General features: G+C 42.0%; 1 long non-coding RNA gene across 1 annotated transcript; it reads left to right on the top strand.

Moving 5' to 3' along the window:
- The first annotated feature begins 28103 nt into the window (after window positions 1-28103).
- LOC124871058 lies at window positions 28104-38039 on the top strand. Its single transcript, XR_007038938.1, has 3 exons — window positions 28104-28233; window positions 37681-37922; window positions 37996-38039. It is a non-coding gene; the product is annotated as an uncharacterized LOC124871058 (long non-coding RNA).
- The last annotated feature ends 34050 nt before the right edge of the window (window positions 38040-72089 follow it).

Below are 72089 nucleotides of genomic sequence, written 5' to 3' on the forward strand. Positions count from 1 at the left end.
GCAGCGGGGGTTGGGCCTGGGCTATATGTTTGCGGTCTTGACCCCAAGTGACCCACATGACCCACTGGCCTATGTCTCCTTAATAAGTGCTGCCCTCCCTATTGGTAACAGAATGGTCAAACATTATGTCAAGGGTAATTAAGGTCCAAATGCTCCTGACCCTTATATAATCCCCTTTGATAGGATCTCCAACTGTTTGCTGTGATTAACAAGGACCACTGCACTAGAAGGCTTTGCTGTTGGAGGTTTGATGGACTCTATTTTTATCACCACCGAAAGTTACTTCCAAAAGCAACAAAAAATGTCCACAACAAGAAGAGTACTTTGACATTACCAACCAAACGGCAGCTGATGACAAACATGGGAGGCTATAAAACAGTCCCTCAGGTCAGAGGATTTAAGCCGTCACTAATAACACTCCTTTAGAGATTAAAGCGTTTATAATGTATGATATCAAATTGTGGGTTCAGATGAGTTAGTGTTCAATATAAAAGAATTTAGGTGCCATGACTATACTGTTTCTTCCTCAGTTTAAAAAGAAATCTCTACGCAATCTTGCAATATCTGTAGGTGGTGAAAATTTTGACATTAAGACACATAATACAAGAAAAGAACATACTGGGTCTGTAAGCTGACATTGGAACCAAAATGCTAGATGTTGACACATTTTATGATAGGTTGGTAATCTTTTTTTACTACATTACATGAAGACATTTCCAATTAGATCAGGACAAACTTTATGCTCATTAGAAAAATAATTTCTTAAATTAATGGGAACGCTTCTAGTCGACTGTGACAGTTTTTCCTCCTCTAAAGCTGCTGCTATTTTTATGTTTTTAAAAATCATTTAGAGTGCTTCATCTCTGTCTGTCTCACGAAGTGAAAAACATGAATGATATACCAATTTGGAAAAATCCAGTAAGTGTTTCAAATTTGTTTTTCTTTCACCTTGCTTCACATTATAGATATTAACTTTTGCAACAGCAGACATAAAAGTGACAAAGAATCAATGCAAACTGTGAATCATAGTTTCAGCAAGGTATTGCTAAACCACCGGTCCTGCAGCTAGCATTGTTTTGTTGTTTTTATCTTGGGTTCCACTGTTTTTGAAACGTCTCCTGTCCTGCAGAGTAGGCCTCAGAATTGTTGTCTGAATGCCAAAAAAAAACCCAACAGATTTACTTTCACTAGTGGAGCATTACGATGCTTTAAAGCTCTGCTTGCTATATTATATATATATATATATATAAAATCGCTCCCTGTTTTCAGTGTTGCTCTCGGTGGATTGTTTGGTATGTGAAGGCTCTCACAATTGATCTGATTTCTCTTTACTGTGATATCTCTGACTTGTTCTAATACATAAGCATGTTAAAACACATATTTTCTGTTGCTTCATTTAACATTTGAACATTTGGCGATCCTCCGTGTCTTACATGGTTTTTCTTGTAGTGGTAAGGGGTCGCTGGCTTAATATTAGCTCCACCCATTTTGCTGTTTCTCTCTCTGAGTCATGTACCACAGGCTTTTAAGGTAGCTGTAATTAAACGTTTGCTTAAGAAACTTTCGCTTGATCAAGATGGTTTAACAAATTACAGACCTATATCCAGTTTTCTGTTTTTATTTAAAAGTCTTGAGAAAATAGTTGCTAATCAAATGTGTGAACATTTATACAGCAATGACCTGTTTGAAGAGTTTCAGTCAGGTTTCAGAGCTCATCATAGCACTGAAACAGCTCTGCTGAAAGTCACTAATGATATTCTTATGGCCTCAGATAATGGACTTGTGTCTGTTCTGGTTCTGTTAGATCTCAGTGCTTCATTTGATCCAGTCGATCATAATATTCTCTTAAAAAGGCTGGAATATGCTGTAGGGATCAGGGGAACAGCGCTAGGCTGGTTTAAATCTTATCTGTGTGACAGATTCCAGTTTGTTCATGTAAATGATAAATCATCTTTAAACTCCAGGGTTAATTGTGGAGTACCACAGGGTTCAGTATTTGGGCCAATTCTCTTTACTATATATATATGCTTCCAATAGGTCAAATTATCAGGCAGCATGGGATAAATGTACACTGTTACGCTGTTGATACTCAGCTTTACTTATCCATAAATCCTGATGAACCCAACCAGTTAGATAGACTACAAGCATGTCTTGAAGATATAAAAACTTGGATGACGTTAAATTTTTTGCTTCTAAATTCAGACAAGACAGAAGTTGTCGTCTTTGGACCGGAGTCTTTAAAAAAGAAACTGCTTAGTCAATCACTTAACCTGGATGGCATAAAATTGACCTCCGATAATAAAGTAAAAAACCTTGGTGTTATCTTTGACCAGGACATGTCATTTAAATCCCATATTAAACAGGTTTCTAGGATTTCCTTCTTTCATCTCTGGAACATTGCCAAAATTAGAAATATCCTGTCCAGGAGTGACGCTGAAAAACTAGTCCATGCATTTGTTACTTCAAGGCTGGACTATTGTAATTCTTTACTATCAGGATGTCCACAAAATGCAGTTAAAAGCCTTCAGCTGATTCAAAATGCTGCAGCAAGAGTTCTGATGAAAATTAAAAAGAGATCATATTTCTCCTATTTTAGCTTCCCTTCATTGGCTGCCTGTTAAATCCAGAATAGAATTTAAAATTCTCCTCCTCACATATAAAGCCCTTAATGATCTAGCTCCATCATACATCAGAGATCTGATTGTTCCATATGTTCCTAACAGAGCACTTTGTTCTCAGACTGCAGGTTTACTGGTGGTTCCTAGAGTCTCTAGAAGTAGAATGGGAGGCAGATCCTTTAGTTATCAGGCTCCTCTCCTGTGGAACCAGCTCCCAGTTTTAGTCCGTGAGGCAGACACCCTGTCTACTTTTAAGTCTAGGCTTAAAACTTTCCTTTTTGATAAAGCTTATAGTTAGAGTGGCTTAGTTTATCCTGAGTTATATCTGTAGTTATGCTGCTTTAGGCTTAGGCTGCTGGAGGACATAATGACCACTTTCACCCTCTTCGCTACATTCTCACACTACTCTCCAATTTTGCAGTATTTGTTGTTATTTCAGTTTTTAACTTTATGTTCTCTCTGTTTTTGTTATTCCTAGAACAGGCCTCCTGGCCTGGCTATGTATTTAGCTTTTACACCCTCCTGGAGGGGGGCATATACAGTGGCTGGGATGTGAAAAGCAACATTACATAATCTGAAACACTATTACAAAGAGGTTCATGTACTTTTGCGTTCATTGATTATTCTATTTTTGGATGTAAAATCAAATTCTGGAAAAGTTGTCAGTTTGATTCCCTAAGCTTCCATGCTTATTAAAACAAAATTGTTTCCAGTGACCAGTCTCACTTCACATTCACAGAACACATCCAGATGTCCCTCATTAAATTTCACCCACATCTAATGTGAATTTTACTTAGTACCCCTACACATAGCCCATTCTAAAATGGCCAAACTCTAACATTTAGTAGTTTATTCTAACCTCCCCAACAACCCTATACCATTCCAAACCCCTTGTGAAGAGCCTTGAGACAATATGTGAATTGGCCCTACATATACAAAAGTGAACTGAATTTAATTGAATTTCAATTGCATTGCAATTGAATTGGAGTTGCAATGGACACAGAGACAGAAACGAAAAGGAAATGAGAAGCAAGAAAGAGAGAGAGATCGGGCATACACGAAAAAGGGGGAGAATGAGAAAAGAATAGAGGAAAGACAGAAGGAAAGAAGAGAATATGAGATAACACTCTAGGAAACTGCTTCTACACCTGCAGAAACATACATAACAGCAAAGTTACCGAAATGTGCACGGTACTAATAATTGCAAGATATATTTAATGGTAACTGCTGCTCATTATAGAACATCCGAGTATCTGTTAACACCTGAATCCAAACACCTGTGGGTGTGTGACGGCACCTGTGCATATAAGTTTTCTCCACAAAAATAAGCAATAGTGGGCGTGAGAAGCCAAAGACCTGCCCCCTGGACCCAAGACAGGCACGCAGGAGATCCAAGCCACAGACATCCAAAGGCCCCCCAGAGCAAGGGAACCCCAGGAGGACCACCGCCGGGACTACCGCAACCCCCCCCCCAGAGAGGAGCAGAGGAGAGTATCAGGGGAACCAACAAGCAGCCACAGTGCAGAAGCAACCAGGGAGCTGCAGCAATGATCCCACAGGCCCCGCCGGCAGCCATCTAAACCGGAGAAAATCAAGTCATGAACCCAGAGACCCTGGGGGAACATCCCCCCCCCCCCCAAGCTGAGGCCTAACAGAGACACCCAGACGCCAAGAACCACCAATACACCAGCGGGCAGAGATACCAGCCACTGGCAGGGCATATGAAGGGGATGTAATAGGCCCCACATTTGATAAGGGCCTATGCTGATCCAGGAGAGGGAGCAGCCCAAGACCTAACCTGACACAAAAACAGGTGCACACAGTCACAATCACACCTTCTCCCCTTCATGTGTACACATAAAAACACTCACAACCACACACACCCAACGTAAAGACACTCAACAATGGACGTCGTACACTCACTCACATTCCCCATACATACTCCCAGGTCCAGGAACCGATACCCCAGAGGTCCAATCAGTCCCCAGACCCAGGAGGTCGTCCACTTCATTCCTGGGATGGAGACAGGCAGACTGCCGCAGCACCAGCTGAGACCAGTGCTGGTGCTGGCATCTCCCGAACCCGAACGACCAGATCCTGATCCGGAGAGGGTACCATGAACAGAGAGGAGTCTACCTGTTCCAAACGAGCCCGCCAACCAGAGCTGTCCCAGGATGAAACAGTCCCAACCCCCTAATGAATTCCAATCTCAACCCCCCAAACCCCTCAACCCCATGAACCCTAACATGAATTTCCCCACATGGCCACCCACAGCTAGGACACAGATATCGAACACATGCCCCCTGAACCCAAATACAATGAATCCCCTCCCCACAGAGGCACACCCCCAGAGATAAGCTTCACCCCTGAAAAGCTGATGAAGACACTTCTACACAGTGCAAGCTCCACACATAGCCCCCCTCCAAGCATCCCTACCTCATCTCGCCCTCCACCACACAGTGCAGCGCGACGGTAAGGAAAAGGCCCCGTGCCACACCACCCCAGCCTCCACTCACAAGCAAAAAAGAGATGACACCACAGAGCACCATACTTATAATAAACCCCCTGACCTCACTGTAAAACGGGCCAAACTCACCCGGCAAGCAGTCCCCAGCTGGCGGCACGCACCCGGGCCGACAGCCCTCACCATTCCTCCACAACCACACAAACACACCACATCACTGCCACTGCAAGGACAACCCAAGGAGAAACACCAACCAGCTCAGCCCCACCGTTACCACTTAGCTGATCCAAATGCCGGCAATCACACATCCAAAAAGAGAACACAACCCCCCACCCAACATGCTGCAACCCCTCCGTGGCACCCCCCAGCCCTCCGCCTCGACTCCCAACCCCCCCAGACATGACAGCCAGCAGAGCACCACACCTGCAAGCACACCGATCCACCCTGCCAACTCTAGCAGCCCCAGCTCCCCTGTCCATGAGAGAGAAACAAAAAAGATAAAATAAACATGGGTTCCATTTCTTTGCATTATTAGTTTTTAGGAGATTGGCAATAACCATGTCACACTGTTGCAAATCTGCATTTAATTTCAATGGTGTCCAAAGATACATGATTTTAAGTAAATAATGCTCCAGTAGAACCTTTCTGTGCATCTGATACTATCCACCTTAATGCCAGATCATGTGTAAATATATTTCTGCTTCTTCTGAGGTGTGCAAATATTGGAACAGACAAAATCTTGCTAAATTGCATACGATTTCCTTCAAAAATACACCTCACTACATACCAAAAGAGACCCCTTTGCTTTAGCTACAGCTATCACAGGGAAGGCTGCTAACATACTTAATCCTCGAGGGGCACTGCCACCAAATACACTACTCAGAAAAACTTAGGAAAATTCAGCTTTTGGGTTAAATTTCAGGATGAACCTAAAATGTATAACCTTTACAGGTGAAATTAACTTGACCTTCTCTAAACTTCTGAATGCACATGTCCAGCTCTTCAATGTTTCATTAATTTTTTGCTCAACTTGCTGTTCTCTAACAAGGAGCTTAACAGGAAAATTTACAACAGGTGTTTGATCCATGAATCGACCAAATCATTTCCTGGTTCAATCCGAACTGATGTTTAAACAGTTTTCCTCATCATGCTGTTCACATTCTGACATCATGAGACCAAGATGACACCTAACAATAGATCATCAGAATCTTGCTATTGAGGTGCTTCAAACAGGATGTCCTCAGACCGAAATGGCCACTGAACTAAAAGGGTCACAGTGTCATCAGCAGGTAGCAACAAAGAAACAGAGAGGCTGGGAAAGTCGCAGAACAGCACAGAAGAGAACATCCTTTGGCCACATCCAACACTGATGATCGCTTCATTGCGGCTGCTTCATAGGGCCCTGCAGAACCGGATGATGAATGCTACGCAATTCCAGGCACAGGGAGGTGAGAGACACCCAAGTGTCACGTCAGTCCGTTACAAACCGTTTACATCAGCATGGTCTGCGTGTAAGACGACCTGCAAGGGTACCTGACCACACCACCAGGCACAGGTATGTTCATCTTGCATGGGCCAGGGAGCATCTATGCTGGACGAGGGACCAGCGGTACTCAGTGCTGTTCTCTGATGAAAGTCGATTCACATTGAGCAGAAATGATGATCCGATTGGAGACGTCAAGGAGAGCACTATGAATCAGCCACTGTTGTCACCAGATGAGCCATTGATGTGGTGGTGTTACAGTGTGGGCAGGTGGGTCTAGTCAATACAGAACTGCCCTACATTTTGTGAATGGTATAGTGACAAGCCCATACTAACGAGCAACACCATTACTCAGTCATTCTGCCCCTGCATAAATAACACAGGCCTAATTCCATCTTCATGGACAACAATGCTGTGGTCTGCGCTTTCTCCAAAACTAAATTCCATAGAAAACCTATGGGATCAGCTAAATCACCATCTAGAGGCTTGTAACTCTGTACCCCAGAGTGGGAAGCCACGCCTCAGCAGGCAATGAGTCGACTTGTGAACAGCGTGAGATATTGTTATCAAGCTGAAATTGGTGCATCCAGGGCACATGGCACGTTATTGAGACATTGACATTTTTTGTCGTGGTATACCTCACGGTGTTCTTGGCTTTTGTTTCAAGAAATTGTTTGAGATGAGGAAATCTCCATTGCATGGTTCTACTTAAGTGCTTTGCTTCCATGATATAATAACACTGTAGCATAAACTTTTAGAGTTTTCCTTAAATTTCATCCAAAAGCCAATTATCCCTAACTTTTTATGAATATAGTATGTCAGACGCTGGCAGTTACTTAATCTCATTCTATACTGCAAATCTCTCGCCTCAACATGCTAAATGTTTAGAGTGGCTGATACAGCTAGGGAGTTGAACTTATTTAGGCCCGAGCAGGAAAACTGCAAGGGCCTGTTGTAATCGCTCGAATTCTTATTATTATTCCGTTGCGTCTTTGCGGGGCAATATGGGGACTTTGCCAAGCCCCTAGATGCACAAGCTTTTACCCAAAATTGTCCCCCGCGTAAAATTCTTGTTCCATAATGTCGTTGTCAGTGGGCGTGGCCAAACCACTTAGCCACACCCCCAAAAGTGAGATAGGCCCAACCGTAAGTCGTGGAGATCTGAAATTTGGCACACTGCTAGAGCTCCTCAAACCAAGAAAAAAAGTCTCTTGGGGGTATGCCCTAAAACGTACAGGAAGTCGGCCATTTTGAATTAAAGGCCGATTTTTGCCCATTTTTCACTTTTACTCACCTCGAACTTTAACAAACTCCTCCTAGGGATTTTAAGCTATCGCCTTCATATTTGGTCAATATGCAGATAAGGGATGGGGGATTAAAAGTTATCAAAATCGTGAGTTTTTGAGCATGTTTAGGGGGCGTGGCCGGGGCACAAACTTGGCATTCGCGCCAAAAGTGAAAAATTGTAATAACTTTCCCAAAAAAAATACAAATCACACCAAAGTTGGCATGAAGGAGGGCCTTCGGCTTCCCGACGATCCTATGGGGTCATATGCTGACATCATCAAAGCCACGCCCCCTCAGAACCGGAAGTCAATTTTTCACTTGGAAAGGTGCCTCTCTGACCCTCTTCACCCAATCAACTTGAATCTGCGTCAGAACACAGATAACTAGTGGGTCTAACTTCGTTTGAAGCACAGTAACTTTTCATAAAAGGGCGTGGCGGCGCCGCGAAGTCAGACGTCACGCCATGGCCATACGTTTGGCTCTAATTTCCACATAGATCATCTGATCTGCACCAAATTCAATGTGATTGATCCTTGTCCAGTCCCCAACAGAGATCTGATGACATATTCGGTGGGCGTGGCCTAATTCGTCCACAGCGCCCCCTACAAAATTAGAAAAAATCAGCCCCAAGCCATGCTTTGACCGAGGAATCTGAAATTTGGTACACATATGTATCTTCTCAGGACCTACAAAAAACTCTATTGGAGCATTGGTCCAAACGCAACAGGAAGTCGGCCATTTTGGATTGAGGTTGCCATTTTGACCCTCTTTTGGGCGTTTTTAGCCGGCATATCTGAGCTAACTCCTCCTACAGCTTTTGACTTAGAGACTTGAAAATCACTCAGTATACTCTTAAGGCATTGGGGATCAAAAGTTATCAAAAACCTTTTGCTACATGAAAGTATGTGGGCGTGGCTAAGCCTCAAAATATGACTTCTCGCCATAAAACACTAAATTGATATAGCTCCTACAAGGAAAGTCACAGACACATGAAACCTTTTGGGATTGATCTGCCTCTAGGCCTGAACAATTTTCACTGGTCATATGCTGGCATCATCGAAGCCCCGCCCCCTGAGAACAGGAAGTGTCCCGTAGACCTTTAGAGAATCAATGTTTGATCATCTTCACCTAATCAATGTGAAACTGTCCCAAGTAACAGATAACACGATGCTCTTAGACAGTCGACAGTACTTACGGCTTTAGCTGGAGGGTGTGAATATGATGGCGTGGCGAATTCTGATGTCACGCCACGGCCATACGTTTGGCTCTAAATTACACATGCATGGTCCGATTCACTCCAAACTGAATATGCTTGATCTTTGTCAGCCCCCAAACAGCTCTATTGGATTACATTTAAATTTGGATCAACAGTGCCCACTAGGACATTTCAAGGGCTATATCTCTCTCATACATCATCGGATCCACTTGAAATGTAGTATACATGATCATGACTTAATGATGGACATGTTGACACAGTCAATTGATGATGTCGTTTTAGCCCCACCCACAAACAAACAAGTGAGTGTAGCTTCCATCTGAAAGGTCAGATTTACTTGAAATTTTGAATGCTTTTTGCCAGACTGAAACTCTGCATGACCAAAGATAATGTGACATGTTGCTCAAAGTGCCACCTACTGGCGACATGTTGAAGTGACGCGGTGTCATCATATGTGGCGTGTATGAGGCGATGCCAGGCTCCTGCGGTCGCTCAACAGCCCGAGTTGTGCTGAGGGGTGCGAGGGCCTTCAAAGCTGCTTGCAGGTTTCTAGTTTCTGATTGATTCTGTTGATAATTATTTGATCACTGGGGGGAACTTTTAAAAAATTGTATATGTTTTTATTAAAATTATGTTTGCATGCTCATGAGAAGTGAAACATGCAACTTTTTAATGCAAACAATATGGATTTTCCTCATTTTTAGGGAAATCCATAAACATATGAGGCAAAGTTGTAGTTGTAAGTGTCCCTTACATGGAAATATTAGGCAAGGTTGGTCAAGGAAGGAGCAGGCCTTCACTTAACCTGAAGATAATTAAACCAAGGATTCATGGAGTAAGAATACGAAGATTCTGGTACAGATCTTCTAAGAAGATGGTTAAAACAACAGTAAAAAACTACAGTGACTGTATTTTCTACAGTTTAATACAGTATGCAGTTATAAAGCACTAAGAAAAATCCATAACCCGTATCCTGTTGAGCAAACAACATTTCCAGTACCCTCAAAACTCCAATGTTGGGCTTTAACTTTATTTGACCTGTTGTGAACCTTTTAACAAAACCCCATCACCAATTTGCACTTGGTAACTCACAACCACTGACCAAACACACACACACACACACACACACACACACAGTAATTTCAATGTGACATACTGTCTTTGCAATGTCTACTAACGGTCACTTACCTCACTGAAGGTAACCAGATTAGTGTAAGGAAGTTGGGGGGTGGGGGGTACAACCTTACAGGGCTTTTAATACAAATCTCAAAGAGGTCAGTGTCTGAGGCGGGAAAAGAGACAAACGATAAGACCCCCCCACCTCCACAAATGCACAGAGTTCTTAGTTCATCTGTTCTCTACCCCTTTCCCCATAACCATACACACCAACTCTCCATCCATCTCCTCCCAGCTTCTCATAGCACCCTCAATCCCCCCGCCTCTCTGTGAGGACAGCAGCGCCCCATCCATTCTTCATTTCTGGGGGCAGCGCAAGTCATGCAGAACTCACAAGAGGAGCATACTGAGTGTGAGCTCATTGGATTAGGCAATAAGATATGGGCAGGGTGCCACCAAAAGCACTGGTGTGGTTTCCTCTACTTCATGTGCCTTCCATTCACATCCAATGTTTGAGCAAACAGGAGGACAAACAGGAAGATAAATCAATTCAAGTCCATCCAGCCCTTATACCACTTGGTAAACGTGGGACGAAGAACACTACTGAAATCATTTTATTGTTTTTTTTATTTCATTCTTTTTCCCAATGCTATTAAAAACAAACAAAGTGTTCAGTGTGTGCCCATACCAAGGGGACAAACCAGAAGAAGTATGAGGGAATATTCCACATGACAAAAGATGTTCAGTGGTATAAAATTTTGCAAGAGTAATGTCAGGATCTGTGTGCTGTATTTATTTTCTGGTGTTGTTCACTGTACTTAGCCTCTAGGTGGCACTGGAGACCGTGAGGAGAGGTGACAGGTGTTCCCTATCTCCTTAATCATCCTTGGAGGGTATTTAAGATGGAGGCTGCCAGCATTTCATTGCCGGAGTGTTGCCCTCAGTGGCATAAGCTCAAGCCACATTAATCCTTGCTTTGACCTTTGCCTAAAATAACTTTGTATGTGTTCCTTCGCAGGCTGTATACCTGAACCTGACTTTGCCTTCAGCATTGTTTGCTGTTTTGGATTTTTGACTCCTGGAGATCGATCTCCAACCTTGTGGATTAAAAGCCTGGGCTTCCGGCCCACTTCGTCTTCTTGCATCTGGCTGGCAGCTTCCTGTCTGAATCAACCATGGACCTCCTCAAGCAAACCCTGTCCACCCACCGTCACAATAGAACCACCACCAGAACCTCAGTGCCCCAACAACGTGTGCCAAGAACCCACCAGCCTCAGTCTCACCTGTATGCAGCTCCGTTGTCGTTCTCCCCTCCTGGCGGGTCATCCCTCATCCCTAGTAAGACAGATTTGTTATTTAGAAAAATACACTCTTAAGATTCACTTTACTTACCAGTTCCACTTACCTTGCAGTTTGTTTCCCGGTTCCGGCTCCCCCCGTACCATCACGTTCCCTGTAAATAAAATCTTTGTCAAACTTTATCTGTCTCCTGAATGCTTACTGCATGTGGGTCCAATCTGTCCGTAAAACTATGACAGAACACTCTGGCCAACCTGACCCGGCAGAGGCATTCAGGAGAACCCTTTCCGGACAATCCCATCAAATTCAAGCTCATGACTCCACTCTCCGGTCCCTTGCCGAGCAGCAAAGACAGACAAACCTTCAGATCGAGCAGTTAGCCTCTATGCTACAACACACCCTAAGCAGTGTTACCCCTCCGGTCACAGAGGGCACTACAGCCCCACTGGTCTCTCAGCAACTTCCGCACTCTCGTGATGTCACTTCCCCTGACGCAGAGAAATATTCCAGGGAGACGGGAGATTGCAGGGGTTTTCTGTTACAATGTACACTTGTTTTCAACCGATCCCCGCAGTCTTTCCCACATGATCGTGTTAAGATTTCCAATGTTTTGGGGCTACTAACGGGTAAAGCATTAAGATGGGCAGAAGCACGCTTTACTACCTGCAGGGATTTCGGTTGTACTTTTTCAGAGTTTGAGAAGGAGTTTAGGCAGGTTTTCTTTAATGAAATTGACCAGACCGCTACCGCCTGAAAATTATGGTCTTTAAGACAAAGAAGCCAGTCTGTTTCTGATTGTTCTATTGATTTCCAAACCCTAGCATTTTTTCAGGCTTTGAAGGAGCCCCTCAAGGATGAGTTAGCTTTATTAGATGAACCCAAGACTTTTATTGAGCTAATCAATTTAGCAAATAGACTTGATAATCATATTGAGAGAGAAAGAGGTCCCGATTAGATCATAGTGTTGGTAGGACTCAACCCCCTGGCCAGGTTTCCTTAGCTGTACGTTCCCCTTCTTCAACACAGACCGCTAAGGTTGAACCTATGCAAGTTGGGCGTACTCATTTCTCTGCTGAACAGAGACAGAGACGCCGTCAGACCAATAGATGTTTCTACTGTGGCTCTCCCGAGCATTTCCTCACCAGCTGCCCTATTTGCCCCACAGGACCAAAAGATCGGGTCCGTCAGTAGTTGAGGGGGAACTGATGGACCGTTTAAGTGACCCTTTTGCCCCCAGACTTAGTTTGCCTGCTTCTTTAATAGTAAACCGTCATATACAGATCCTCTCCACTTTGATTGATTCTGGGAGTGAACAAAACCTTATTGATCAGAAATTGGTAAATGAGGCTCAGATTGAGACTGAGTCTCTTCCCACACCACAGTTAGTTTCAGCTTTGGATGGACAGAGATTGCAACGCATAACCCATCGTACCAAACCTCTAACTTTAGTATTGTCAGGAAATCATAGGGAGGAGATATCTTTTTTTGTGTTTCTTATAGCTCTGAACTCCATAGTTTTAGGCTTACCTTGGCTACAGAAACACAACCCCCATATTAACTGGTCAGATAGCTGAGTTGAATCATGGTCCACTAGTTGCCTTTCCTCATGCCTTCAGTCAGCTGTTGCCCCACTACCTGCAGACGTTATTCCTGCTGAGAGTGAAGTTACTGATCTTTCGCTCATCCCCTCTGATTGATTACCCTGACTAGTCTTCAGTAAAGTTAAGGCTTTAACTTTGCCCCCGCACAGGCCTTATGACTGCGCCATTGATTTGCTTCCTGGCGCTCCCCTGCCTGCCAGTAGGCTGTATAACATCTCCGGACCCGAACAAAAAGCTATGGCGAACTATATTAACGAGTCTTTAGTTGCTGGCATTATTCGCCCCTCATCATCTCCTCTCGGAGCTGGGTTTTTCTTTGTGGGTATCGACTACAGGGGCCTTAATCAGATTACTGCTAAGAATAAATACCCGCTCCCACTCCTTACCTCGGCTTTTGAGCCGGTTCATGGTGCCACAATCTTTTTGAAATTAGATCTTAGAAATGCCTACCATTTAGTCAGGATCCGCCAGAGGGACGAATGGAAGACTGCATTTAAAACACCTCTGGGACATTTTGAATACCTGGTGATGCCCTTTGGTCTCTGTAATGCACCAGCAGTGTTTCAGTCGCTCGTCAATGACGTTCTCAGAATTTTTTTTAATGTTTTTGTATATCTTGATGATATCCTCATTTATTCTAAGGACATTGAGGAGCACCGCCGTCATGTTTGCTTAGTCCTTCAAAGACTGTTGGAGAACCGGTTGTTTGTAAAAGCTGAAAAATGTGACTTTCACAAAAGATCAGTCACTTTTTTGGGATTCATTCTTGAGGGTGGACAAGTTTGCTCGGACCTAGAGAAGATCAAGGCAGTCCTCGAGTGGCCTGTTCCGGACTCCCGCAAGCAGCTCCAACGTTTTTTAGGATTTGCAAACTTTTATCGCAGATTCATTAAGAACTTTAGCCAGACGGCTACCCTGCTCACTGCTTTGACTTCCACGAACACTGTGTTCTCCTGGACACCTGAGGCTGACAAGGCTTTTTCTGCACTAAAGGAAAGGTTCTCACAGATTCCCATATTGATTCACCCAGATTCCTCCCGGCAGTTTATTTTGGAGGTAGACACCTCTGAAACAGGCGTAGGAGCAGCCCTTTCGCAGCAGTCCCCCATGGATGGAAAACTTCATCCATGCGACTTTTTTTCTAGACAACTCAGCAACACTGAAAGAAACTATGATGTGAGGGACAGGGAGCTGTTAGCAATTAAACTGGCCCGGGAGGAATGGTGGCATTGGCTTGAGGGTGCTAAACACCCTGTATTAGTTTGGAGTGACCACAAGAATTTGGCCTATTTACAGTCAGCTAAGAGACTGAACCCACGGCAATCACATTGGTCGCTTTTTTTTTTCCCGCTTCAATCTTTCCATTTCCTATAGGCCTGGTTCTAAGAATATGAAGCCTGATGCACTGTCCCGTCTGTATTCCCCTGATAACACTGTGAAAGATGCTGTGCCTATTGTTCCTCCTCATTGGACTTTTGGAGCTTTGGTTTGGGTGATTGAGGACTTAGTTAATCCAGCCAAGCGACTCGAACCCGATCCAGGCACGGGTCCCCCTAATAGGGTTTTCGTTCCCACGTCTGTCAGGTTCCGGCTAATCCGTTGGTTTCACACCCACAGATTTTCTGGCCATCCAGGGGTTAGCCGGACAATTTTTCTTATTTCTAGGAGATTTTGGTGGCCATCTCTTCATAAAGACATCAAGGAGTATGTTCAAGCATGCTCAGTCTGTGCTAGGCAGAAGCCAGGCAACCAGCCACCTTCTGGTTTACTCCAACCACTTAGCATTCCTAAGCGCCCCTGACTTTGTTACCGGTTTGCCCATCTCTAAAGTTATGACTACCATTCTCACTATTGTAGACCGCTTTTCCAAAGCCTGTCACCTCGTCCCCTTAAAAAGCTCCCGTCAGCTTTTCAGACAGCCCAGCTGTTAGTGCAGCATGTTTTTTGCCTTAGTGGCATTCCTCAGGAGATTTTGTCAGATCGAGGGCCTCAGTTTACATCTCGTGTGTGGAAACAGTTTTGTTTAGCTCTTGGGGCCAAGACCTCCCTTACCTCTGGCTACCAACCCCAATCTAATGGACAGAGTGAGCGTATGAACGAGCAAATGGCGTCCGTTCTCACGTGCTTGTCGGCCACTAATCTCTGGACTGGAGCATTTACCTACCTTGGGCTGAATATGCCATTAATTCACACGTTTCGTCTGCTACAGAACTTTCACCTTTTGAGGCCTCTATTGGCTATCAACCGCCTTTGTTTTCTGCAGACGAAAAGAACATTGCAGTTACGTCTATCCGCCACCATGTTCATCATTGTAAACAGGTCTGGTGCACGGCAGACAAAGAAGCCAGTGTGTTTGCTTACTGCATGTGGGTCAAATCTGTCTGTAAACCTATGACAAATAAAGCAGTTTAAAAAAACAAAAACTGTGTGCAAATATGTTGCAGACCACAGATGAGTCTGTTGGACTACAACAGATGTAAAGGTCTTCCCCCTGCTATGTGCTGGATCCACAAACATCTTTAACAATTTGACTGCGTTACAACTCCGACAAGAGTAGCGTTCTGTGAGAAATAGGTTTCGGCACAACCTTTTGAAGTAAAAAAACAAAGCGGAGTGGTCCGATGCATGGCCGCATCCCAGCAGGGGATAGATGGGGAAGTGGGGACTGCCAAACAAACGGTCAGATAAAAAGGATAATCAGCACCTCTGGCCACAAGTTCAAATGTGTTTCTGTTAGTATCTATAAATTACCTGCCAGTAAAGACAAAGATTTGGCATATATTTGTATTGTTAAACCCACTCAGAGACCAGGCAGTAACATGTAAGCAGCCTAACTTTTAAAGGTTTCTCATTGTACAGACAGGCAAGTACAGCAACTTCTTGTTTTCTACCCTGTAGCTGAGAGGTTGCTGGAATCAGTAGGTGCCAAAAAGTGAGTGGGACAGTGACCATAGCTGGATAGCATTGAAGTTGGGGGTGTGGGCCTTGGTCTCTGAGTTGTGACCTTTGTTCTGCTTGTCAAGGTTTATACATCCTTGTGAACAACCACCATGATGTAGTAGCTTCACCTGATTGTGAACTCAGAAACACACTCTCTATCAGACAAAACCAAGTGATTTTTACCACCGTCTTTTAAAAAATTTAGAAGGATGTCAACTTTTATAAAAATGCAACACATTGCTGCAAATGTGTAAAGTTAGGGCAGATGACAAACCATTCAGAAAAAAAGCAATAAGAGCTGAGCGAGCTGAGACAAAGTCTGAAGGATAATGATTTTTGGATTTATGTAATAACAGCTAAAATGTCTTCTGCAGGGATGAATGAAGATGACTCATTAAATCGTGTTTGGCACAAAACATGCCAGCTTGACCTCTAAATAATCTGCAAAACAGATGAAGCTTTTAATTATTGTTTTAGATGTTGACTTAAGCAATTAGAGGAGGATGTGCCAATACAATCTGACTGCAGTTTAGTAAACTGTCACAGTAAATGCTGTTTAACCAGATTTTTGTGAGCGACTGAGTGTCTGTGTGTACGTGGACGTGCATGTATGTGTGAATTATTTTTTTAAAAAGGATTACAGTTTCCCAGCATGTTGTAACGTGTAGTAAATTGCTCCTGTAACGTAAAATCACATATCAAATGTCAGAGACAAAGGAGACTTTCTATTGTCATGTGGAGAAAATCTTGTTCTACCACTCCTGACTGTCAATTTTTTTCTTACAGGCAGTTCGACTTTCTTGTAATCTTCAAAGGGGTCTTGATTAACAGTTCTGCAGGCTTCCTGAATGTGTTTCCAGAGGTTTTAAACTTTAGTACCAGACAATTTTCAGAGTTTTTTTTTTTGTTAAGCTACTTAACTCAGATGAAGGCATGATTTGGGCATAAAGAAAAGCTCCAGAATTCAAAGAATAAAGCTGTGATGATTTGACACATAACACTTTGGTTACTTTTAAATAGGGAAGAAACATGTGACATGAGAAAAGATCAAAGTAACTACTAGTGGGCTATTTGATCATTTCAATTTAGTAAAATGAACAGGCAACATCAAAACAGGCAACATCAAAAGAGTTTTGAATTTCATACCAGAGATATACTGAATGAGGCTTAAAAAGTTGCCAAATATCAAAATACTCTATAGAGAAAAACTACAACTGTGTCTCTATGTTGAAGGAGAAATTCTGACTTTGGAAACTTACATCTGAGCCAAAAGACTAGTGGAACAATGAAATTTAGACAGATCAGTTGTTTGACCATAAAGCACAGCACCAGGTTTAAAGAAAACCAAACACAAACTATCAACATAAACAGCTCACAATAACTGTCAAAATTAATGGTGGGGGACTGATGATTTGGGCTCAGCTACAGCACCTGGGGTCCTTGCAGTCATTGCACGGACCATAATCTCCTCTATAGACCGAAGTATTTTAGAATAAATGTAAGTCCATCTGTCTGACAACTGAGGCTTGGTCAAACTGGGTCATAAACAGAACAATCATTCCAAACACAGCAGTACACAACTTCTCCAACTGAATGGCTGAATGAGAAATGGATCTAGACGTTGCGATGGCCTAGTTAAAGTCAAATCTTCAATCTGACTAAAATGATGTGCTGGGACCTTCAAAGATGAACTAAAGCAATTTTCTAAACAAAAGTAGGTCAAAATTCCTCCATAACAACATAAAAGAAACAGAAAAGCACTACTGAGGGTTGCTGCTGCAAAAGAAGGTTCCACGAGCTACTGGATCCTAACTAATTCTGTTTTGGCGACATCTTTGTTTAATAAATAACAACATTAAGGAATATGGAAGACTCAAAGCCTTCAACCTGATAAAAGGAAGAAAAAATTTAAAGATATGTTAAATCCCAGAACTAAAGAGGATGTACATTCTTTTTAGTGTATCTATTCTCAACTTTGATCCAAGAAGATTACATTCAAAGTTAGCATGAACTTTTGGGTTTTGATTGTGAAGACAATAGAGATGTTAAATAACAAGGCCAATCCTTACTTGATCCTATAAACACCTTAAACTTAATGCATCTAAATTTTTCTGCTGTTTTCATTTCTTCTGATGTGGATTCAAGTAAAGCCTTCCCACAAAAGTAAACAAGGCAAAATAGAAAAGAAGCTCAGACAGCAAAAAAAAAAACAGACTTCAATATGTTTACATTGGCCATAACTAGATTTAGGAATATGTCAAACTTTAATGAGAGTTATGTCTTCAGCTTTTCACTGTAGTTGTGATATAATTTGATGATGAATAACATTTTTTGTGTTACAGGATGACAAAGAGATGATGGAATTTTGTTGTTGTTGTTTTGTATGACTTTTTTAATGTCATTTATCCATGTTGCATTTTAGATAATGACACTTAATGACGGGCACACTAACTGGTGATTTCTCCCATGACCATTTAAAGCATAAAGGTGTCCATTGTTGAAGTCTCAAGTAAGTGTGGGTGTCAAATGATTAAGCCTTAAATGACAAGTTGTTTTTGTGTTACAACACGTCCATTGACATCCTTGTCTATTGCAAACAAAGTGTACAAAGAAAGGAAAAAATTTCCCACTCTTCGGCGTCACACATTGTCACCAGAGAAAGGAGTTTAGCTTTAGTTGGTTCTAGCAGATTCTTCTGTTTAAATCACAAGGTCCAATGTTTGGCTTGGAGAATGTAATTTGGTAATTGCTGTTTACATAGCTTTAGGGCTGTCACAGGAGCAGTAAGAACAAGCTTAGAACACATTTATTAAGCAGTGATTACTGTCAAACTTTTCATAATTTCTCTTATTCCATATATTCAAGCACTCTGTATCTTTGATCAATGCTAGAGGTGTGGGCAATGCATACAGACCTTAGATAAGAAACCTTTGCTCCCCATTAGTCTGGAAAGTGTTGTTGTTATGATCCCTGGGTGTTTGGATTTCCATCGCTTTGAGTTCTTTATTATTATTCAAATGGTCTTTGTTCAATTTTTCCAGTGCTCATTATCGCTAGAAAGGTGTTGCCACATTAGTTAATTCACCTGTGTTTACTTTATTCTTGTGTTTTGTTTTTTGTGGACTTGGATTTCTTTCTAAGTTTAGTCTTAGCCTTTTTCCCTTTAGTAAGTAGTTTCTTTATTAGACACTGACAGACACCTTATCAGTATTTGACATTAAATCAGATAAGAAATTGAACTGATCCAAACATGAGAGTAAGGACCTGGTGGACGTTAAAAGTAAACAGAAGTGGTTTCAGTGCTTTCAAAATGGATGAGGAAAACTAAGGGTTAAATATTCAAAAGAACTATGTTGGGCACAAGCATGGATAAAAACATGGATGAAGCATAAGACTGCTACTTCTAGCTAAGCCTAGGAAGAGGAGGAGTCACAGGTGGAATCCCTTAACAAAACAAAATGTCCCCACTTCCACTTGTTCTCTGCAGCTAACGGGGAGCCAACCCGCATGAATGTCTTCTTTGCTGGGAAAAAGGACTAACTCTTCAAACTTGAATCCACACTGACTAGGATCTGATGGTCGAAAACCCACCAATCCCAGCAGAGACCCTGTCTCTAGCAACGTAGAGTGAAATGGTTTTCCCCTGCCTGAAAAAGGACAGTGTAGGAGCCACCAGCATCACACGTCTTGACATCCAGGTAGCGAATGCTATGTGGCCACTGAAGCAGGAACAACGGACGGGACCAGGATAACTTCCCTCCCCAACTTGTTGCTCTAGGACATCCTTTATTCAGAATGGTTCGCATAAGAGCTGGTGTTTGGACAGCGAAAATTAGTTTAGATGAAATAATCTAAATATTGTTTATTTCATGATGATTTTGCTTTGTTTGTGTTGAGAAAGTAAGCTATCAAAGTACTAGCAGGCATAAAAGAATATATTTCTAGTGGAACCAGTATTGCAACTGTTGCTATGTCTGATGTATTTGTGATTAAACACAGAATTTGTTTTTAATTTTTGGACCAGGTTTTAGTTTTTAGTGGTGTCCATCCTGGGTCCTGGAGGATGCCTTGGTGAAAACGTCGGAGCTTGTGGCTCAGTGTCAGGCTCACCTGGAAAGGGCAACATGTGCTCGCTGTCATCACCAAGTGGCGGGGTAGCCTGACTCGCCTGCCTGGAGACTGGCCTGGTTGAACTGCTCTTTTTTCTTGGAGCAGAAGCAACCTTGCGCTTCACAGTCCCTGAGGCATTCTGTAGCTGATGGGCAGGTGGCTGATACTCTTCTGCAGCATTTTCACTGGGGAAACAGAAAGATCTATGCTGATGACTAAATGTGACTCTGTTTATCTACGTGGAAGGCTAAAAATGAAGTTGCATTTGACATGACTTATATTAAGCCTAGAAACACAATACTAACACTGTAATGACACATTATGTTTTTGTGGTTATGTCGTGAAATAGTAGTGTATTGGGGATGGAGGCAGGCTCATTGCTAAGTTTGTCTGACAACATCGACAAACACGTGCGATACCTTGTTGCAAAGGTAAGAGTCTCTTGTTTCCATTGACACCGGTCATGTGGGTGTGGAGAAGAATATGTATGTGTACCGAAGCATTTTTCAGAGAGAGCCAACATTACTCAACATATCAACATTAAAGCCTACTCATCTGAGGTAAAAGGGAGTTTTTCCTCTCCACTGTCGCTACATGCATGCTCAGTATGAAGGATTGCTGCAAAGTCAACACCAGTGACTGTCCACTGTCTCTACATGCTCATCCAGGAGGAGTGAATGCTGCAAGTCACTGACTGGATGTAATCTGCTGGGTTTCCTTAGATAGAAACACTTTTTATCCAATTTGAATAAATAACTGAATCTGACTGAACTGTTCAATGATTAGGATTAATTAGAATGTATGAACCTGACTTTGTGAAGTGCCTTGAGACAACATGTGTTGTGAATTGACGCTATATAAATAAACTGAATTGAATTGAATTTTTTTTTAAAACGTGACCATGTGACCTACTCTTACACCCAAAAAATGGGCCTTCAAACATGCCTTAAACGCTCATACTCATTTGAATCATTTTATTAACAGTATTTTAAGGTATATGTTTGGCTTTAAAGAAGCTGTCAACAAGCCTTTTTTAGCTCCAACGGCCAACGCCTGATGATAACGTCAGTAAAGTTAGATGTTTACTCATGATTTGTCATCATATGAGTCCATGGACGTTCCTCGTCACCATTTTAGTGCTCCATTACCCCATGAGATGGCTAGTTAATACATTAAGAATCAACTGTGCAGAAAGGTTGTAAGTTTCCAATCTAGAAAATATTTACCTAAATGTTATTTTACTAAATACAGACAGATAATTAAACAACATTGAGAATTATTTATCCAGAAGGTTGTTTTTGTTTTTGTTTCAGCAAATCACTCTTTAAAATATTATTTTATTACGAAATAATGTTTTATGTACTCTTCTGATATTGCATTGTGATTTGTGGTTTGAAGGTATACCAATTATTGTTCTAAGTTAGTTCTAAGACTACTCGTACTCGTCTTCTTCCGCTTTATCCGCGATCATTCAGTCTGTCCTGTCTTCGTCCATTTATGTGTGGTTTGGCTCATCCACCAAACAGGACAGGTCCAGACTGCAATGACCAATCAGGTCTGCAGAGAGAATCATCAGGGCTAACCTTCCCTCCATCCATGACGTATACAGGTCAAGGTCAGGAAAAGAGCAGCTAACATCTATGCAGACCCCACACACTCTGCGCACAAATTGTTTAGGCTTTTACCTTTAGGTGGCGCTACAGAAAGCTGTCTGCTAAAACCAGAGACAGTTTCTTCCCCCAGGCTGTTTCTCTGATGAACATTTCATAGAGTACCAAACAACTGCATACTGAAGTTGCAAAGGCACCTTTGTATATATGTATATTTATGGACATAAAGATATATGCATAAATGTATCTTATAACGCATGAACACTTGACAGTCAAACCCCAGAACAACACCATGCATACTTGGACTGATCTCACATTATATTCTATTATGAAGTCAATTGTCAATGTCAACTTTAGTTTTTTATAGCACATTTAATACAGATACCTCTGCCCAGTGCTGTACACAACAAGCAATACACAACATGCAAAAATAATATTCAAAATAATAAAAAGATAATAAAAGAAACTGCTCAGCTTGAGTTAAAGGCCAGTGCAAACAGGTGGGTTTTTAACAACGTCTTAAAAATCCACAGAGTGGGCTGTCAAATATGGAAAAGGGAAGCATATTCCAGAGTCTTGGCGGGGCCACGGCAAAGGCTCGGTCCCCTCTACATTTTAGCCGTGATCTCGGCACAACCAAAGTTACTTGATTTGCTAATGTTGTTGATCGAACTGGAATGTGGACCGACAGAAGGTCGGTCAGAAAGATGGAAGAGCTAACCTATTCAAACATTTAAAAACCATTAACAAAATCTTAAAAGGAATCTTGTAGCTGACTGGAACCTAGTGCAGAGAAGCCAACACAGGAGACGCGTGCTCAAGCTTCTAGCTGCAGCATTCTGAACTAAATGCAGGGGATGAATGGAGGCCTGATTGAGCCCACAATTTAAGGAGTTGTAATAATCCAAGCTGCCTGTAATGAAGGCATGAATGGCACGCTCTAGAGCAACATGAGGCAGATAGTGTTTCACTTTTCTAAGCAGACAAAACTGAAAAAAAAGTTAAGACTTAACAGCTGAGCTTATTTGCTTGTCAAATAATCAAAAAAAAGCTGTCCAAAGCAAAACCAAGGTTTCTAGCACACTGATGACAGTAGCTACTCAGCATGCCCTAGGCAGTGACATCAAATGGATTTCCAAATACCACAACTTCAGTTTTAGTCATTTAGCTTTAGGCAATTTTGTGACATCCAGTACTTCACTTCTGTAAGACAGTCAAACAGAATTTGCAGATTGCCTGAATTTAAATGAAGATAAATTTGCAGATCACCTGCAAAATAATGAAATTAGATGTTATACTTCCTAAAAATTTACCCAAGGGGCAGCATATAGAAAGAAAACAATAAAGGGCCCAAAATATAACCCTGCGGCACTCCACCACTGAGTGAGACAATATTAGAGGTATAGGGACCAAGATGCACAGAAAATGACCGACCTTCCAGATATAATTTATACCAATGTAAGGCAGTACCTTTAATGCCATCAGGGTTCTCAAGACATGAGAGAAAGATTTTATGATTGAGCATTAAATATAAGAGCATTAAAACAATAGAAAATTCTCTAAAATACCATTTACTTCCAGATGAATAAGAATTTGCTCAGAAACTAATTTTTCCAATATTTCAGGCAGAAGTTGTAATTTTGAAATTGGCCTGTAAATTGCCAGGACTTCAGAATCCAGGTTTGAGTTTAAGCAATGGCTGAACAGCAGCATGTTTAAAAAAGCGTGGGACACATCCTGAGGACAAGGAATTGATAATCCCTAATAAATGAGGTCCAATCATACCAAAGCATCTTTGAGCAATTTTGGTGGAAGACAGTCAAGTGGACAATTAGAGGATCTTAATTTATGCACAACATCACACAGATCATTGAGAGGGACAGGTTCAAACATCTCAGAAGAAACATAATAAGGTGAATTCATAGAGGAATTGACCAATTAACAAGAATTGGTTGAATCCCTAGTAGCAGAGATCTTATCAACAAAAACCTTTAGGAAGCTGTCATAGCTTTAAGAGAATACAGCATTACCTGATTCAGCAGAATTCACAAGTCTATTTAAAACATTAAATAGGACTTGGGGTCTGTTACTATTACATCATGTTGTTCATATATTCAGCTTTTCCACACTTTACTGTTCTCTTATAATGAGTCAAGCAGTTTCTTAAAATATTCAGAGAAACATGATGATTGTCCTTTTTCCATCTCCTCTCTGCCCATCTGCTGTCTCACCTAAGCACACGAATGGAGTCATTTAACCATAGCTCAGATGCAGACTTAGTCTTTCAGATTTTCAGAGGAGAAAGTACTTCTAAAATGGAGGTGCATGTCGAGTTAACAGAACTGGAAGACAAGCCCAGTGTGGGCATAAGGGAACTAAAGACATCGGATAATTCCTCTGCCATTGAAGAGTTAATTACATGCCGCGTACACATCAAGGCAAACAGTTTAAATAGTGCAAACTGCAGCTTTAATGTAAACTAAACAGTCAGATGATCCGATATCTGAGTACTACAGAGGTCGTCAATAAAAAGATCCAAGCCATAAGACAGAATGAGCTCAAGTGTGTGTCCCTTTTCAGTGACCCAATGTTTAAGATTAAAAGAAGATTTTAAAATGTCCTTGACCAGAGGCTTTGAGGCCCAGCAAACATGTATATTAAAATCACCAATTATTAGGAAATGGTCATATTTAAGAGCTGTTCCCGCCACAAAATCCGAAAAATCTGTGATAAAGTCCTTATTCAACTTTAGAGGTCCATAAACAAGAGCACACAGGACAGGCACAGTACTCTGTAGCTCAATCAACTGCAGTTCAAAACTAGAGAAGGTATATGCTGGACACTGTCAACTTTTAAGACTGGATTGAAGCACGTCAAATTTCTTGTTTGTGTCATGATGTAGGGTTGTTTGGTTTTTGGTTTCGGGGTTTTTCCTTATGTTTTTCACTGTTCAAGTTTTGAATCATGTTTCTGTTTATTTTCCTGGTCATGCTTTAGTTTTGTCGTCTTGTTCATGTTTTGTCAAGTTTGGTTTTCGGATCTGGTTATGCTTTTGTTTCATGTTTTTCTAGTTTGTGTTCAAGAGTCTCTGTTTTGCTCCAGTCACGTTTTGTTCTGTTAATTAAGTTTATTCAGTTCACCTGCTTCAAGTTAATCTGTCTCCTTACTCCACCTGGTTTTCACGCCATATATTCATACCTGTTCTGTTAGTCTTTGCAGAAACATCTTTCACTCTCATGCTCATGTCTAGCTCTCATGTCTAGTTCTCTAACCAAGTCTTGTTTTTTTTTTGATCATGCCATGCCTGTCTTGCCTGCCAGTTTGTTTTGGTCCTGCCTCCTGCTCAGTGTGAGTTTTTGTTATTAAACCTTTTTTTTTTCACTTACCATCACGCTGCCTGCTCGTCTGCATTCTGGGGTCCAATTCCAAGTAAACAATGACAGAACCGTGACAGTTTGTCTGTACAAACTTGGCAATAAAGCTGATTTTTATTCTGAAAATGGCAGAGAGGAACATCAATGGACTCTCATGCATTTTGTGGACATCCTGATAGTAAAGAATTACAATAGTCCAGCCTTGAATTAACAAATGCATGGACTATTTTTTCAGCATCACTCCTGGACAGGATATTCCTAATTTTGGCAATGTTCTGGAGATGAAAGAAGGAAATCCTAGAAACCTGTTTAATATGGGATCTAAATGGCATGTCCTGGTCAAAAATAACATCAAGGTTATTCATCGAGAGTGACTATGATCTGACAATTGATGCCTGCCAATCGACAGCCAACACAAAGTTAAGCATGATCTGCTGCCCAAATAATCCAGTATTCATACAAAAGGGATTATTAAGAAAAGCTTGTCTTCAACTTTTCTTTGAGCTTTGGCAGAAAGCAACCTGAGCCAGAGATGTTCCAGAAGAGACATTGTTTTAATCACATTGAGTGGAGCAGTTTTCCCCACCACCAGGAGAAGAAAGTAGAACTGCAGTTCTGCACTCTGATGCAGCCTGACCCCAGCTGCTACTGAAAGTAGCCACCAGGTTCCTTTGTTCATGCCCATCATGTATTACAACCAGTGACTTGAAAACCCAAAATTTAGCCAAACACAATATAAGAAAGTTAAAAGGTTTATTCAGCAAACAGGAATCAGAGAACAGGAGAGCAGCAGTAAGCTTCCATGAATCACTGAGGACAGAGAGGCAAGTTAGTGGCTGAATAAAACTCAGGACTAGAACAGAGTTAAGTAAAGCCACTAACCTTCTCAGTCTGGGAAAGAGGAGCGGAACCCAGAAGATGTGATCCAGAACCTCTGGGGAATCAGCTGAAGCTGTGGCTAGAACACAAAGAGCTGTGATAGTCCTCTTGATAATGAATACAGGCAGGCTTGAAAGCCAGACAGGCTCAGGTAGAATAAACTAGGGGCTTGGCTGGGGCGTATATCCGTGAACAGAAACAGGGTCGAGGTCCAGGGCTAGAGACGTCAGATAAGGAGCAGGCAGAGGCATGAAACCAGAGGCAGAAAATAGAGCCGAAATCCAAAATCCAATCCGTCAGACAAGGAGCAGGCAAGAGGGAATAATCCGTAAGGCAAGGGAAGGTCATGGAACGAGATCAGTCACGAAGGAACGCTGGATAACTACTCACAAATGTTTTTCGAAAATCTGGCACCATCTGCCTGTTTGAGGGCTGTATATAACAGCAGTGAAACAGGTGGGTGGCATGACTGTGATTGTGCCCCAGCGCAGCAGCAAACAAGTGAAGCAGATGAGATGATTGCATGATGGCAGAGCAGGCAGACGGACCAGAATCATAACACCATGTGGCTGGACCGGACCAACTTCACTTCCCAAACCAGCTCATACTGAACGTCCAGCTTCAGAAAGGTTCACGTAAGATGTGGTGTTTGAGCAAAGAAAATAAGTTTAGGATATAATAATCTAAAGTTGTTTATTAATGATGTTTTGCTTTGTTTGTGATGCTAGCAGGCTGTCTGCTCAGCCAACGGGAACAAAACTCTCTGCCTTGAGGCAACTTATTTGTTATGTGTTGTGTTTTAAAGTTAAGACAAACTTTATTTAATAGGTGGTTTTAAACATTTTAATCATTATTAATGGCACTTTAAGGTACATGTTTGACTTTAAATTACTGGTGAACAAACTATGAGCTTTTAGTTGTTAGCTACAATAGCTACTGGTTAACACCAATAAAGTCAAGTGTTTACACTCGACTTCACAATCTTATGAGTCAATACATTCCTCGTTGACGTTTTAGAAGTCCGTTACTCCATGTGATGGCTAGTTTAACCATTAAGAATCAATTATGTAGAAAGGTTATTAGTTTCCAATCTAGAAAATATTTTTTTTATTATTATTTTACTAAATAAGGACAGCTAATTAAACACCATTAGGAATCACTCATCCTGAAAGGCTATTAATTCCTAATCAAGATAATATTTCCTTAAATATTATTTTCAAAATAATGACTGCTAATTAAACAACACTGATAGTTAAGTATCCAGAAGGTTTTGTTTTTTTAGCAAATAATTCTTTTAAATATTTTATTAAAATAATATTTTGTCTACTCTTCTGATATTGCATTGTGATTGGTTGTTTAAAGACACACCAATTATTGTTTTTAGTTAATTCTAAAGCAAATTTTAGAACAGACTAGAATTAAAACTAAGTTCTAAAACTGATTTAAACCTTGGTTCCAAAACATATATTACACCGAGTGGTAACATTGCATCATTTTATCGGTCATGGTTTTTAATCACTTTCACTGATTTCCTTTGTTATTACATTTGTATATAGTTCGATAGTTTTTTGCTTGGTAGTTTTAGTAGAATCGCTCTTGTCTATTAAAGAGTTTGTTAATTGAAATATGTTAAATTGAAGTTGAATTATTTTTCTTAATAAATTATATTTTAAGGAGAAGTTGTTTTTTCCATGTTTTTTGCTTTTCAGTATTGCCAGAGCTCTATTTACTCTTTCATCTGTTGTCTTAATAACACTCCCATATTGAGCTGGTATTCCCAAGACAATACTATCAAATCCATTCAAGATGGCAGTGAGGAACTTCTAAACATTAGACAGTCCTCCTCTCTTGGCATTTTTTCATCATCATTCATCAACAAAAGCTTCATGGGGGTCCTGGCCAGCGGAGGGGCATCTCCCAATGGGCTATACTCCAGGAGATGGCAGAGAAGGAATAGAGCCGGCGTGCTTGTGAAGCTCCGACAGCCAGGACTACGCTCACCATTGTCTTCACCTGGCAAATGTGTGTTCCCTGGCCAACAACAAGGACGAACTGGTTCTCCTCACCTGTAAAAACTGGGACCTCTGCCGCCCTCTGCTTTACCGAAACCTGGCTGAGGGAGATCACCCGAACTGTGCCCTTTTGATACCAGTCTTTCAGCTGTTCCGAACGGACCGCAAAGCAGACTTATTGGGGAAAACGCGAGGAGGCAGAATCTGCTTTTATATAAACAAAGGTTGGTGCAGAGACATCAAAATGTTGAAGAAGACATGTAGTAGTCCTGACCTGGAGTCATTTCTCATAAACTGTAAATCGTATTATTCACTGAGGAATTTCTCATCATTTGTACTGGTTGGTGCTTACATACCACTTCAAGGCTTCACTTCAGATGCTGAAAAACAACTGGCTGAGCTGATAACAGATGTAAAGATAATTATTATTGATTAATTAATATTTATCAAAAATTATAATTACAAGCCATAATTCAGAAAAATTATTTCTTAACCAAATATCATTACTTACGAAGAGGAACCAGAGATGTCCTCTGGTGTTGTGATTATTCAATTCAATTAAATTCAATTCAGTTTTATTTATATAGCGCCAATTCACAACACATGTTGTCTCAAGGCTCTTCACAACAGTCAGGTACATACATTCCAATTAATCCTAACAATTGAACAGTGCAGTCGGAGATAGCTTTTTATTCAAATTGGATAAAAAGTTTTTCTATCTAAGGGCTCAAAGCACTTAATAATTACAATTAGTTAATTATCATGAATAATTATTAACCAAAACCAAGCTAAATTTCACTGTTTAATCAACCACTTCACTAATTGGTGGGGGAATATTGACCTTATTTTGACAGATAAATCACTCTTGCACAAAATAAACACAAACACTCCACTTATATATATGTGTATATATATATATATATATATATATATATATATATATATATATATATATATATATATATATATATATATATACATATATAAACTTATTGAAACCATATAGCCCTGATATAACTACTACTCTGGCCCAAAAATCTTCTCCCACTGACAAGCGCTATTCTACACAAAGGGGATAAAAATGACTACCTAACAATAATAATAAAAGAAAATATATGCGCATTGAGTGTCTATGAAGATCAAACCAACAATTTTATGGACAAAATGTGCAATTTGGGTTAACTTGGAAAGTGGAGCAGAACCACTTAACAGGGCAGCCTTCTTGGTGCGCTGATGCGGCGATCAGCTGGTAGAACGGTGGCCGCGCACTTAGCCACTCACAGCTGATTGCCCTAAATCTTGAACAAAGGGTCATAAAACTCTGAGGCGGGAACTCAGTGGAAAAACTCCAGTAATAAAAATGGGACAAAGGAGTGGTCAGGCCATGACGCCCAGACCGCAGCTGGTTTGAATGGAAAAGTCCAACTTCTAACTCCTGGCTGATTTGGGATCAGCCAGACAAAACACGCACCTTGCACAGCAAGTCAAACACAGCTCAGCATAAAACACTTCAATCAGTATTGCATGCAGCAAGTTGATACCTTGGATTAACTACTGGTGATTCTAAATCACCTTAAACTATGCCTCAAGCTGTCCAGACCTCTAAATGCACCTATCCAATTTAATATAAAAAAGAACAAAAATAGTTTGACGTTAATCTCTTCTCTCCACCGGATTGAGGATGGGTAACAACCGTCCAAAATGAGGAAAATATGAGGAACCATTGCAGTCGACTGGATCAACAAGGGGTCTCCTCGGAAATACAACCTCTGTAGGTTTTCACCAGCGCCGGGTGTTGGCGCGATCTTCGATCGGAATATGAGTCTTCTGACCTTCTTGTATCAGACAGAATTTCAGCTTTCAAGCTCTTCCAGGAATGGCCATGTGGAGGAAACGTTTGCCTGAGAGCTTTTGTCTCTCCAGATATGCGCTTCTGTTGCGTCGTTCTGTGACACACGCTGGAAATGGCAACAAATGTTTATTTTCTGCGGTTCTTATAATCTTGGGTGACGTCAGAGCTGCGATGTCGGTTGAGCTGCGCTTATCGAACTGCACAGCCCAGCCGGTCTATCCCCCTGAAAAGGGACCCCCAACATAGACTTGGAGAAAAAATATCCAGATTCTGTCATCATTGCTCTTGGGGAATTTAACAGTGAAAACCTCACAAATGAAATACCCAAATACAGACCGCACATTACGTGTCCTACCAGGAATAAAATACTCTGGACCACTGCTATGCAACTTGAAAGGGTGCATATCATGCTGTCACCAGGATTTATGGATAAGTAAAGCTGGGTATCATCAGCATAATAGTGAAAATATATCCCATGCTGCCTGATAATTTGACCTATTGGAAGCATATATATAGTGAAGAAAAGTGGCCCAAGTACTGAACCCTGTGGTACTCCACAATTAACCCTGGAGTTTGATTGCATCTGACTCGATGCAATCTGCTGGGTTTCCTTAGACAGAAAAACGTTTTATCCAATTTGAATAAATAACTGAATCTGACTGTATTGTTCAATAGTTAGGATTAACTGGAATGTATGTACCTCACTTTTGTGAAGTGCCTTGAGACGACATGTGTTGTGAATTGGCACTATATAAATAAACTGAAACTGAAGATGATTTATCATTTACATGAACAAACTGGAATCTGTCAGACAAATAAGATTTAAACCAGTCTTTTGATGTTTCCCTGACCCCTACAGCATGTCCCAGGCTTTCTAAGAGAATGTTATGATCGACTGTATCAAATGCAGCACTGAGATCTAACAGAACCAGAACAGACACAAGTCCATTATCTGAGGCCATAAGAATATCATTAGTGACTTTTAGCAGAGTTGTTTCAGTGCTATGATGAGCTCTGAAGCCTGACTGAAACTCTTCAAACAGGTCATTGCTGTATAAATGTTCACACATTTGATTAGCAACTATTTTCTCAAGAATTTTAGATAAGAATGGAAGATTGGATATAGGTCTGTAATTTATTAAATCATCTTGAAGGTTTCTTAAGTAAAGGTTTGGTTGCAGCTACCTTGAAAGCCTGTGGTTCTGATCCATTTACAAATGATAGAATATTAATATCTTAAATAGGGCTGGTAACAAAGGGGAACACTTAAATAATTTGCTCTTCGCTGCACATATTTTTACTGTATTGGTATATTTAGCTTTTTATTGCAATATTTAGCCTGTTTATTGCTATATTTAGCCTGTTTATTTTTATATTTAGTCTTTTTACTGTTATATTTAGCTTTTTTTGTCATACTTAGTTTTCTTTTTACTTAGGCATTAGGCTTCCTAGACCAGGACCTGAGTCCGAATTTCGTACCTTAACATGTAAATATGAGCTTGTATGACAATAAAAGATCCTTGAATCCTTGAATCCTTGAAACCTTGGACCCAGACCTTTGGCATCACATAATGGTCAGGGACATTTGTTTCAGCAAGAAATATTTCATGTAATAGTACTGCTCTGCAATGATTGGTATTTTTAGTAGGCACTTTAGTGGTTCATACCTGACTAGCAACTCTACAGGTCCTTCTCAAAATATTAACATATTGTGATAAAGTTCATTATTTTCCATAATGTCATGATGAAAATTTAACATTCATATATTTTAGATTCATTGCACACTAACTGAAATATTTCAGGTCTTTTATTGTCTTAATATGGATGATTGTGGCATACAGCTCATGAAAACCCAAAATTCCTATCTCACAAAATTAGCATATAATTAAAAGGGTCTCTAAACGAGCTATGAACCTAATCATTTGAATCAACGAGTTAACTCTAAACACCTGCAAAAGATTCCTGAGGCCTTTAAAACTCCCAGCCTGGTTCATCACTCAAAACCCCAATTATGGGTAAGACTGCCGACCTGACTGCTGTCCAGAAGGCCACTATTGACACCCTCAAGCAAGAGGGTAAGACACAGAAAGACATTTCTGAATGAATAGGCTGTTCCCAGAGTGCTGTATCAAGGCACCTCAGTGGGAAGTCTGTGGGAAGGAAAAGGTGTGGCAGAAAATGCTGCACAACGAGAAGAGGTGACCGGACCCTGAGAAAGATTGTGGAGAAGGGCCGATTCCAGACCTTGGGGGACCTCCGGAAGCAGTGGACTGAGTCTGGAGTAGAAACATCCAGAGCCACCGTGCACAGGCGTGTGCAGGAAATGGGCTACAGGTGCCGCATTCCCCAGGTCAAGCCACTTTTGAACCAGAAACAGCGGCAGAAGCGCCTGACCTGGGCTACAGAGAAGCAGCAATGGCCTGTTGCTCAGTGGTCCAAAGTACTTTTTTCGGATAAAAGCAAATTCTGCATGTCATTCGGAAATCAAGGTGCCAGAGTCTGGAGGAAGACTGGGGAGAAGGAAATGCCAGAAGTCCAGTGTCAAGTACCCACAGTCAGTGATGGTCTGGGGTGCCGTGTCAGCTGCTGGTGTTGGTCCACTGTGTTTTATCAGGGGCAGGGTCAATGCAGCTAGCTATCAGGAGATTTTGGAGCACTTCATGCTTCCATCTGCTGAAAAGCTTTATGGAGATGAAGATTTCATTTTTCAGTACGACCTGGCACCTGCTCACAGTGCCAAAACCACTGGTAAATGGTTTACTGACCATGGTATCACTGTGCTCAATTGGCCTGCCAACTCTCCTGACCTGAACCCCATAGAGAATCTGTGGGATATTGTGAAGAAAACGTTGAGAGACTCAAGACCCAACACTCTGGATGAGCTAAAGGCCGCTATCGAAGCATCCTGGGCCTCCATAAGACCTCAGCAGTGCCACAGGCTGATTGCCTCCATGCCACGCCGCATTGAAGCTGTCATTTCTGCCAAAGGATTCCCGACCAAGTATTGAGTGCATAACTGTACATGATTATTTGAAGGTTGACGTTTTTTGTATAAAAAACACTTTTCTTTTATTGGTCGGATGAAATATGCTAATTTTGTGAGATAGGAATTTTGGGTTTTCATGAGCTGTATGCCAAAATCATCCGTATTAAGACAATAAAAGACCTGAAATATTTCAGTTAGAGTGCAATGAATCTAAAATATATGAATGTTAAATTTTCATCATGACATTATGGAAAATAATGAACTTTATCCCAATATGCTAATATTTTGAGAAGGACCTGTAAAACCTTTTTAGGCCCAAATCGACTTAGTGTTTAGAGCTAGCCTCTCACAAACAGGGAGCCAATACGGTGAATCTCAAGGTAAAGAGCACATTTTGATATTATTTTACACATTGTTAGAAGCAGAGGGTTTCACATGTTTTCATCTTCTCAAACTTTTTACTTACTGTAGTGAAAGTAAACCAGTTTTTTTATATGGGCCAATTCGTTTGAAATAAAGATAACTGATATTCTATAAGCATGGCTTTCTATTTATGAAACTGTTTTCCTCTCCTGTTTAGCTTTGCGAGGTCCATTTCAATCTCTCTCACATTTTTCATTCCTATCTCCAATCCTTTGCTCTTCCTAAATGAGATACTGTAGAATAGATCTGCACTGCCTGAATGATAAAAGACTCTTCAGGTAACACTTGGCACTGCTTACAAGTACAAATAGCTCATATTTACATACAGTACAAGCATCTTTATCTGAGCTATGGTCTTGTTATTTTGATTTGCGGTTAATACCTCAAAGGCGCTGCTAGGATGCTAGGATCCAGGGCTTGTACAGTCTCTACTTAATTACTGTAATTTGGAACATTAAAAGTGTAGGGATTGCCACTGCAATAATGAAAAGCGTGCTTTGTCAGTCAGGCCTTTTGATCTCAACCTAAAAACCAGTCCCGTGGGATGTTTGAAAAAGAGCCTGCTGACAGGCCTGTTTGTATGCTGCGGATAATAGAAGATTATTGCTCTTTGTAGACGTGACCCCATTGAGAGGTTTGAGGCATCTTAGAGGAATGTGGGGATGTGGAACTCTTCTCATGCTTAAGGTGAAAAAGAAAAAAACTTTTATGAAGGCAGGAAAACCACAGATAACAATGTGAGTTCCTTGGTCTGACAGAATACAATTAGGGGTGCAAAAATCCAAGTGGAAACAGAAATGTGTGAAATAAAAAGGAGCGTTTCAGACATTTAAATCATGTGCTACATTTAGAAGTTCACAACTGAGGTATCTTTAACTTTGAGTCAACATACTTCCTGTCAGTCTAAAAAAACGAGCAATGTTGTTGAAGCCAGCAACCTGGATTTTCTGGGCTGAGCAGCTGTCAGTTTGTTCTCTGACATTATGCATGCTCAATATCTGCCATGCCTTTTTCTACCCTGTCAATGGGGTAATTTAGGGAACAATGGGGCCCTCTAGTTGGTAACAGAGCCTTCTTTGTGGCACAGGCCCCTGGGGGCCGCTAATCTTTGCCAAGGAAAACAATGGATCACTGCTGCACCAGAGCCTGGTCCTGTTAGTAATGCATCAGGATCATATAAAACCTTAAATACATACACTAACACACATGCAAGTGACAAAGAAAATGTTTCATGCCCATCTTGATAATGTCAAGTAGGACAAATCTACCTCAAAACTGTTTGGCAAATTACCAAGACACCATTAGAGAAATTAGAGACTATGACAGTATACAATATTTACCTTAACAACTCTTTATTATGCCCTAAACAGAAGGTGTTTTTGTTGGCAGAAAGTACCTGTTACCTAGCAAATGCTTCTGTTGATACATCACCCTGCAGTAAATCAATGTGACAAGGTTAACATAATCAATTCATTTATTCTTCAGGGTGCGACTGGTCACCACACAAGTGAAACACAACACAAAGAAGCAGGAGAAGCTGAATCATAACAACGAAGCACTTCAAAGACATCTCATAATTTTATTGCTTTTCCAGCATCATTAAAATGCCTATGATTACCCTTTACTCATACAGTAAAATGGATATACTCAAAACGTTTACTATGGTTTCAAAGAAAAACTACAGTAACACCTTCTGTTGCATCTGCTCTGCCAGTACTTATTTAGGGAGAAGTTCAAATCTGGCATCCTATTTCAATGGCATTCCAGAGCTGGTTTCAATTTGGTACTGAAGCAAATTAAAAACCAATCTTTAAAATATTTAAATTACAGCAACAACAGGAATGTGCTAAATTGTATGCTATTGTTAATAGTTTTACAATCCTAATTCCAATGAAGTTGTGACGTTGTGTCAGTTAACACAGTTTGTGGCTACATCTACAAGTACAAGTTAAAACGCTAGAGTACAAAGCTAAAGCTATACAGGTCCTTCTCAAAATATTAGCATATTGTGATAAAGTTAATTATTTTCCATAATGTAATGATGAAAATTTAACATTCATATATTTTAGATTCATTGCACAATAACTGAAATATTTCAGGTTTTTTATTGTCTTAATACGGATGATTTTGGCATACAGCTCATGAAAACCCAAAATTCCTATCTCACAAAATTAGCATATCATTAAAAGGGTCTCTAAATGAGCTATGAACCTAATCATCTGAATCAACGAGTTAACTCTAAACACCTGCAAAAGATTCCTGAGGCCTTTAAAACTCCCAGCCTGGTTCATCACTCAAAACCCCAATCATGGGTAAGACTGCCGACCTGACTGCTGTCCAGAAGGCCACTATTGACACCCTCAAGCAAGAGGGTAAGACACAGAAAGACATTTCTGAACGAATAGGCTGTTCCCAGAGTGCTGTATCAAGGCACCTCAGTGGGAAGTCTGTGGGAAGGAAAAAGTGTGGCAGAAAACGCTGCACAACGAGAAGAGGTGACCGGACCCTGAGGAAGATTGTGGAGAAGGGCCGATTCCAGACCTTGGGGGACCTGCGGAAGCAGTGGACTGAGTCTGGAGTAGAAACATCCAGAGCCACCGTGCACAGGCGTGTGCAGGAAATGGGCTACAGGTGCCACATTCCCAAGACCTGGGCTACAGAGAAGCAGCACTGGACTGTTGCTCAGTGGTCCAAAGTACTTTTTTCGGATAAAAGCAAATTCTGCATGTCATTCGGAAATCAAGGTGCCAGAGTCTGGAGGAAGACTGGGGAGAAGGAAATGCCAAAATGCCAGAAGTCCAGTGTCAAGTACCCACAGTCAGTGATGGTCTGGGGTGCCGTGTCAGCTGCTGGTGTTGGTCCACTGTGTTTTATCAAGGGCAGCAAGCTATCAGGAGATTTTGGAGCACTTCATGCTTCCATCTGCTGAAAAGCTTTATGGAGATGAAGATTTCATTTTTCAGCACGACCTGGCACCTGCTCACAGTGTCAAAACCACTGGTAAATGGTTTACTGACCATGGTATCACTGTGCTCAATTGGCCTGCCAACTCTCCTGACCTGAACCCCATAGAGAATCTGTGGGATATTGTGAAGAGAACGTTGAGAGACTCAAGACCCAACACTCTGGATGAGCTAAAGGCCGCTATCGAAGCATCCTGGGCCTCCATAAGACCTCAGCAGTGCCACAGGCTGATTGCCTCCATGCCACGCCGCATTGAAGCAGTCGTTTCTGCAAAAGGATTCCCGACCAAGTATTGAGTGCATAACTGTACATGATTATTAGAAGGTTGACGTTTTTTGTATTAAAAACACTTTTCTTTTATTGGTCGGATGAAATATGCTAATTTTGTGAGATAGGAATTTTGGGTTTTCATGAGCTGTATGCCACAATCATCCGTATTAAGACAATAAAAGACCTGAAATATTTCAGTTAGTGTGCAATGAATCTAAAATATATGAATGTTAAATTTTCATCATGACATTATGGAAAATAATGAACTTTATCACAATATGCTAATATTTTGAGAAGGACCTGTATATCAACAACACCCAGAAACGCCTCCGGCTTCGCTAGGCCAGAGCTCATCTGAAATAGTCTGATGCAAAGTGGAAAAGTGTGCTGTGGTCTGATGAGTCCATATTTCAGATTGTTTTTGGGAATCATGGATGTCATGTCCTCCGGGCCAAAGAGGAAAAGGACTATCTGGATTGTTATCCAGTGCAACGTTCAAAAGCCAGCATCTGTGATGGATATAGTGTTAATCCCCATGGCATGGGTAATTTGCACATCTGCAAAGGCACCATTAATACTGAAAGGTACATCCAGGTTTTGGAGCAACATATAACATTAACCCTGTCTCTCCTAGACATAGCTACTGACTGAACTTCTACTGTGACTAACGGTATGTGCTCTCTTTCATCCTCTAGACTTACTGGCTCAGAATTCATTCAATTCAGTTTAATTCAGTTTTATTTATATAGCGCCAATTCACAACACTTGCCGTCTCAAGGCTCTTTACAAAGTTCATTCAATCGAATCAGTCAGTCATTTTCTACTGCTTATTCCATAGTGGGTTGCGGGGAACCTGGTGCCTATCTCCAGCAGTCTATGGGCGAGAGGCAGGGTACATCAATCGAATCATACATATTTCAATTCAGGTACTGTTGGGAATTGGGAATTCCTGTGCTTGTCCACCAGAGGTCCTCCTGGAGCCACTACTAACTCTTCTACAGGTGTTTCTGATCTTCAGCTGATTGGGCTTACCTGGGAGGAGTATTTAGGAGCCTGCCACCAGTCCTTCGTAGCCTGAGTGTTGTTGCCTTTGTGGTAATCACCAAGCCAGAGAAACTTTGTCAGTCAGACTTAAGCCTGTACTAACCGTGTTTGTTTTTCCCTGCTTCCTGTTAGAAACCTGTGAGGTGTGGGCTATTACCTTCGCAACTGGACTCGGACACCCTGCACCGTCTACTGCTGTTTGTGAATTCGGATTATTCATCTCAAGACTGTGGCTCGATTCCTAACCTTCCTAACTCCTGCCTCTGTGAGTACTCTGGCCATCTCAGGACCGAATTTTGGACAAGCCTTCTGGATAGCCTGACTCCCAAACCCAGTGGTATGATTCCCCAAAATTACTCAGCTCAGTGATCTAAGTAAGTATACTCCTGGGACTTTATGGATGTTTGTTCCTCCCTGATCTGAACTAATTATTGCTTCTTTCTTCAGTGGACCCGAGGAACCTTCCAACCATTGTTCTGGTGGAACTCCCCTTGTGTTTATAAATAAACCTTTGAAACTTGTCTGGTATCCTGAGTGAGTTTTGCATGTGGGTCAAACTAATTCCTTAAACAATGACAGGTACATGCATTCCAATTAACCCTAACAATCGAACAGTGCAGTCAGGTTCAGTTATTTATTCAAATTGGTTAAAATGTTGTTCTGTCTAAGGAAACCCAGCAGATTGCATTGAGTCAGTGACTTGTAGCAGTCGCTCCTCCTGGATGAGCATATAGCAACAGTGGACAGTCACTGGCATTGACTTTGCAGCAATCCCTCATACTTAGCAGGCATGAAGCGACAGTAGAGGGGAAAATGGGAAGAAACCTCCAGCAGAACCAGAACAAGGCTCAGTGTGAGCGGCAATCTGCTACGACCAACTGGGAGTTTGAGAGAACTGAACTGAGACACAAAAAGAACACAGAAGCACTGATTCTGGAGTACTTTCTATGGAAAGGAAAAGTAAATGTTAATGGATGTACCTCATTTAGTGGTTTCATCTAGGAAGAAACAACAGAAACTCTGAGCCAGTTTTCAAGGTTAGAGTCTGAAAGAGAGCAAATAGAGTTAGTCACAGTAGAAGCTCAGTCAGTAGCCATGTCTAGGAGAGAGAAAGGGTTAAACACTAAAAGACAGGGCCATGTGGATCATCGGTAGAGGGTGAGCATAAAGTTGTTGCCAGCAAAAGCTTGGACGATTCCCCTCTCCAGAAAGGTGTCACAGGTAGACACAGAGCCAGGCCAGATGTAGCTTCTAGGAAGAGAAAAGAGAGAACAAAGTTAAAAGCTGAAATATCAGCAAATAATGCAAAATTGGAGAGTAGTGTGAGAATGTAGCGAAGAGGGTGAAAGTGGTCATTATGTCCTCCAGCAGCTTAAGCCTATAGCAGCATAACTACAGAGATAGTTTCAGTTCAAATTATTTAGTTAAAAGGTGTCACAGGTAGACACAGAGTCAGGCCAGGTGTAGCTTCTAGGAAGAGAAAAGAGAGATAACCTAAAGTCAGATGCTGAAATAACGGCAAATAATGCAAACATTGGAGAGTATTATGAGAATATAGCAGAGAGAGTGAAAGTGGTCATTATGTCCTCCAGCAGCGTAAGCCTATAGCAGCACTGCAGAGATAGCTCAGGATAACCTAAGCCACTCTAACTATAAGCTTTATCAAAAAGGAAAGTTTTAAGCCTAGCCTTAAAAGTAGACAGGGTGTCTGCCTCACGGACTAAAACTGGGAGCTGGTTCCACAGGAGAGGAGCCTTATAACTAAAGGATCTGCCTCCCATTCTACTTCTAGAAACGCTAGGAACCACAAGTATGCTCGGTACAAGGGATTGTTGCAAAGTCAACAACACAGTCCAAGCGACTGTCCACTATCTCGGAATGCTCATCCATGAGGAGGGAATACAGCAAGTCACTGACTCGATGCAATCTGCTGCATTTCCTTTGACAGAAAACGTTTTAACCAATTTAAATAAACAGAATTTGACTGAATTGTTTAAAAATTTGGATCAGTTGGAGTTAACGTACTTGACTTGGAATTCAATTCAATTCAGTTTTATTTATAAAGCGCCAATTCACAACACATGTTGTCTCAAGGCACTTCACAACAGTCAGGTACATACATTCCAATTAATCCTAACAATTGAACAGTGCAGTCAGAGTTAGCTTTTTATTCAAATTGGATAAAAAGTTTTTCTATCTCCCCTCCTTGAACCGTCACCTTAATGTGGTGGAGGGGTTTGAGTGCTCAAATGATCCTAGAGGCTATGTTGTCTGGGGCCTAAATGCCCCTGGTAGGGTCTCCCATGGCAAACAGGCTCTAGGTGATGGGTCAGACAAAGAATGGTTCAAGAACCCCTCATGAAGAACAAAATATCGAGGCACGTGACGTCGCCCGGTACGGCGGAGCCGGGGTCCCACCCTGGAGCCAGGGCTGGGGTCGGGACTCGTCGGAGAGCGCCTGATGGCCGGGTTGCTCCTCGCGGGACCCGGCCGGGCCAAGCCTGAACGAGAGACGCGAGGCCATCCCCCAGTGGGCCCACCACCTGCAGGGGTAACCGTGAAGGACCGGTGCAAAGAAGATTGGGTGGCGGATGAAGGTGGAGACCTCAGCGGCCCGATCCCCGGATGCTTAGGCTGGCTCTAGGGACGTGGAATGTCACCTCGCAGGGGGAGAAGGAGCCTGAGCTTGTACGGGAGGTCGAGAGATACGCACAGCGTGGGCTCTGGAACCCATCTCCTTGAGAGGGGTTGGACTCTCTTCTACTCTGGAGTGGCCCACGGGGAGAGGCGGCGGGCTGGTGTGGGTTTGCTTGTTGCCCCCCCAGCTCAGCCGTCTCGTGTTGGGGTTTACCCCAGTGGATGAGAGGGTCGTATCCCTGCGCCTTCGGGTTGGGGAGAGGTCTCTGACTATCATTTCAGCCTACGGGCCGAGTGGTAGTGCAGAGTACCCGGCCTTCTTGGCGTCCCTGTCGGGGGTGCTGGATAGTGCCCCTCCCGGGGACTCCATTATTCTGCTGGGGGACTTCAATGCCCACGTGGGGAACGACAGTGACACCTGGAGAGGCGTGATCGGGAGGAATGGCCTCCCCGATCTGAATCCGAGTGGTGTTTTGTTATTGGACTTCTGTGCTAGTCACGGATTGTCCATAACGAACACCATGTTCAAACATAAGGGTGTCCATCAGTGCACGTGGCACCAGGACACCCTAGGCAGGAGGTCGATGATCGACTTTGTTGTCGTATCATCAGACCTTCGGCCGCATGTTTTGGACACTCGGGTGAAGAGAGGGGCTGAGCTGTCCACTGATCATGGTGAGTTGGATCCGCTGGAGGAGGAGAAAGCCAGAAAGACTTGGCAGGCCCAAGCGCATAGTGAGGGTCTGCTGGGAACGCCTGGCGGAGCCCTCAGCCAGGGATGTATTCAACTCCCACCTCCGGGAGAGCTTCGACCAGATCCCGGGGGATGTTGGAGACATAGAGTCCGAGTGGACCATGTTCTCCGCATCTATTGTCGATGCTGCTGCCCGTAGCTGCGGCCGTAAGGTCTGCGGTGCCTGTCGTGGCGGCAATCCCGGATCCCGGTGGTGGACACTGGCAGTAAGGGATGCTGTTAAGCTGAAGAAGGTGTCCTATCGGCTGTGGTTGGCTTGTGGGACTCCTGAGGCGGCTGACGGGTACCGTGAGGCCAAGCGTGCTGCGGCCCGGGCTGTGGCAGAGGCAAAAACCCGGGCCTGGGAAGAGTTCGGTGAGGCCATGGAGAAGGACTACCGGTTGGCCTCGAAGCGATTCTGGCAAACCGTCCGGCGCCTCAGGAGGGGGAAGCAGTGCTTCACCAACACTGTTTATAGTGGGGGCAGGAGACTGCTGACCTCGACTGAGGACATTATCGGGCGGTAGAAGGAGTACTTCGAGGATCTCCTCAATCCTGCCATCACGCATTCCGTGGTGGAAACAGGGGCTGGGGACTCGGGGTTGGACTCTTTCATCACCCAGGCTGAAGTCACCGAGGTGGTTAAAAAGCTCCGCGGTGGCAAGGCTTCGGGGGTGGATGAGATCCGCCCTGAGTACCTCAAGTCTCTGGATGTTGTAGGGTTGTCATGGTTGACACGCCTCTTCAACATTGCGTGGCGGTCGGGGACAGTGCCTCTGGACTGGCAGACTGGGGTGGTGGTCCCCCTTCATAAGAAGGGGGACTGGAGGGTGTGTTCCAACTACAGGGGGATCACACTCCTCAGCTCCCTGGTAAGGCCTACGCCAGGGTATTGGAGAGGAGAGTCTGGCCGATTGTCGAACCTCGGCTTCAGGAGGAGCAGTATGGTTTTCGTCCCGGCTGTAGAACACTGGACAAGCTCTATACCCTCTACAGGGTGCTCGAGGGTTCATGGGAGTTTGCCCAACCGGTTCACATGTGTTTTGTGGACCTGGAGAAGGCATTCGACTGTGTCCCTCGTGATGCCCTGTGGGGGGTGCTCCAGGAGTATGGAATCGGGGGCCCTTTATTAGGGGCCATCCGGTCCCTGTACGAGCGGAGCAGGAGTTTGGTCCGCATTGCCGGCACTAAGTCGGACCTGTTCCCAGTGCATGTTGGAATCCGGCAGGGCTGCCCTTTGTCGCCGGTCCTGTTCATAACTTTTATGGACAGGATTTCTAGACGCAGCCAAGGGCCGGAGGGGGTCTGGTTTGGGGACCAGTGGATTTCGTCTCTTCTTTTTGCGGATGACGTGGTCCTGCTGGCCCCCTCTAGCCAAGACCTACAGCATGCGCTGTGGCGGTTCGCAGCCGAGTGTGAAGCGGCTGGGATGAGGATCAGCTCCTCCAAGTCCGAGGCCATGGTACTCGACCGGAAAAGGGTGGCTTGTCCTCTTCAGGTTGGAGGGGAGTTCCTGCCTCAAGTGGAGGAGTTTAAGTATCTCGGAGTCTTGTTCACGAGTGAGGGAAGAATGGAGCGAGAGATCGACAGACGGATCGGTGCGGCTGCCACAGTAATGGGGGCGCTGTGCCGGTCCATTGTGGTGAAGAGAGAGCTGAGCCGAAAAGCAAAGCTCTCAATTTACTGGTCGGTCTATGTTCCTACCCTCACCTATGGCCATGAACTTTGGGTCATGACCGAAAGAACGAGATCACGGATACAAGCGGCTGAAATGAGCTTCCTCCGTAGGGTGGCCGGGCACTCCCTTAGAGATAGGGTGAGGAGCTCGGCCATCCGGGAGGGGCTCAGAGTAGAGCCGCTGCTCCTCCACATCGAGAGGAGCCAGTTGAGGTGGCTCGGGCATCTATACCGGATGCCTCCTGGACGCCTTCCTCGGGAGGTGTTCCAGGCACGTCCCACCGGGAGGAGGCCCAGGCGATGGCCCAGGACACGCTGGAGGGACTATGTCTCTCGGCTGGCCTGGGAACGCCTTGGGCTCCCCCTGGAGGAAGTGGAGGAGGTGTCTGGAGAGAGGGACGTCTGGGCGTCTCTGCTGAGTCTGCTGCCCCCGCGACCCGGTCCTGGATAAGCGGAAGACGACGAACGAACGAACGTTCTTCTATCTTAGGAAACCCAGCAGATTGCATCCAGTCAGTGACTTGCAGCATTCCCTCCTCCTGGATGAGCATATAGAGACAGTGGACAGTCACTGGCGTTGACTTTGCAGCAATCCCTCATACTGAGCATGCATGTAGCGACAGTGGAGAGGAAAAACTCCCTTTTAACAGGAAGAAACCTCCAGCAGAACCAGGCTCAGTGTGAGCGGCCATCTGCCACGACCGACTGGGGGTTTGAGAGAACAGAGCAGAGAGAGAAAGGGTTAAACACTAAAAGACAGGGCTATGTGGATCATCGGTAGAGGGTGAGCATTAAGTTGTTGCCAGCAGAAGCTCGGACGATTCCCCTCTCCAGAAAGGTGTCACAGGTAGACACAGAGTCAGGCCAGGTGTAGCTTCTAGGAAGAGAGAAGAGAGAACAAAGTTAAAAGCTGAAATAACAGCAAATAATGCAAAATTGGAGAGTAGTGTGAGAATGTAGCAAAGAGGGTGAAAGTGGTCATGTCCTCCAGCAGCCTACGCCTATAGTAGCATAACTATACAGATAGTGTCAGTTCTGATTGTTTAGTTAAACGGCGCTTATTTACAACAATGTCGTCTCAAGGAACCCCACAAAGGGTCCCACTGATGGTCATTGTTATACTAAAAACCACAAGGATTGGGATACCTCTCTCTGTCAGACTGATTATAACCATTGGAAAAGAGAAGGGGTCATACAGGTAGCAGAAATGGAGGGTGTGTTTGCACCTCAACCATAACTGAGCCGGTTTAGGCTAAACCTGACTCCCCCTTACTCCAACCAACAAGGAGGGAAGAAGGCTCCCTCCCTGATAACCTAAACCACTCTAACTATAAGCTTTATCAAAGAGGAAAGTTTTAAGCCTAGCCTTAAAAATAGACAGGGTGTCTACTTTCATTCATCTTTATTTCCACTGCACCCCCATATGTCTTGCTTTGGCATTCTGCAGGTATTCCTGCTTGTTTCCGGCTTCAGTGAACTCAGCTGATGGGACCCCAGCCATGTTTTACAACATTAAAGGCCAGTAAGAATTTTCTGGAACTTTAAAAATAAATTGCATTAACCTACTTCCAGCACAGCCAGGAACAAGAACAAGAAGGGTAACAGCAGACTTCCCGTGACGTCACTGAATAAAAAGCCTCTCGTTCCAACAAACTGACCTCTTCCACACAGGCCCCAGCGGAACTGGAAGGAGGGACACAGCGTGCTAATGTCTCTTTGCTGGCAAACAGACATAACTCTTCAAACTGGATCCAAGTCTCATTCGATTATGTGATCAAACGCACTAAGTTAAGTAGGAATGAATTGCTGTTTGTGTATCTGGTATTCATTCATTCATGAAAAGGGTAATTAAGGTGCAAGCGTGGCTTGACTTTTCTTTCTGAGGTCCACAGAAGCAATCTGTGTTCCAGAGAGTTCCCAGCAGAGGCCCTGTCTCTACAACGCCGAGTGGAGCAGTTTTTCTCGGTCTGAAGTAAGGACAAAGGTACCGCAACACAGCACTCTGCGTGAAGTTCGGCCCGAGCCGGCAGAACGAGCTGCCAACTCCACAGCTATGGAGGTTAGCCGCAAGTTAACCCTTTCTTCACTGTGGATGCTTTCCTCAACTTCATCGCCCCGGACAACTTCTCCTCAGCACGGTTCATGTAAGAAGTAGTGTTTGGGCAGAGAAGATTAGTTCAGAGTTAAATAATCTAAATAATGTTGATTTAATGACATTTGTTTTTGTTTGTTTTGAGAAACTCAGCTGAGTGCTAATCTGCTAGCACTTACTGCAGCTAAGGATATGTTCTGTGTTTGTGTTTTGAGGCAAACTTTATTCAAAGGGTGGTTTTTAAACACAGGCCAGACATAACATACCATCCACACTTATGCATTTCAACCCTTTTATTAGTGGTATTTTAAAGGTATGTGTTTGATTCTGGTAACCAGCTATAAGCTTCTTTTGTTAGCTCCAACCGCTAACGGCTAAGAACATGTTCTCGCCCACTTTATAGTAAGTCAGCTGAAGATCATTTACCCAGAAAGGTTGTTAGTTTCCAATCTAGGAAGTAATATTTCCTTAAATATTATTTTACTAAACCTGATAACTAATTAAAACGCCCACGCTTAAAAAGACCCATTTATCCTAATGGTTTCGTTCTTATTCAGAATAATATTTCCTTAAATATTATTTTAATGTTTCCTTAATATTTCTTTAAATGTTATTTTAATAAATAAAGGCAGCTAATTAAACACCGTTGAGAATTGGTCATCCAGAAGGTTGATTTTATGCAGCAAATCATTCTTTAAAATATTATTTTATTAAAACAAATGTTTTATCAGATCTTGCATTGTGAATGGTGTGTTAAAGGTATACCAATTATTGCCTAAGTTAGTTCCAAGACTAATGCAACTTCATTTCCCGATTCTTCAAGATAATCCTTTGATTTATCACTTCATTTGACATTGTCAAGACTGCTAAATCTCTGCCACCTTCCACCAGTGCCCATTTTCTGAAGAAACAGGATGTAAGATGTTTGCAGAGGTTGTTTATTTCAAACAAAGCTACTGGCCCTCAAAGTGTACCAGGAAAGGTGCTTCAGCCCTGTGCAAATCAACCTGCTGGAGTATTCACACTAATAGTGCACTACCTATTTTTGCACTTTACTCTATGCTTGCACTCCATTTCTAAGCTGTAACCTCTGACAGAACCCAACTGGTGGTTTTCTTTTTAATTAGTTTATTGTTAGCTTTGATTTTCATTGCATTGCTATAGGCTCTTTAATAAGTTCCTGTGGATTTAAAAGATTTTCTAGATACATAAGCAGAAACAATCCTAACCCTAACCCTAAATATATTCAGATTTTTTTTGTCAACCAGTATAAGAATAATGTTTGGTGGCAAGAGAGTAAGATATCATGAAGCATCCTCTGTTCAATATTAGTATTTGCCCTTTTGAGTGGTCAGAGCGGTGAAAGACTGGTGGGCAGCAGTGACTCCACCCCCACCCCAACTGTTTGCAGTTCTTGGTATTCCCCTCATAGCATGCGCCAGGCTCTAGAGGATGTGCTTTTAAAGATTTCCAATCCTCCTTATGGAACCAATCAGTTCAAAAAGACAAATTTACAAATACACCCCTTAAGATTCAGTACTAAACAAAAGTTATTTTCATATCTGCATTATTTTACGCTGTGTGGCTTTAAGCTTAAATCCAACCTCCTATTCAATTTTTCTTTTATTTCCCTTTATCCTTTGCCCTTACTCTTGCAGTCGTTTTCCCCACAAGTGTCCTGCTCAACTGGCCAGCATCTTTTCATTGGAGGAATTGTCCTGTGCATGTCAAGTGTAGCCATTAGAAGGAATGGTTTGGATGAGAGGTGCTTTTCAGGACCCAGTACCCCCTCACCTTTGAATGGTAATAATAGCACAGTTCTTTACGTTGAGGTGGCCACACACACACACACACATGCACACACACAGACAGCCAAAAAGTAGTGTTTTTTTTAACAAGCAGGGGCTAGTATGCTAATGGCACATTACAGGGAATGGGAATATTACATAACCAAAGCATTATTCCTTTGGTGGACTATATTAACAAACATTGTAGTCAAGACAACATCACTGTGGTACAAGCTAATTTTGCTGGAGTTGATTTTGTGAAGTTGCTTGTTTAGACTTGCATATTCATATACATAAAAATAAAATGTATTGAGACTTCCTGCATTCTTTCTTTCTTTACTGTTTAAGCTCAAATCTACTTTTTTCTATATCTTAGTGGTGTCTAAACTTGTGGCCACATGGACAAAAATCATCAAATTTAAAGTTGGTTTTCAAGTCCATTTTGAATTTTGAATTAATTATCCCAAAATAATTCTACTTTAAGTCATTTTATTTTTCAAAAGCACAACACTAAACTAAAAATGCTATATTTTAATACAACAAATAAAGGAGTATGACTTTGCAGAAAAGGTATTGTAACTCATTGTAAAATAGAAATATGAAAGAGGACTTGCATGCTTGTCTTTAAAAAAAAAGGGGAACAGTTTCCTACCTTTTTTGAGGTGATTGCTTTCTATTTGAGTCTAAAAAATGTATTTTCTCAGCAACAACTATGGGATATGAGTCACTCTTTTTTTGAAAACGCTTGCTGCATTTAGTCGAGGTTAATGACTAGCTGCATCCAGTCCAACTTAGAGTAGTTGTGTGGTCCTATTTGCAATGAAATTTTAAAAAGTGTGGTTAATAAAAGTGAAATAAAAAATGTTTCATTTAAAGCTTGTAGTTTGTCAGTAAAAATCACCATCTGCAACAATCACCATTTTAAAAAGAGTCCATTGCATTAACAACTGTGCTGGCGTGCAAAATATGTACAATTCTTGGAATGTTGTTGAGGCTGTACAAAATTATTCCAAGAGCCACAAATTGTCTCTGGGCCAAACTTTGGACACCCTTGCTTAGTTTGGTTCTATTTCAGGATTAGGAAGTGTCTGTGTTTTTTTAAGTGGGATGTTGATACAAAAGGAGTGCAATTATTTACGTGAAAACCCAATCATTTCCTTTTCTCAAACCTCCATTGTGATATGGGTTTTGGCCTCAGATTCAGTTTCAGTTTATTTAAATAGCGCCAATTAACAACACGTCATCTCGAGCTTTTTTACAATCAAAAAAGGTAAATTAAGTCAACAGTTGCTGACATTGACTTTGCACCAATCCCTCAAACTGAGCAGATGATAGCTAAACAGCTAAGCAGATGAACTCAGAGCCAGTTTTCAAGTTTAGTGTATGAGAGAGAGCACAAAGAGTTAATCACAGTAGAAGCTCAGCTAGTAGCTATATCTAGGAGAGAGACAAGTAAGAAAATGTATTCCCTCCACCCTTTTTCCTCTCTATTCTTTTCTCCTGTCCTTTTTTTTTTGCTTTTTGCCCGACCTCTCTCTCTTTCTTGTTTCATTTTTTTCCCTTTTGTTTCGGAGTCCATTGCAGTTGGAATATTCCCAAAGCAGTTTCTAAAAAAAAAAACAAAAACCAAAAGACAGGGTCAATTATAGCAATTGTAGAAGGTGAAGACTGAGTTGTTGGCAGCAGCAGCTCAGCTGGTGACCCCATCCAGGAAGGTGCCACAGCTAAACAGAGCCAGGCCAGGTGCAGCTTCTATGAAGAGAAAAAACAAATAGAACATAAAGATAAATGCTGAAACAACAGCAAATAATGCAAATTGGAGAGTAGTAGGATAATTTAACAGAGTAAGGAAAGGCGGTCATTATGTACTTCAGCAGTCTAAGCCTATAGCAGCATAACTACTCTATGAGCTTTAAAAGTAGACAGGGTGTCTGCCTCATGGACTAAAACTGGAAGCCGGTTCCTCAGGAGAGGAGCCTGATAACTAAAGGATCTGCCTCCCATTCTACTTCTAGAGACTCTAGGAACCACCAATAAACCTGCAGTCTGAGAACGAAGTGCTCTGTTAGGAACATATGGACCAATCAGATCTCTGATGTATGATGGAGCTAGATCATTAAGGGCTTTATATGTGAGGAGGAGAATTTTAAATTCTATTCTGGATTTAACAGGGAGCCAATGAAGGGAACCCAAAATAGGTTAAATATGATGTCTCTTTTTAATTTTATCAGTCTGTCTTGTCTTCGTCCATCTCAGTATGGTTTGGCTTATCCACAAGACAGGACAAGTTCAGATTGTAACGAGCAATCAGGTTTGTAGAGAGGATCATCAGGGCTGATGTTCCCTCTATCTAGGAATTGGAACAGGTCTAGGGTCAGGAGAAGGGCAGCTAAAATTTCTGGTGACCCCACACACCCTGCACATAAACTGTTTAGGCTTCTAGCTTCAGGTGGGGCTACAGAGCGCTGTTTATATTGAAAAATAATCTTTACTGCAAGCAAAGTGTGCCACACACAAACTACTTTTTTGTCTGTACAAACTTGGCAATAAAGCCGATTCTGATTTTCATCAGAACTCTCGCCTACAGCATTTTAAATCAGCCAAAGGCTTTAATTGCTTTTTGTGGACATCCTGATAGTAAAGACACAATACTCAAGCCTCGAAGTAACAAATGCATGGACTGGTTTAACACCATCACTCCAAGAAAGGATATTTCCAATTTTGGCAATATTTCGGAGGTGAAAGGATAATTTCACAAATCAGAAGCATATATACAATAAAGAGAACTTGTCCAAACACTAAACCCTGTGGTAATCCACAATTAACCCTGGAGTTTAAAGATGATTTATCATTTACATGAACAAATTTGAATCTGTCAGACAAATAAGATTTAAACCAGCCTAGTGCTGTTCCCCTGATCCTTACAGCATATTCCAGCCTTTCTAAGAGAATATCGTGATCAACTGGACCAAATGCAGCACTGAGATCTAACAGAACCAGTACAGACACAAGTCCATTATCTGAGGCCATAAGAATATCATTAGTGACTTTCAGCAGAGCTGTTTCAGTGCTATGATGAGCTCTGAAACCTGACTGAAACTCTTCAAACAGGTCATTGCTGTATAAATGTTCACACATTTGATTAGCAACTATTTTCTCAAGACATTTAGATTAGAACGGAGGATTGGATATAGTTTTGTAAAGGAAATGAAATTGTTGAACTCTGGTGTGTTTTTCTGTGATAATGTGGAAATTAAAAAGATTCTTTGAAAGTATTTACAGCTTAGTTTTGTAGAGATGTACTATAATGACATTTACTTTCACGGATGGAGTTCTTGGTTAAATCAAACTCAAAGTTTGTTAACCTGTTAAGTCCTAAAGTTTTTAAATGCAATTTTGCCTGAAATTAGATAAATGAAATAAATCGAGAATAGCTCCACAGTTATAATGTCTAAATGCAAATGTTTAATATAAAGGTAAGACATGAAAGAATATTTCCCCAGTAGAACCATTATTGCAATTGTTACTATGTCTGATTTATTTGTGATTAAAAAAAATAAAAAAAATTTGCCTTGCCAAATATTTTCAATTAATGAACATGGCAAAACATCATGAAAATCCTTTTGATATCTTAGGAAAAGCCTCAGATTGTATTCATCAACATCTTGACTATAACTGCTTCAAAGGGCCTCTGCTGGACAGGTGTGGTAAGGCGTATTGGTCACTTCCTGTGTTCGCTGTTGCACTCGGTGGATTGTTTGGTGTGTGAAGGCTTTCTCGTTTTATCTGATTTCTCTCTACTGTGATACCTCTTACTTGTTCTAATACACAAGCACACTAAAACTCATACTTTCTGTTGCTGCTTTTAACGTTTGGGGACTTTCAGTGTTTTACACATTTTTTTTCTAGTAGTGGTAAGAGGTCGCTAGCTTAACGTTAGCTTTAGCTCCACCATTGCTACCCGTTCTGATGTTTCTCTCTCTGAGTCTCCTCCTCTCTCCTGCTCTCTGTGTCAGATGTTCAGTTACTCCTCTGCCTCCTTTAGTGATAATGGTACGTGTAATAAATGGAGCATTTTTGTAGCTTTGGAAGCGAGGGTGTTGGAATTGGAGGCCCGGCTCCGCGCTGTTGAAAAACCAGAAGATAGCCGAGGCCCCTTAGCCAGCGTGGAGCCACCGAGGGTAGCTCCCCGTAGCAGTCCTTCAGCAGAGCCCGCACAGCCAGGGCGTCAGGCCGGCTGGGTGACGGTAGGTAGAAAGCATAGTCCTAGATCCCAGCCCACAGGTCACCACCAACCTGTCTGCGTTTCCAACAGATTTTCCCGCTCAGCGACACACCCGCTGAGAAGCCAACTCTGGTAATTGGCAGCTCCATAGTCAGAAACGTGGCACTAGAGACACCAGCGACCATAGTCAAATGTCTGCCAGGGGCCAGAACGGGCGACATCAAATCCTACCTGACACTGCAGGCTAGGGATAAGCGTAAATACAGTAAGATTGTTATTAACGCTGGCGGAAATGACACCCAGTTGCGCCAATCAGAGGTCACCAAAGTTAGTGTTGCTTCGGTGTGTAAGTTTGCCAAAACAATGTTGGACTCCGTAATTTTCTCTGGTCCCCTCCCTGATCTGACCAGTGACGACATGTTTAGCCGCATGCTGTCATTCAACCGCTGGCTGTCTAGGTGGTGTCCAGAAAACGATGTGGACTACATTGGTAATTGGCGAACATTTTGGGGAAACCCTGGTCTGATCCAGAGAGACGGCATCCATCCAACTTTGGATGGAGCAGCTCTTCTTTCTAGGCCGGATTTATTAGTTCTCCAAAACTCTGACAACCCAGGGTTCAGACCAGGAAGCAGGGTCTTAGTTTAAGACTTAGTACTGCTACCCACCCATTACCCTATTAAGACAGTGTCTCGCCCACTGCCAAAATTGAAAAGATTAAAAAATAATCTAAAACGAGGAAATCAGGAAAATTAAATAAAAATAAACACAACTCAGACTAAAAATAAAAATAAAACAATTAAATGTGGCTTACTGAACATAAGATCTCTCTTCAAAGACATTGCTAGTTAGTGACCGGATTTGTGAAAATCAGATTGATTTATTTTGCCTCACAGAAACCTGGCTGCAGCAAGAGGATTATGTTACTATCAATGAGTCAACTCCTAATTATTTAAATTTTCACATTCCTCGAAATACTGGCGAGGAGGAGGAGTACCAACAATCTTTCAGTCCGATTTATTGATTAGTCCCAGACCAATCAATAGCTACAACTCTTTTGAATATTAGTTTTCCTCATCCAAATTGCAAAGCATTAAAATCTCTTCTGTTTGTTGTTTCGTACCGTCCACCAGGCCCTTACTCTCAATTTTTAGATCAGTTTTCAGACCTTTTATCTGATTTAGTGTTAAATACAGATAAAGTTATTATAGTGGGGGATTTTAACATTCATGTTGACACTGAAAGTGATAGCCTAAATATAGCGTTTAATGCTATCTTAGACTCAATTGGCTTTGCTCAAAACATTAACAAACCTACCCACCTTTGTCTTCATTCTCTAGACCTTGTGCTGACGTCTGGCATTGAGTGTAAAGACATAAGAATATTTTCCCATAACCCTGTCCTGTCTGACCATTTTTTAATAACCTTTGAGTTTAATTTAACCGAGTACTCCACACCTGAAAGAAAATTTCATTATAGTAGATCATCATCAGACGATGCTGTAACAACCTTTAAAGAATCTGTTCCACTTTTGATTTCCTCATTATCACTGAAAAGAACAGTGAAGGGCAATAATTCTGTTACTGCCCCTTCACAAATTGATTCTCTTGTTCATAGTGTTTCTTCATCATTGCGTGATGCATTAGACAATGCAGCCCCCTTGAAAAAGAAGGTAATTATTCATAGGAGGCTAGCTCCTTGGTTTAATTCAGAGCTGCGTACTTTAAAGCACAATGTTACAAAATTGGAGAGAAAATGGCGCTCTGCACAACTAGAGGATTCCTACTTAATCTGGAAAAAAATAGCTTATTGTTGTATAAAAAGACACTTCGCCAAGCCAGAACAGCTTATTTCTCATCATTAATAGAAGCGAACAAGAATAACCCTAGGTTTCTCTTTAGTACAGTTGCATTCCCTTAGCTCTCAGCAATCAAGACTTTATGGGATTCTTCCAAAATAAAATTGATTCTATTAAAAATAAAATCTTATCTAAGGAAGTGTTCCCTCAGATTACCAGCCCCATTTTAGATATGATTAATCTATCTTTAGTAAATGGATATGTACCACAAGCTTTTAAGGTAGCTGTAATTAAACCTTTGCTTAAGAAACCTTTGCTTGATCGAGATGACTTCATAAATTACAGACCTATATCCAATCTTCTGTTTTGATTTAAATTTCCTGAGAAAACAGTTGTTAATCAAGTGTATGAGCATTTACACAGCAATGACCTGTTTGAAGAGTTTCAGTCAGGCTTCAGAGCTCATCATAGCACTGAAACAGCTCTGCTGAAAGTCACTAATGGTATTCTTATGGCGTCAGATAATGGACTTGTGTCCGTTCTGGTTCTGTTAGATATCAGTTTTGATCCATTTGATCCAGTCGATCATAATATTCTCTTAAAAATGTTTGAATATGCTGTAGGGATCAGGGGAACAGCGCTAGGCTGGTTTAAATCTTATCTGTCTGACAGATTCCAGTTTGTTCATGTAAATGATAAATCATCTTTAAACTCCAGGGTTAATTGTGGAGTACCACAGGGTTCAGTACTTGGGCCAATTCTCTTTACTATATATATGCTTCCAATAGGTCAAATTATCAGGCAGCATGGGATAAATGTTCACTGTTACGCTGATGATACTCAGCTTTACTTATCCATAAATCCTGATGAGCCCAACCAGTTAGATGGACTACAAGCATGTCTTGAAGATATAAAAACTTGGATGACGTAAAATGTTTTGCTTCTAAATTCAGACAAGACAGAAGTTGTCATCTTTGGACCGGAGTCTTTAAAAAAGAAACTGTTTAATCAATCACTTAACCCGGATGGCATTAAATTGACCTCCGATAATAAAGTAAAAAACGTTGGTGTTAGTTTTGACCAGGACATGTCATTTAAATCCCATATTAAACAGGTTTCTAGGATTTCCTTCTTTCACCTCCAGAACATTGCCAAAATTAGAAAAATCCTGTCCAGGAGTGACGCTGAAAAACTAGTCCATGCATTTGTTACTTCAAGGCTGGACTATTGTAATTCTTTACTATCAGGATGTCCACAAAATGCAGTTAAAAGCCTTCAGCTGATTCAAAATGCTGCAGCAAGAGTTCTGATGAAAATTAAAAAGAGAGATCATATTTCTCCTATTTTAGCTTCCCTTCATTGGCTCCCTGTTAAATCCAGAATATAATTTAAAATTATCCTCCTCACATACAAAGCCCTTAATGATCTAGCTCCATCATACATCAGAGATCTGATTGTTCCATATGTTCCTAACAGAGCACTTGGTTAATAATAAACTTCTTAATAACTTAATAATAAACTTCTTTTCACCGTGAGATTATCTCTACTTGAGTTCTTTCTGTATGTGGGTCAGATCAGTGTCAAAAATGATGTCAGAACACTCAGGCCAAAAAGACCCAGCAGAAAGTCTCAGTAGAACTCTGTCTGAACATTCTCACCAGATTCACTCACACAATTCAGCTCTCCGTTCACTTTCTGAACAGATCCAACAGAATAATCAGCAACTAGATCATATTGTCTCTTTACTCCAGCATTCTTTAAATCTTCAGACCTCCGAGTCCTCTGAGGGCGCTGTAGCAGCTTCTACTTCTCAACGTCTTTCACACTCTCGCGACGTCACTTCCCCTATTCCGGAGAAGTTCTCCGGTGACATTGATCACTGTAAGGGTTTTTTGTTGCAATGTACTCTCATCTTTAACCGTTCTCCTGATAGTTTTCCCCATGATGATGCTAAAATTTCTTATATACTTGGATTACTTACTGGAAGGGCCTTACGTTGGGCTGGGGCTCGTTTTTCTAACTGTAATCAGTTTGGCTGCTCTTTTGATGACTTCATCCTTGAATTCAAGCTGACTTTCTCCTCTGAGACTGACCAGACTAGCGTCTTTCGCCAGTTATGGGCTTTGAATCAGAGGAACAGAGCTGTCTCTGAATTAGCCTTAGAATTTCGTACTCTTGCAGCTGCCTCTGGCTGGAATGATAGTGCTCTTAGAACAGCTTTTTTCCAGTCCTTAGATGAGCCTCTGAAGGATTAATTAGATTTGATTGATGAGCCTAAGACCCTTAATGGACTAATTTTGTTAGCTACACGGATTGACAGTCATATGCGTGAGAGGAGAGCTCGTTCTGTATGTTTCATGGCTCGTTCTTCGCTTCCTGCTAACTCACAACCCAATGTTAGATCTCTCCCTCAAGTAGACCTGCCTGAACCTGAACCCATGCAGGTTGGCCACACTCACCTGACCCCTGAGGAGAGACAACGGCATAGACAGGGTAACCAGTGCTTTTACTGTGGCTCATCCAATCACCTTATTGCTCCTTGTCCAACCTGTCCTACCCGGCCAAAAGACAGGGTCCGCTAGTTTTTGCGGGGGAGCTAACGGACCAGTTTAATGATTATGAAGCCCCTAGATTTTCCCTACCAGCCACCTTGATTGGTAGTCAGCAGACTAGGAATCTATTAGCACTTGTTGATTCCGGCAGTGAGCAGAACTTAATTGATCGCAAGTTGGTAGAACAGGCCCAGATTGAGATTGAGCCTCTGGATACGCCATGATTAGTTTCTGCCTTAGATGGACGGAGGTTGCATAGGATTACTCACAAGACTATACCTATTGAACTGGTTCTCTCCGGAAATCATAGGGAGATGATTTCTTTTTATGTATTTCCGGTTTCTCAGACTTCTTTAGTTCTTGGTTTTCCTTGGCTGCAAAGAAACAACCCTCATTTAAACTGGTCTGAGCTCCGCATTGAAGCCTGGTCTAATTACTGCCATTCCAATTGCCTTCAGTCGGCCCTACCTGTTAGGAACTCCACTGAGTCTAGTCCTCTTAATGATGACATTCCCGACCTTTCCAGGTTCCCCGCAGTGTACCATGATTTAAGACTAGCCTTCAGCAAGAGTAGGGCTCTCACTCTGCCCCCCCATAGGCCCTATGACTGTGCCATTGACCTCCTTCCTGGGGCTCCGCTCCCCACCAGTAGGTTGTATCCCATCTCTGGACCTGAACGACAGGCTTTGGAGGATTACATTAATGACTCCCTAGCTGCTGGTATTATTTGTCCCTCTTCCTCCCCTGTGCGTGCTGTTTTTTTTTTTTTGTTGGGAAGAAGGATGGTTCCCTTCGTCCTTGTATTGATTATCGGGGTTTGAACCAAATTACAGTTAACAATAGGTACCCACTTCCTTTACTTTCCTCTGCGTTCGAACCAGTTCAGGGTTCTACTGTCTTTACCAAGCTTGACCTTAGTTAGAATCCGCCAGGGGGACGAGTGGAAGACAACTTTTCAGACTCCTTTGGGTCATTTTGAGTATTTAGTCATGCCTTTTGGACTTTGCAACGCCCCAGCAGTCTTCCAGTCGCTGATTAATGATGTGTTAAGAAATTTTTTGAACATCTTTGTTTTTGTGTACCTTGACGATATTCTGATCTACTCCAGAGACCTTGAAGAACACCATCATCACGTTCGACTAGTCCTTCAATGGCTGCTGGAGAACCGATTATTTATTAAGGCTGAGAAATGTGAGTTTCACCAGTCCTCTGTTACCTTCCTGGGTCTCATCTTAGAGGGTGGACAGGTTCGTTCTGATCCTGATAAGATCAAGGCAGTCCTTGAGTGGCCGATTCCCGAGACAAGAAGACAACTTCAATGCTTCCTGGGGTTTGTTAATTTTTACAGGATGTTTATACGAAATTACAGCCAGACCGCAGCCCCTCTGACTGCTCTGACCTCCACTAAATTGCACTACATCTGCACCCCGGAGGCAGATTCAGCTTTTCAGGCTCTAAAGATGAAGTTTTCCCAAGCACCAATCCTTATCTACCCTGACACTACCAGACAGTTTACCATGGAGGTTGATGCTTCTGATTTAGGGGTTGGAGCAGTTCTGTCCCAGACCTCTGCTTCTGATGGAAAATTACATCCTTGCGCTTTTTTTTCCCGTAGACTAAATGATGCGGAGCGCAATTATGATGTAGGAGACAAGGAACTTTTAGCCATTAAATTGGCTCTGGAGGAGTGGCGTCATTGGCTTGAGGGAACCTGTCTTCCTGTCATTGTGTGGACTGATCATAAGAATCTAGCCTACTTACAATCTGCTAAGCGACTAAATCCCCGCCAGTCCCTCTGGTCCTTATTCTTCTCCTGCTTCAATCTGGCCATTTCCTATCACCCCGGTTCTAAGAATACTAAACATGATGCTCTGTCCCGTCAGTTTTCTGCTGATGAAGCTGAACAGAGACTTGTCTCCATTCTGCCTCCTAGTTGGACGGTGGGTTCTCTTAGGTGGGAGATTGAGGACTTTGTTACCCGCGCTCAGCGGGAGGAACCTGATCCAGGCACTGGTCCACGAGACAAGATTTTTGTTCCCACTATTGCCCGTTCTCGTGTCATCCATTGGCACCAACTGCTAACTTTTCTGCCCATCCTGGTACTAGTAGAATGGTGGCCCTTGTTTCTAGAAGGTTCTGGTGGCCTACTGTCCACAAGGAGGTGATGGAGTACGTTTACACCTGTATTGTCTGCGCTTGAAATAAACATTGTAACCAACCACCTGCTGGCCTTTTACAGCCCCTAAGCATCCCATGTCGTCCTTGGTCTCATCTTGCCTTAGACTTTGTTACTGGCCTCCCTACCTCTCAAGGAATGACTACCATTTTGACTATTGTGGACCGTTTCTCCAAAGCCTGCCATCTGATCCCACTGAAGAAATTGCCTACTGCTTTTCAGACCGCCCAGCTGTTAATCAAACATGTCTTCCGGCTCCATGGCATTCCTCAGGACATTCTGTCCGATCGAGGTCCTCAGTTCACTTCCCAAGTTTGGAAACAGTTTGCTTTAGCCCTTGGAGCTAAGGTTTTCTTGACTTCTGGATTTCATCCCCAGTCCAATGGCCAGGTGGAACGAATGAACCAACAACTCGAATCCACTCTCCGTTGCCTTTCGTTCTCCAATCCTGCTGACTGGTGTAAACACTTACCTTGGGTTGAGTATGCGATTAATGCTCACAAGTCCTCTGCTACTGGCTTTTTTCCTTTTGAGGTTTCAGTTGGTTATCAGCCTCCCATTTTTCCTGCCAACCAAGGTGAGGTTTCTGTCTCCTCTGTTCCACATCATATTCGCCGTTACAGGGCCATCTGGAACTCCACCGTCTGGGCCCTTCAGCGGACTGCTGAGCTCAACAAACGGTTTGCTGACCGAAAAAGCCAGCTGGCTCCTGTTTCCCGCCCGGGGCAACGAGTCTGGTTATCCTCTCAAGACATTCCCCTTAAATCTATTTCTAAGAAACTTTCTCCTCGTTTTATTGGACCCTATGTGATTGACTCCATTGTCAGTCCCATTGCAGTTCGTCTTCGGCTGCCTCCTAGTCTTCGCATCCACCCCACTTTTTATGTCTCCCAGGTTAAACCTGTGTTCGCCAGTGCTTTTTTTCTGACACGTGTTTCGCCTTAGGTATCTGTAACCTGTGTGTGCGACAACCCTTGAATCGTTCCTCTAGCGCTTGGAGCTTTTGGATTACCTGCCTGGATTCTGCGTACCCTCCAGGGCCGAGCAATCTTCAATCTTTCACTGGACCTATGCTACTCTACGACAAGCGTACTCCTCCTGCAGACCTGTCCACCCACCAACGTAACTCCAGCTTCCCCCTCCGCTCACTTCCCACAGAGAGTACGAGTGCTGTGAACTCTACTTCAGTTTCCTTAACTCCGTCTCCCCTGGCGGATCCCATTCACCCTCTAGTAAGAGCAATAATAATTATATATGATATATATATACTGCCGTCTTTGTTTCTTACCTGCTCTTTTCCCCGCACAGTTGGAGAGACCAGACTCCTGTCACTTCCTTGTAGGATTTTAGGAAATAATACATTTCTTTTCACCGTGAGATTATCTCTACTTGAGTTCTTTCTGTATGTGGGTCAGATCAGTGTCAAAAATGATGTCAGTCTTTCAGTGTTTAACCCTTCTCTCTCCTAGACATGGCTACTGATTGAGCTTCTACTGTGACTAACTCTATGTGCTCTCTTTCAGACTCTAACCTTGAAAACTGGCTCAGAGTTTATCTGTTCTTTCTTTCTAGATGAAACGACTAAAGGAGCTACATCCATTAACATTTACTTTTCCTTCCCATAGAAAGTACTCCTGGATCAGTGCTTCTTTGTTCTCTTTGTGCCTCTCCTCTGTTCTCTCAAACCCCCAGTCGGTCGTGGCAGATGGCCGCTCACACTGAGCCTGGTTCTGGTTCTGCTGGAGGTTTCTTCCTGTTAAAAGGGAGTTTTTCCTCTCCACTGTCGCTACATGCATGCTCAGTATGAGGGATTGCTTCAAAGTCAACGCCAGTGACTGTCCACTGTCTCTACACATGCTCATCCAGGAGGAGTGAATGCTGCAAGTCACTGATTTGATGCAATCTGCTGGGTTTCCTTAGATAGAAAAACGTTTTATCCAATTATAATAAATAACTGAATCTGACTGCACTGTTCAATGATTACGATTAATTGGAATGTATGAACCTGACTGTTGTGAAATGCCTTGAGACGACATGTGTTGTGAATTGGCGCTATATAAATAAACTGTTTTGAATTTAATTGAATTGAGGGCTGCACGGTGGCACAGTTGGTAGCACTGTTGCCTTGCAGCAAGAAGGTCCTGAGTTCAATTCCCAACCGGGGGTCTTTCTGCATGGAGTTTGCATGTTCTCCCTGTGCATGCATGGGTTCTCACCGGGTACTCTGGCTTCCTCCCACAGTCCAAAGACATGCCTGTTAGGTTAATTGGTCATTCTAAATTGCCCTTAGGTGTATGAATGAGTGTGTGCATTGTTGTTTGTGTGTTGCCCTGCGATGGACTGGCAACCTGTCCAGGGTGTACCCCGCCTCTTGCCCATAGACTGCTGGAGTTAGGCACCAGCTCCCCTGCGACCCACTATGGAATAAGCGGTAGAAAATGACTGACTGACTGAATTGAATCAAATTTGCACTGAACCAGTTGAAGCATATTTGGTCCACAAACCTTTCAGTGGGCAAAAGTGACAGAGCCCTAAAATAAGTAATTCTGAATGGAGCTCAAAAAAGGGAGGTGAGAATGAGGAGCTGACATCTCATTATCTGAGAATGATTTTGTGCGAAAAATGTAATCACCATGTTTTGTATAGCCTATAGGCCTATCCCAAATGTTTAAAATAAATGAAGGATAAAAGGTCACCTTTAATGGAATTTAATTTGTTTTAGCCAACTACTTCATGGTTCATAATTCTGTTGACCATATCATAACTAACCAAAAGTGATTCATCCAACTGTTGGATTATTTTAGCATTTCCTTTGTCAAAGTCTTTATAATGTACAAAATTATAAAGAGATATTTTTAAAAGAAACAAAAAGTTGAGACATGATCTAGAAACCAAGAACAATAATATTCCATCACTAATATACAAGGCTCTGATGTGGAATGAGGATGCTCTGGGTCAGGCTTTCTGGGACAGGGACTTTTTTGTGTCAATAGGTAACTTTACATCAGAGTTGACATAAATTATATGTGGTGGTTCACCAAGGTTCCATCCTGCGACCCCTCTTATTCAATATCTACATGCGTCCCCTTGCTCAGATCATAAAAACCAACAAGATTAGTTACCATGTTTATGCAGATGACACATTACAACATCACCAAGTGACCAGTTTTCAAGTCTTTCCACTGGCTCCCTGTATCCCAGACTTTAAAAGACTTCTGTTATTTCATAAGTCACTGAATGGCTTAGCACCAAAATTCAAGATCTATTGCTGTTGTATCAACCTTCCAAAACACTCAGGTCTTCTGGTTCCAGTCTACTCTGCATTCCCTGAACCAGAACCAGACATGGAGAAGCATCATTCAGCTCTTCTGCTCCGCTGATCTGGAACAAACTTCCAGAAAACTGAAGAGATGCTGAATCCGAGTTCTTTAAATCAAGGTTAAAACCCATTAGTTTAGAGTTGCTTTTGTAAACTATTGACTAAAACATATTGGTAAAAGTTTCTGCTGGGGTTAAAATGGAAAGATGGAAATTGTAAGGTCCCCTTTCGAAGAACCACTTTTGCTCAAAGTGCTCTGTCCGTGAGAGGAACTGCAATTTGGAATTCACTTCCTGTTGATTTAAAGTCTGTAACCAGTTTTAGTACGTTCAAAAAACAAACAAAACTCTGGTTATGTCAAAAACAGAATTGTACCCATTTTTGATGTTTTATGTTTCACTGTTTGTTTGTTTGTTTGTTTGTTTGTAGATGTTGTCAACATTATGTTGTGCTATTTTAAATGATTATTACTTAAATTGTTAGAGGTACTTTAAAAAAAAAAAAAAGCCCATCTAGGGACAAGTGCTGCGAATTAACTGTTGCTATTGCACTATGACGCAAACATGGGACTGCTGTTTTGTTCAGTTGGTCTATGTCAATGTGTGTCTGTCCTTATCAAATAAACTTAAATAAATAAATAAAGGTTAATCAGGATCTTCCACCTTGGAACAAACAGTGCAAAGGACCTCACTGTCACAATGAGACGCACTGTTCACTGTGAAAGGCCCCTGGATGAGCTGGACTCTCCAAGAAGAAGTTAAAAGGAAGGTAAAGAGCACCATTAAGTCTCTGGCTCTCGGTCCAGACGTGGACCAGTTTAAGGAATATTCCCCCATTATCGATAATGGATCAGCACGAAACAGTTCTAAAGAGTTGGCTCCTCCCCAGGGAGAAACATTTGATTATATGTTAAAAAGATTTGGGCCTAAAAGCATTGATTGCATTAATTAATTGTAGTCTGTAATCCAACTTTTCTTTACTTTCAAGTCAAAGCAAAGTACTACATCATGTAAAGCACTTTGAATTGTCTTTTTGTTGAAATGTGCTATACAACTGAAATTTCCTTTCTTTGCTCTCAATATTGCTGCAGTAAAAAGTTCCCAATGGCTTCTTCTCCATATGGTTTCTTTTGAGCAACGGTCAGAGGTGGAGCCTCTGTTGGAGATTTTTTAACACTTGAGTTGGCAGTCTTTGCCTTTTTTGACCTTCAGGAACTTAAAAAGGACAGTCCTAGTTGATTCAAATTTTTGCTGCTTCCTCCAATGTGTTGCTCAAATTTATTACCATCTGTTTTGTTTTGCTGGTGCTAAGCAGTAAATTGTGTTCAGTTGAGCTGTCTGCTACCTTTTTGGTGAGCTCCCTGCGCTGCTGGTTCATAACTTCTGCTAATGAGGCCAATGACCAGGATGTCATCTTTACATTTAATGATAGTATTAGAGGGGTCTGGGGGAGTGGGGTCACTTGTGTACAGATCAAACAGGAGAAAGCTCAGCACACAGCCCAGAGGAGAACCTTCTGCTGAAAGTTACGTTTGAGAAGATGAAGCACACCCTAAAGCTGCTTTCACATTGTTTCTTCTCTCTCCGTATATGTTAGGGTTTGAAAAAAAATGTTACATTGGTCTAAATGGGAGGAAGTGTAAAGGACTGTGTCTGCTCACAACTTAAATAGCACTTATATACTGATTAGCCTTGGTAAACGGGTTCTGCAATATCATGGTCAGTTTTGTCTTTTACTTTTCTCTTACCCTACACCTTATCTTTATGTTCATTAATCACTTGCCTGGGAAATACATTTTAATGCTCTATATGAGTGCCCCCAATGTTTCAAAATGATGATATTATGTACAGTGTCAAATGTGTTGTAAGGCACTGTGGGAGCTATATTTTCCCATACCATTGTGTCTTTCTATGCAATAGAGACAAAGTCCACATACTCTTTAATTATAGAGGTGGAACTGTTTATGGAAGATTAGTCAGAAAATCCCTTATCCAGCTAATACAATCAACAGAATCAGTGGGTTACAGTCATAGACAACTATCCCTCCTTTTTGTGCTTTATTTCTTCATGTTTACACCAACATTAAACACATACTTGGCCAGCGTGACAGCAGCTACAGAGATTTGTGAGATGGACTACATGTGGGAACTGCAGCTTTGTTGAACTTGCTTCATGGTAAACCCCTCATGTCTGTGTTTATTGAAACACTTAGCTGTTCTTCCAACGTTGGCCATCTCTGTTGCTATTCTGCCTGGTTTCCTTTGTCTCCTGTCAGTACGTTGTGTACTTTGCTCAGAATGATCACTTTTACTGTGTTTTGGGTTGAACAGTTGAAATATTTATTTGGTCTTTCTCCGCAAATAATAAATAAGACATTCTCTTTTGTTCTCATGTACTTTTTGCTGACTTCATTCTCATGTTGGTTCCTTATTTTCTTCTGTCTATTTCATGCATGGTAATTCCTTTTCATAAACAGTAAGAAGTGGATTTAATTATTTCTTAACAACTTAAAAAAGTTTTTTCAAACTTCAACACATACGGTAAGGGGATTATGGAAAGGATTGTTATTCTCACAGTTATGGGTTTGCAGAAGTCCCTTAATGATAATGTAGTCCCATACCTCACTTTTCACACTCTATACATACTCGCCATTGTGACTGGCAGTAACTTAAAGCAGTCGATTAGCAGGTCGCGCTGGGACCTCTACCTTTAAATGCCTGTTTGTAACATAGCCACTTTGGACATGCTGCAACATGCAGCAGGTTCCTCTAGCTCTTGGTTACCATTCCGTTCATTCCTCGGGTCCCTTCATCCATTCTATACCTCACCCCTTCTACATCTGTGTGGGACAGTTTGAATTAGGTAGAAGGAATATTCTGTGGTGGTAGTGGAGGACCCAAATGCAGGATGAAGGGAGGTAAAGGTGGAGCAAAAAATAAAGATGTCTAATAATACAAAGCAAAACTTACAAAAATAAAGTTTATGGTCTAAAAATCCAAAACAATGAACTGAACATCAAAATCAAAACAATGAACATGGAGGTAAGATGGACAAAACGACACCAGACAGACTAGCGCAAGACTGATTAGTGAAAAGCAGTGACTAAACAACCAAAGGGTCAAACATACTGAGGAGAAGTGATAAGTGGAACAAGAAACAACTGAGACTAATGAGAAAGAGTGGAACCAGTTGAGTGTGCAATTAGAGAACAGAGACAGAGGGAATTAAAGAGAATGAATGATAGGACAGGAATTCAAGTCAGACCAGAAACTAACAAGCAGTACACAAACAGAACAAAACTAGATATAAGAAGGACTCAAAATCAACAGGAGACTGGAAAACTCAGAAACAGACAGAAAACAAAAGTAAAGAGAACACAGAACAGAAAGGGCCAGAATAACAGAACTTAAACAGGGAGCTACTAATAAGAAACCAAAGGTTAACCCTAAGTGCAAAAAACTTAACTACCCAAACATGATAAAGTCCAACACGAGATATTTTGTCAAAACAACACCAACAATAAAAATATAATCTTAAACTGGCACGTTTCTTGACTAAATGTTAATTAACCTAATGATGGATTACAAGATGGAATCCATGTAAGAACAAATTTGATTATAAAAGTAGTGATTCTTAAATAATTAAATAGGTTAAGATTTGCTAATATTTCAACTTGGTTCTACTCATTCTGACATTATTTTCCAGAGTGTTTTTTGATGTTATTTCTTGTTTTAAATAGTTTTTTAAATAACCAAGCAGCTTGGTGAGAAGGCAATAACTGTTGGTGCAATTATAAGAAAATGGAAGAAGTCCAAGATGATGGTGAATCTCCCTCAGTCGGGGCCTCCATGCAAGATCTCACCTCATGGGGCATCACTGAGGAAGGTGAGGGATCAGCCCAGAACTACACGGCAGGACCTAGTCAATGACCTGAAGAGAGCTCGGGCCACAGAAGAACATCAGTAACACACTACGCCGCCATGGATTAAAATGCTGCAGCACCACAAGGTCACCCTGCTTACGCCAGCGCATGTTCAGGCACGTCTGAAGTTAGCCAAGGACCATATGGAGGACCCAGAGGAGGAATGGCAGAAGGTCATGTGGTCAACCACAAGAACACCATCCCTACCGTGAAGCATGGAGATGGAACAATCATTCTTTGGGGATGCTTTTCTGCAAAGGAGACATAAAGACTGCACCGTATTGAGGGGAGGATGGATGGAACCATGAATCAGGAGATATTTGCCAGCAACCTCTTTCTCTCAGTAAAGGCATTGAAGATGGGTCGTGGCTGGGTCTTCCAGCATGGCAACAACCTGAACCACACAGCCAGGGCAGCTAAGGAGTGGCACCGTAAGAAGCATCTCAAGGTCCTGGAGTGGCCTAGCCAGTCTCCAGACCTGAACCCAATCATAAATCTTTGGAGGGAGCTAAACGTCCAAATTGCCCAGTGACAGCCCCAAAACCTGAAGGATCTGGAGAGGATCTGTATGGAGGACTGGTCCAAAATCCCTGCTGCAGTGTGTGCAAACCTCGTCACGAACTACAGGAAACGTCTGATATCTGGAATTGCAAAAAAACGTTTTCTGTACCAAATATTAATCTTTTGTTTTTCTGATGTATCAAATACTGATTGCAATAATATACTATTTAATGTTGGGATTATCAATCTGAGAGTACTCGTACTCGTACTCGTCGTCTTCCGCTTTATCCGGGACCGGGTCGCGGGGGCAGCAGACTTAGCAGAGACGCCCAGACGTCCCTCTCCCCAGACACCTCTTCCAGCTCCTCCGGGGGGAGCCCAAGGCGTTCCCAGGCCAGCCGAGAGAGATAGTCCCTCCAGCGTGTCCTGGGCCGTCCCCTGGGCCTCCTCCCGGTGGGACGTGCCTGGAACACCTCCCGAGGAAGGCGTCCAGGAGGCATCCGGTATAGATGCCCAAGCCACCTCAACTGGCTCCTCTCGATGTGGAGAAGCAGCGGCTCTACTCTGAGCTCCTCCCGGATGGCCGAGCTCCTCACCCTATCTCTAAGGGAGTGCCCGGCCACCCTACGGAGGAAGCTCATTTCAGCCGCTTGTATCCGGGATCTCGTTCTTTCGGTCATGACCCAAAGTTCATGGCCATAGGTGAGGGTAGGAACGTAGACCGACGGGTAAATCGAGAGCTTTGCTTTTCGGCTCAGCTCTCTCTTCACCACAACGGACCGGCACAGCGCCCCCATTACTGTGGCAGCCGCACCGATCCAATCTGAGAGTATTATTTAATATTTAATATTAATATTTTATCAAATAATATTTTGGTCTGTTAAGGGTTGTCCTGTGAATACCAGCCCAGTAAGGCGATGGTATTAGGACAAAATAGAAAGATGTGAGATGAGCTCTGACATTATTGAACAGCAAATCTCTGCACACACATGGAATGAATTCAAACAATTTCTTAAAATACAAGAATTTATCAACAAAAATAAGTCAACTCAAAGTCAAACATATTTCAATCAACAAACTCTTTATTTTGCTAAAACAATCCAACTAAACAGAATGAAAGAATAAGGAAGACTAATGGGCTATGTACAATATAAACAAGTTGATTAAAGATGATTGAAAATCATGACATAGAGTGATGCAACATTACCATGCAATGTTTATATTTGAGAACCAAGGATTATCTTGAAGAATCTGGAAATGAAGTTAAGTTAGTCTTGAAACCAACTTAGGCAATAATCAGCAAACCTTTAGACAACCATTCACAATGCAAGATCAGATAAAATATTGTTTTAATAAAATTATGTTTTAAATAATGATCTGCTGAATAAAACCAACCTTCTGGATGAATAATTCTCAACGGTGTCTCATTAGCTGCCTTTATTTATTGAAATAATATTTGAAGAAATATTATTAAGGGAATGTTTCGGAAAGAGCCAAATCTTTCTTGAGAAATGGGGCTTAATGGTGTTTACTTAGTTATCAAATCTAATAAAATGATGTTAAGGACACATTATTTACTGGATTGAAAACTAAACCTTTCCGGGTAAACATTATTTAGCAGCAAGCACATGTCCTTAGCTGTTAGCAGTTAAGTTAACAAAGAAGCTGATAGCTTAGCACCAGATTCAAACACACACCTTTAAAAATACCATTAATAAAAGGGTTAAAATGCATAAGCGCGGACGGCGCGTTATGATCAATCTTCTGTTTAAAATTACCCTTTAATAAAGTTTGTCTTAACTTTAAAAACACACAAAGAACACAACCTGAGCACGTGTGCTGCAGATAGTCCGCTAGCACCAAGATAGCTGAGTTCAACACAAACAAAACCAAACTTCATAAAATGAAAAACGTTTGATCATTTCAACCTAAATCACTTCTATGTTTTTCTGCCCAAACACTTAACCTCATGAATTGTGGTGAGGAACGTTGTCCAAGCGACGAGGAAGTTTGAAGAGAGCTCTGTGAACAAAGGTTAGCTTCCAGCTAACCTCCTTAGCTGTGGGAGTGGCGGCTGTTCTGTCGGCCGGTCTGTAAACAAACGGTTAGCTTCAAGCTAACCTCCATGGCTGTGGATGAAAGAAAGTCCGTTCTGTCCACTAACCACACTGCACGTTACCGTTACCACGGTGATGGGGTCTCTGCTGTCTTCCTTGCAGACTGCTCCGCTCGGCTTCATAGAGACCGTTTCTCTGTAGGGAACTTCTCTGGGACAGTTTGCTGCTCCAGGCCTCAGAGACAGAAACTCAAGCCAGGCGTGTACCTTAATTCCCGTTTTTATGAATGAATACTGGGTACACAAACAGTTATTCACTCATACTTAACTTGTGCATATGATCGCGTGATCTTTGACATTGTATATCCAGTTGAAGAGTTATGTCTTTTTGCCAGCAAAGAGACATCAGCGCGCTTGTCTCCCCTATCCGGTCCCTTTCGAAGGCCGTGTGGAAGAGGGCGGATGTAGCAACAGCTGTGCTTTTATTTGGGCAGTGGCGTCACAGGAAGTCCGCAGTTATCCCGTTTTCTGGCTGTGCCGGAAGAAGGTTAATGCACTTTATTTTGAAAAGTTCCAGAAGAGTTTGTACCGGAGTTTAATGTTGAAATCCATGGCTAGGTCCCAACATTAATTACTTAAAAATCACACAATGTGATTTTTTGGAGTTTTGTGTTAGATTCCATTGCTCACAGTTGACGAGAACTTCTGAGAAAAATGACAGACTTCTAAATGCGTTGCAAGTGGGAAAACCTGCAAAATTGGTAGCGTATCAAATACTTGTTCTCCACACTGTTGGTCTTAAGTTGAGCTACATGAAAGTGTGGTGAGTTATAGTGATATTGGTAATGATATATTGTTAGTGTTACATTTCAACTCTGTCAGAAAATAGTCAAATAATGTTTTTACAGCTGATTCAGTCAGTCTCTTTTGGTTAAGATGCACAGGAGAACATGGATTTTTTTCATTTACACATTTTGCAGCCTAATGCCAAGAAAACATACCTTTCTGGAGAGGGGAATCGTCCGAGCTTCTGCTGGCAACAACTTAATGCTCACCCTCTACCGATGATCCACATAGCCCTGTCTTTTAGTGTTTAACCCTTTAACCCTAGACATGGAAATTGACTGAGCTTTTACTGTAACTAATTATATGTGCTCTCTTTCAGACTCTAACCTTGAAAACTGGCTCAGAGTTTATCTGTTCTTTCTTTCTAGATGAAACGACTAAAGGAGCTACATCCATTAACATTTACTTTTCCTTCCCATAGAAAGTACTTCTGGATCAGTGCTTCTGTGTTTTTTTTGTGTCTCTGCTCTGTTCTCTGAAACCCCCAGTCGGTCGTGGCAGATGGCCGCTCACACTGAGCTTGGTTCTGGTTCTGCTGGAGGTTTCTTCCTGTTAAAAGGGAGTTTTTCCTCTCCGCTGTCGCTACATGCATGCTCAGTATGAGGGATTGCTGCAAAGTCAACGCCAGTGACTGTCCACTGTCTCTACTTTTCATCCAATTTGAATAAAAAGCTAACTCTGACTGCACTGTTCAATTGTTAGGCTTAATTGGAATGTATGTACCTGACGGTTGTGAAGTGCCTTGAGACAACATGTGTTGTGAATTGGCGCTATATAAATAAAACTGAATTGAATTGAAAAATTGAAAAGCCTTGCTACAAAATCACAAATATATCCAGTTTTTTTATTTTCTTTCTATAAATAAATTTAGTAATGGATACCCTTTTATGGCTTGAACACCTGAGAGATAATACTACACCCTTTAATCAAACTTTTGACAGGTGAACTTTTGGACTTAAGGGGGGTCATGGGGTCATGGGGGCGGGGAGGTCATGGGGTCAACAGGGTTGTGTCTGAGGGGCGTAACCATGCATGCTGATTGGTTGTCGTCATTAGGGGCGATACCTTAAATGAACCAATTATAATACAAGGGGGGACACATATGGTATTATCAGAAACTGTATGGCATCAGCACCAATTAAAAATAGAGGGGCGTGTTTGTAAGCCTCGTTAAAAAACCTTGAATAACCCAATGAAAACAATGGGGTGTGCCTTAGAGTTTGTTTTAAATACTAGCATAAAACTCTGCACTTTACATGCAGCATTCATTGGAAAAGAACATCCGTTCAGCAATGGTTAGAGTTAAGAGAGTTAATCGTCAAGCGGAGGAGAAACACAACGCGTGCCAAGATGATGAACAAGCAACTGCATCATCTATATCATCTACTTCCTCATCTAAGATACCTATCGGAATTCCCATCATAACATACTCTACCGATGATGAGGATCCAACATCAACTTCAACAACCACGGTTGTAAATCAGACCTCGGGTCAGCAAAGAGGTACGTCAGTTCTGTGCGAAACCCCAGTGACCGTCTACCAGCATTCATCCCGTGAATTGAATGCTCCTAAGAAACATACTACATTTGCAAGGTACAAAGACCCCCGTTCGACACTCTGCAGGAAGAATGGTCTTTGGAGCCATATGGCCTGAGTGGTAGCTGGGGTTTTATTTTCATGTATGAAATAGGAGACCTTTGCCTGTATCAATTGTTTCGTTGTCCGCTGAGCCAACCCCTCCCTCCTACTTCCATAATTCTAAAAGGGATTGCTCAATCCAGCTCTCCATCCAATGGGTCCGGACTTCCCTAAACCTGAGAGGTCTTACTAAATAGGTTTACTGAAAGTTCTGTTTAAGCTGGTGTCGGGAAATGACTCGCCTAGCCTCTGACAGCCTACATCCAAAAGTCTCACCCTTCTTCAACTGGAGGTCCGGGTGACCGAGTGGCCTCTCGCAGTCATCCACACCTTCGACAGTCACTTTTGTTCACGGCTGCTCATTCCCTAATTTACAACTGGCACTTGGTATATGGGCTGGGTTAATTTTAGTAGCTCGAAACAAGCTTCAAGGGCGTTGTTTTGTCAAACTTTGGCTAAGGCAACCAATACAAACCTCCTAATACATCTCAGAACCAGGCAACAAGACTTTTTACCACTACTGAAAAACCAACAGTATAGTGACTCAAATAATTGAATGTCCACGAATGAACTAGAATTTTATATGCTTGCTTTAATTAGTAACGCTTTGGCAGGAGTCAGTAACAGCTTAAATTCAGCAATACAATTAATTATCACAAAAATAGTAATGAATCAATCAACTCAACCTGTCTTTCTCTGATGCTGAAACTAGTGGATTTAAAGAGGCTTTTGAAGACGGAGACTCATCCATGAACCTGATGGAGAAGAATTCTTCTGGTGACAACGAGTGGTTTCTTGAAGGGAATATGACTTAATCTTCAGTTTCCTTCCTTTAAGTGGCATGTACTGATGCTCCAAACTTTGATGGTTTTCAGGGGCTGAAGAGTTGAGGGAAAACCGGAGACGCAAATGAGTTTGATTCAGGACTTCCAGATGCCTGAATCTTGGAGCAATCAGCAATCATCAAGTTCACTTCTGTTGTCTGGATAAAAAAGCTTTCAGATGAAATCAGATTCCTAATTATGAGGCACAGTCCTTCAAAGGCAACGGGTTGATCCTCTGTTAAATGCAGTCAATCAGCTGGGCTGTGTCTGTGGTCTGATTCCTCTGTGGCATCTCTCCGATCTTGTTTGCTGGTCTTCTGCGAGGAATACAACCCTGTTTCCTCTTTTTCCATTGCTTTTATAGTGCTTGAAGTCCTCCTCAGTCAAGCCCTTATTAGGAAACTAAGTTGTTGTATATTCATACTGAGATTTAGTCATCTGGCTCTCGGATACAGTTCTTCCCCTACTCTGCTCAGTTGTAACCTTGTTCAGTGTTATACATGTCATCTTTCAGCTTTCAATATTTAGCTTTTAAAACATTGTTTCAAAATCATCACATCACTTCATTTTCCAGTTCTTAACCACATTTCTATCTTTTGATTTGTTAATCAAAATCTACTAACTTTATTCATTACATGTGAAAGGTATAATCATCAACTAACCTTTATTCATTACATACAAAAATATAGAATCATCATACATCATTCCTTGGATATAATTGTTTTATACTTTTGCATGAGAAAACATAAGACAGATAATTCATGGCTCCATACAGGCTTCTCCAGTTTCTCAGCTTGATTATAAGAACATTGCACACACCACACACAAGGATATTTTTGTTATAACTTTCATGGGGTTAATTGTGAGCATTTACTATGTGTAGCATGGATTACATGGCAAGATCTCACCTTATTTTGACAATTGGATCAAGACGAGGTATGTAATGGATCATTGGCTCTGTATACTCTCACCCACAGCGACTGGACTGTATTAAGGCTTGCAATACCACACCTTATGATAGCCCTGAAACAGTCTCAATGCAGGAGAGGGAGGATGAAGAAGAAAATTAACTGTCTCCTCGACCTGCAAAACGGGTGAGAATGTTTCATATTCCATCCGATGTTGAAATAGCTGACAGAGAACCTCTCTTTAGCGCAGTGTGGGGGTCAAAAACCACAGCAAATGGTCGCTGGTCTTTTCGGGCAAGCAGACGCAAGAACAACCGGATGAACCCCTCAGATCTGTTTGTGCTGGAGGCTTTCAATCAGGACTGCGGCATCCACCTCAATGTCCTCATTCTCTGAGACCCACTTCAGTCTTTCAATCTTTCAACTATCTCAGAGAAACCTGCTACGGGTGCATAACAAACCCCCCGAGCCAGCGTCAGCACCAATGCCTGGAGGTATTGGGGGAGGATTATTACCAAGTCAACTCCTTCCTGCCATTCAGAATCTTCTGATACTTCGACGCATACAAGCAGATGACTTCAGAGTGAAAACGATTGCAGAGATGGTTTTATATGAACTGAAATTGGTACAAGGCATCCACAGTGCAATACCGGAAATGTACGATCGCTTGGCCGAAGAAAAATACCTCAAACAACTTAACTCTATTTCAGAGTGCCACGGACTGACAAACTGATCTCACGTTTGATAACTTGTTCTATCATTTTTAGTATTCCAGTACTTTAATTAATCTGCATTATCTGATATTTCTTCTTTTTACAATTAAATACAATTAAAGTGCAAAGAGGATTG

The sequence above is a fragment of the Girardinichthys multiradiatus genome, chromosome 7, assembly GCF_021462225.1.
Source record: "Girardinichthys multiradiatus isolate DD_20200921_A chromosome 7, DD_fGirMul_XY1, whole genome shotgun sequence".
Taxonomy (NCBI): Eukaryota; Metazoa; Chordata; class Actinopteri; order Cyprinodontiformes; family Goodeidae; genus Girardinichthys; species Girardinichthys multiradiatus.